The sequence below is a fragment of the Neovison vison genome, chromosome 3, assembly GCF_020171115.1.
Source record: "Neovison vison isolate M4711 chromosome 3, ASM_NN_V1, whole genome shotgun sequence".
NCBI classification, from domain to species: domain Eukaryota; kingdom Metazoa; phylum Chordata; class Mammalia; order Carnivora; family Mustelidae; genus Neogale; species Neogale vison.
Genome location: NC_058093.1, coordinates 29,812,294 through 29,883,066, shown reverse-complemented (window position 1 = coordinate 29,883,066; position 70,773 = coordinate 29,812,294). Strand labels below are relative to the sequence as shown.

General features: G+C 49.8%; 1 protein-coding gene across 5 annotated transcripts; it reads right to left on the bottom strand.

The window, feature by feature from the left end:
• Positions 1-45,948: 45,948 nt before the first annotated feature.
• SLC4A3 (solute carrier family 4 member 3) lies at positions 45,949-60,350 on the bottom strand. 5 transcript variants are annotated; one of them, XM_044241680.1, is made up of 23 exons: positions 59,816-60,348; positions 58,916-59,059; positions 58,406-58,571; positions 57,520-57,800; positions 57,237-57,352; positions 56,619-56,845; positions 54,914-55,062; positions 54,622-54,802; positions 54,060-54,195; positions 53,622-53,805; positions 53,073-53,172; positions 52,443-52,627; positions 51,332-51,557; positions 50,938-51,156; positions 50,479-50,627; positions 50,091-50,285; positions 49,401-49,619; positions 48,974-49,063; positions 48,310-48,476; positions 47,573-47,826; positions 47,090-47,259; positions 46,750-46,923; positions 45,949-46,266 (listed from the first exon to the last, which is right to left on the bottom strand). In XM_044241680.1, the coding sequence occupies exons 2-23, from the start codon at positions 58,964-58,966 to the stop codon at positions 46,189-46,191; spliced, it is 3,717 nt and encodes a 1,238-aa protein (XP_044097615.1). In that variant the 5' UTR covers positions 58,967-59,059; positions 59,816-60,348; the 3' UTR covers positions 45,949-46,188. The 5 variants fall into 5 exon arrangements, with proteins under 5 accessions (XP_044097615.1, XP_044097617.1, XP_044097618.1 ...); XM_044241682.1 differs by having other exon boundaries at positions 53,073-53,169; XM_044241683.1 differs by having other exon boundaries at positions 56,619-56,818.
• Positions 60,351-70,773: the final 10,423 nt, after the last annotated feature.

The following is a 70,773-nucleotide window of genomic DNA, read 5'->3' as shown; positions in this document are numbered from 1 at the left end:
TGTTCTATGGATAAGCTGTCCTCCGGACTCTTTTTGCTCTCTAACTGTGTTTACTTTTGAAATTGAATTTTTTTCCTTCCCAAGCGTGCCAAGGAGGTTACCGTAGACCAGCCAAGCTCACGCAGTATAGAGAGGAATTAAGATCTGATGACCATCTTCTTTACTTTGATCATCAGAGAACATTACATCAGTTCTTTTAGTCCCAAATGCCCATTTTCAGGTCTGAGAGATCCCACGTAGCCCTGAAAGTCAGTCGTGCTCACTGGATAGTAGCCACACTCCCAGGGCCCTACAGCCCTCACCTCATGGTCACTAGCAGGCATGAACGATTACAAATGAGTCGCCCTGTGCTTTTGGATTCATTCTTATCTTACTCTATGCAGAATTTTCCAGAGCAAACCTTACAAGCTGTGGTGTTGATTGCATCAACAAAAGAAAATAATTGGGTCGGATGGTGTTTTCCTCCATCGTAAGGAAAGCTACAACAGGTACAGTATTAGCACATGGTCGGGAACTCTCTCCATGCTCCTTGAGGCAGCTGCTTGTTGCCTCCGTACTTCCCTCCTATTCCCCATGCCCTTTTCCACCCTCCACGCTCCACCCCAGGGACAGAAACAGATTCAAAGATAATCACATCATACTTCGACAAGTGGGATTGCTCTTTCCACTCAAACCGTCAATAACTCCTTACGGGGTTTTGTTTCCTGCCCTGAACTCACTGCAGATTGGGGTAATAAAGAGCATAGAAAGCCACAAGTAAACACTTTTAATGCCATGTCCAAGAAGCAGCAACATCCAGGAGAGGAATGAGCTCATTAGCATCTGAAGCTGTGGTAGCCATTCCCCCTCTCCGCTGCACATGAATTGCTAGAAACAGAACTGTTCAGAAGGAGGAAATAAGCTAATAAATGTGGAAGTGCTTTGTAAATGAGAAAGCATGTGTATGCTTGTTGTTATGGTTACTTTGATAAATGTACAGATAAAAACTTTAAAATCCTCCTATGAGAGACGAGACATTCCTCGTGCAGGAGACCCAAGAACACTAACTCTGTTCTCTTGCCATTAGAGTTCTTCCTAGCAAAGGCCTCAGATTTTAGGAAAGTTGGTTTGGTTTGGTTTGGTTTGGTTTGGTTTTTTGCCTTTCACACTTCCTCTGCCTGCTGAATTCGATGACTTCCAGGGCTTCCTGTGAGTGAGCACGCCAAAGATAAGAGGAAAGTTGGGATTCTCAAGCACTCAGACTGAAGAGGAAAATCCCCCAGCTTCTTATCTGTAACAGGCACGAGAATGCTGGGACTATGCCCATGGCATGCTGTAAGTATTCACCTACTTCTCTCATAGTGCGCGCCTACATAATTATACCATGTATACAAGTTTAATACAAGTTCTATGGATACACAGGATATATAGCACTCAGTGATAAATAAAAAAATATATACAATAGTCTTCTTTTTAGATTTTATTTATTTATTTGACAGAGAGAGAGGTCACAAGTAGGCAGAGAGGGAGGCAGAGAGAGAGGGGGAAGCAGGCTCCCTACTGAGCAGAGAGCCCGATGCGGGGCTCGATCCCAGGACCCTGGGATCATGACCTGAGCTGAAGGCAGAAGCTTAGCCCACAGAGGCACCCAGGCACCCCTACAATAGTCTTTATTATAAATTCTGTATAGCCAATGGACTCACACAATTTTTTTTCTTTTTTTTTCTTTTTTTTTTTTAATTTTTAGAGCGAGAGAGAGAGATTATGGAAGAGGATCTGGGGGAAAGGGAGAGAGAGAACCCCAAGCAGATTCCACACCCAGTGCAGAGCCCAACGCAAGGCTCAATCTCATGATTCTGAGATCACGACCCAAGCCCAAGTCAAGAGTTGGACGTTTAACTGACTGAGCCACCCAGGCTTGCGTGCCAAATTCCTGTATCCATAATCAATATATTCACAGAATAACACCCAGACCCTTATTCAGGGTTTGACAGAATCTGCTACCACCACTTCACTTCCATGGTTTAGGAGAAACATGAATATCAAAATTAATATAAGTCAGAAGCGGTTTTATTTGTTGGGCTTGGGAGAGGGCCTGATTCTTTCATTAGACCCAAGTCACCCTGCGGTAAGGAGGTTCAGTCTCACACACAGTATCAGAAATCCTCCTAGGCATGTGTCCTACAATTTCAAAAAACTATCAATGTCTAAACTCCCAACGAAAGGCAAGTAATAATCATCATTAAAAGTTTGCTAAGCTTAAGGCCCTAGAGCCAGAGAGATGGGGTTAAAATCTCTGCTCTCCCACTTAACTAGCTGTGTGACCTTGGGTAAGTGGCTTGAGATCTCTGAGCCTCTGTTGCCTCATTAGTAACAAGGGGAATAATAATTTTACCCACCTTTTAGGGTTGGCTGAAGATTAAATGTTTTAATATAAACCAATTAGCACATAGTAAATATCCAGTATATTAGCTTTTTCTTTTTTTTTTTTTAATGTAATAAGGGGCACCTGGGTGGCTCAGTTGGTAGAACATCTGCCTTCTGCTCCGGTCATGATCTCAGAGTCCTGGGATCAAGCCCTGCATTGGGTTCCTTGCTCAGCGGGAAGTCTGCTTGTCCCTCTCCTTCTGCCCTTCCCTTCTACATTCCCGCTTTTTCTTTCAATAAATAAATAAAAACTTTTTAAACGTAACAAGAAGAGTACCTAGGTGGCTTAGTCAGTTGGGGGGCTGCCTTTGGCTCTGGTCATGATCCCAGGGTCCTGAGATCAAGCCCCACATCAGGCTCCTGCTCGGTAGGGGACCTACTTCTCCTTCTCCCTCTGCTGTTCCCTATGCTTGGGCTCTCTCTCTCTCTCTCTCCCCCCAGGCAAATAAATAATCTTTTTTTTTTTTTTAATGTAACAGAGGAAGCATCTACAGTTAAGGGGAAAACACATAAAATACAATTGTATTTCTATTTCTACAAAATATTGCAAAAATGACCACAGTATTTTGTAGCTCCTCTCATCAAAGTATAGAGATCATTTCTTCACCTGTCAATACAGACTCAGCATGTAACCGGCTTTGGTCAAGTCACCATTAGCAAATGGTACACAACAAAGGCTGATAAGAATTACTTCCCCTCTGGCTGACGGGAATTCTTCTGCTATGGTGTGAATTGCCTACTAGATAATGAGAGACAGGAGACCATCATCCCAGGGTCATATCAACTGCCAGACGTGTGAGTGAAGCCATCCTAGATGGGCCAGTCCCAGCTAAAAACGGAATACTCACCTCTCTGACCCCCAGAATCAAGAGCAGATCAAATGTTTGGGTTTTTAAGCTATAACATTCCAGGGTTATTTGTTATAAACAAAAGCTAACTGATAAAGTTCTAATTAAAGCTATCTTAAAACATTCATGCATTTATTTTTTTAATTTAAAATCAATTAATTAACATACAGTGTAATGATTAGTTTCAGAGGTACAGTTTAGGGATTCATCAGTTACATATAATACCCAGTGCTCAATATATCAATGTTCTTCTAATTCCCATACATTCACGCATTTAAACAAGATGTAGGAATACTAACATAAAAAGACTCTTGCCCTCAATGGCTCATCATTTTTTTTTTGAAGATTTTACTTATTTATTTGAGAGAGAGAGCATGAGCTGGACAGAGGGAGAGACAATCGGAAGAAGACTCCATGCAGAGCACAGAGCCTGACAAGGGACTCGATCCCACAACCACAAGATTGTGACCTGAGCAGAAACCAAGAGTCAGCTGCTCAACCAACTGAACCACCCAGGCGCCCCTGCTCGTTTTTTAAGTGAGAGAGAAAAGTCACAGAAATAGACACTACGATGCAGTATGATAATAGTCAATATGTTCGTGTGGTGTTAACGAGTAATTTTTTTAGATGTCCTCCTATATTATGATCAGTCTGTTACTGTAGTTTTTTTAATTAAACTTACAAGGAGTGACTTAAAATTGTTGATTCATCATCTGTCCAGACTAGAAACTCAAGGAGACAGGAACAGGAAAAGTCTTCCCTCTTAGACCCCTGAATCTGAAGGAGAAAGCCAGCCTCGCCAAACTGTTTTCATTACCTTGAACAACCCCACATCAAAGTCAGGATTTGTGGGTTCACCCCAGTTATCTGCATTATCATTTCAATTAAACATATGGCTCAGGGGACGCCTGGGTGGCGCAGTTGGTTGGACGACTGCCTCCGGCTCAGGGCGTGATCCTGGAGTCCCGGGATCGAGTCCCACATCAGGCTCCCAGCTCCATGGGGAGTCTGCCTCGCTCTCTGACCTTCTCCTCGCTCATTCTCTCTCTCACTGTCTCTCTCTCAAATAAATAAAATAAAATCTTATAAAAAAAAAAAAAAAAACATATGGCTCAGGAATCTAATGAAGAAAGCCGGAGTGATGGCAATGGAATCAATAAAGTCTTTCTGGACTTACCGATTTAGGGTTCTTCGTGCAGTAGAATTGATTTATGTCCTCAGATTTATTTTGATAACTCAATGATAACTCCACTATTCCTAAATTCATGTCCTATTTTCTTCAGGCCAGAATTTTTTCTAGGCAAGGAAAATATCTTACATCAAGCCCAGCTGATTTTGCTAAGTAATTCCACGGTTAACACGATGCCATAAATCAAAGAGAACCATGTATTACTATAATTGCAAATCGCCACTGGCATGGAAAAGGACAATGGCATTTATTTGTCAGAACTGTGAATGCATCAAGCAGGGTCTCTCCCCTGTCAAAAATTAATATTTTCCAATATAAACCCTATTGTCTAATGTGCAATTTCCTAAGTGCAATAGATTGCTTTAAAACTACATTAAATTCTGTCTCCCACATCGTAAGTTTCCAGAATGTGTGAGATAGGTAAGTCCCAATTCCTAATTAGCCTGATCTTATCGAATGAGATAAACCATCATCTTTGTGCAAAGGATATTCATCACAGGCATACAAAAGCAAGACAATTAGTCAATGCCACATAAGGGGGAATATCTGCAAATGCTTTTTGAAAAGAAAAAAAGAAAGAGCACTTCCCAACTGATCTATAAACCAAAAGGAAAAACAGAAATTTTTCAACAAAGGGATATCCACATGAGACAGTCCAATCGACCACCACGTCCTGCCAAGTTTGGCTCCCACACATATCCAATATCCACCCATTTGTCTCCACCGGGTCCAGAAGACATCACTGCTCACCAGATGACTGCAAAGCCTCCTAGCTTCCCACCCCACTGTCACCTCTGCTTTTTCCAACTCATTTTTACACTGCAGTTAGTAGGATTTTTTGTTTTTTAAAAATGCAAAGAAAAATAAAAATGCAAATCTCATCATGGTATCACTGCTTACCCCCTTCCTGCAGCTCTCAGAAAAAAGGAAAATAAGTTATCAAAATGGTCTATAAGACCCTGCCTGCCTCTCCCACCTCCTCTTCTGCCCCTGCCCCTGCTCCAGCCAGGCTGGGCTTCTCTCAACACCAGCGACACACCCCTCCAGGCCCTCTGTCACCCTCTCTTTGCCAAGCTAATCCCCACCATCCTATAGCTATGGGCTCAAATACCACTTGCCCAGGAAGGCTTCCCTGAGCCTCTGAATGGGTTAGACCCTATGACATGCTTCCTTCGGCAACCTACACATCCCTGTGATGGCTTGTCATGATTCTCTGTTTGGTTTCTGTCTTTGTAGCTTTTTAAGGATGGGGACATGTCTGCTTACTCTCCACTCCCCTGTCCCGGCCAGCACCTGGCACATACTGGAGCTCAGCCCATGTCTGATGATTCTTAGCTGAGATGAGGTAGACCAGAGGGACAGTGAGCAGAAGAGGAGGAGCAGGCACGGGGCCAGGGTGAACATCCCTGTTGGGAAGGCAGGACCAGGCCGGCAGTCTACAGATGTCTCAGGTCCTCGGATTATCATTCATCCACCATCTTAATTAATTCAACAATTCATTCACAAAGAACTTTAGACCAACATAAAAGTTGCGAAAATATTACAAATGAACTCCCATATGCTCTTTTTTTTAATATTTTATTTATTTATTTGACAGACAGAGATCACAAGTAGGCAGAGAAGCAGGCAGAGAGAGAGGAAGGGAAGCAGGCTCCATTCTGAGCAGAGAGCCGGATGCGGGGCTCAATCCCAGGACCCTGGGATCATGACCTGAGCCAAAGGCAGAGGCTTAACCCACTGAGCCACCCAGGCGCACCCCATATGCTCTTTACCTAGGTTCCTCCTTCATCATTTTCCATTTACCTAACTCATCATTAACATTTCTGCTTTATCTTCCTACGTGTAAGTGTGTCCTTATGCAGACCCTATTATTTATAGATAGATAGATATGCCCAAATGTAAGATATATATACATATTTTCTGAACCATTTGAAATAAGGTGCCAACATCATGATCCTTCACCCCTAGATTCCCCCCAGCATGCAACTTCCATGTCTAAGGACATCTCCTTCCATAATCACAGTGGCAGTTATCAAATTCAGGAAATGTATCCTGATGGAATATTATTATCTAATTACCACATTATCTAATTAATCCATATTCAAATTTTACCAATTTCATTTGTGTAGGTAAACATCTGGAACAATCACCAAATAAGAGCAACTAAACCCTTTGTCTAGTCCATGGAGCAGAACCTCGTCTCCGAAGTTCTGCATAGCAGCAAATTAGGAAAACCCAAGAAGACCCCAAAGCTTGGAAAGTTTTAGGTAAAGTAACATCCCTGGGTTTTCTCTGAACGGAAGCAAACCACTCTGAGCACAATGCCGGGATCAGTGTGGCCTCTCAGAAATCCTCGAGATGACTTCCTCGGGCTTGAAACCCTGACAATCCTATCAAATCCATCATTAATGCATTGCTAGGAAAGTGAGTGGCAGAGTACCAGCTCGTTCCCAAATGTAAGCTCTGCCTGTCCTAACTGGACCAAGGTAAGATGTGGAGAGTGAGTTGAAAAGGACAGGGACAGTGTCTGGTCATGGCACAAGCACAGCCAGGGGACACCTGGTAAATTAAGTGGCCCATGGGAGGCAGTTCACACTCGAGAAAGAGCAATTTAAACTATTTATGATCGCTGATGGGTCCTGAATTAATTATCACTTCCTAAGGAAAAGATCTTGAAATTATCACAAAGAGCGTCCTGAAGACGGCTGCTCGGTGTTCACTAGAGGTCAGGAAGGAGAAGGAGCTATTAGTCTGTATTAAGGAGGAGCGAACACCATGGTAATGATGTGCTAGAATGTGATACAAATGTGGGCAGCTTGACCTTGACTGCCATTCAGTTCTGGGCACTTCATCTCGAAAGGAAATAGAAGAGGCCACGGGATGGCCACACAATGATTAGATATCAGTGAGGGCTCCCAACCTCTAAATGAGGAAACATTTAATTAGATAGTCAGCTAATTAGGAAGAAGAAAGAAGGAGATGAAGGGAAGCACGGAGGTGGAAAGAGAAGGATCCGGAGGTGACAGAGTGAGAGCCCCCAAGGTCTTAAATTAGACTTTTATAAAACATCCATGAGGTTGCTTTTCAAACAGAACTTTTGGCGGACCAACCAGTTCTTTGAAGGAAATTAAAAGCCGATATGTTCAAGCAGTTCAAAACTCCTACATAAATATGTGCCTATTCGGAATTGACCAAAAACTTGGAACCACTTTAACTATGAATTGGATTTTATGCAGACAACCAGAGAGAACAGAGTCCCAAATGCAGTCGTTTATGGTTGTCAGAAAAATTGCCATCAGCCCCCAAAGGGGTGAAGGATTACTCACCCTAAAGCAGGGGTCAGAAAACTATGGCCCGCGGGCCAATTCCAGCCTGTTTCCTGTTTTCATGCCATCCGCTAAGAATGATTTTCACATTCTAAAATGGTTGGGGAAAAATCAAAACAGAAATAATGTTTCATGACACATGGAAATTATATGAAATTCAATTTTTGTGTGCAGGAAGTTTCAAGAGCACACGGCCACACCTACCCCTTTCTGTATCGCTGGAGGCCCCTCTCACCATTGCAGCAGAACTGAGGGGTCCTGACAGAGGCCATCTGGCCCACAAATCTAAAATATTTACCTTCTGGCTGTTTTCAGAAAAAATCTGCCACCCCCGCTCTCGTGCACCGTGCTATGTATTTTCAGTGTGGTCAAGGCTCTGGACAGTCGTCAGGGAGCAGCAATGTCTGGCCTGCAGCTGGAGAATCATTGTGTCTATGACCAGAGGCCAGGGCCTGCACCCCGGGTTTGGAGAAGTGATGAGGGGTGGGGGAGACAGGGCAGGGGTGGGGACAGGATCACCAGGTGGAGACGATTGAAGCAATGAAGGTAAAGGGGCAGAAGGAAGCTCAAGAGGCAGCCAAGACAACCACACACCGAAGCCGACCCCAATCAGGGCTGCCCAACCACCTGCCGGACTCCTGTAGATGTCCCCTAACAATCTGGAACCAGATGCTGGGAATCCTTGACTTCATGGCAGCGTTTGGTGAGAGCTGCAGCCAGTGAAATACCTTATTGGTCAACATAGGGAGAAGCCCCAGCATGTAAGACACATCTCGATTTTACATAAAGTTTTTTGAAAAAAAATACAGAAATTGTAGGGGGAAAATATTTTCTTCATGTATACGTAACATACGGTAATGGACTCCAAAAACCAAACAAATAGTTGACAGTCTATTCGCCCTAAAAAGAAGACCAAAATCACAGAGCTCAAGAGAAATATCTTGGTATCTGTGGATACAAGTTGCAGTGAAAATACACGTGACTCTATAATATCAGGGAAATAACCCCAATTCCCCTTTTTTGTTTTTGGTTGAAGGATCAAACTTTCCTGTGCTGAGATGTGTTGCCACGCTCTGCCACCAGGGGGTAGCACGACCCACTATTTTACTTTTTTTTTTTTTTTTTTTTTTTTTTTTTAGCGTTCCAAGCATCCTTAAAACCAATGTGTTAGATTCACAGGAAAGCTTGTACATACAACACCCTATATTGTGTATATTATATATAATACATGATATAACATTATACATTGTGTAAAATATAATCGGCAATATATTGCACATATAATATACAATTTGGGAGAAAGTGAGGGATGTATCCTATACGCAGGTAAAGAAGTCTCCTTGGAGCAGAGAATTAGCTGGAATTCACAGGTTTAAGTTAAAAGAAGTAGAGTGGTCCTGCTTAATGTTAAGGGAAGAATAGCTCTATGAGAGACTTCCTACCAGGAAGTTCCACAAAGGGCTTGGACCATCTAAAAGGCAGAGCAGCCACTGACAGGCTTGTGAAAGGACACACAGGACAAGACTCAGGGGATGTATAAACAGTAGCCAAGGAATCTGAGAGATGTCAAATCCAAATCAGAAACCAAGAAACCACAGGGGGTGGGGGTATGGGGGGCTGGGAGATGGACATTGGGGAGGGTATGTGTTGCAATGAACCCTGGTTATAAGACTGGTGAATCACAGACCTGTGCCCCTTAAAAAAGAAAAAAAAAGAAGAAAGAAACAGTTATATATTAATTTAAAAAAAAAAAAAAAGGGAATGAAAGAAAGAAACCAAGAAACCATGACATACAAAACCAGAGGCCAGAAAACCCAGAGACCTAAGAGAGCCTTAGGTCTTCCAATGAGTTCCAAGCGGCAGGGGAAGCTAGGTCCAGAGCGCAGGGTTACAAACAGCACCAGATGGAGGCTCCAAATAGCTCGAGTGGGGGTGGGGGGAGGTGTCACATATTCAGAATCTCAAAAATGTGACTTTAAATCCATTTCCAAAATAAGGCTGGGAGCGGCAGGAGAGAGTTGATGTTCCGGCCTGTTTAGACACTTGGCAACACAAAACGCTGAATGTTTGGGGCAATTAATTCAGAAAACATCCCAGGCAGCTTCTAACATCTGCCTCTGGGGCAAGAGCGGGAAGTGCTGGAAATGAAGGGTCTTCCCAGTTCTTGAGATGTGGGCTTGAAGGACAGATTCCCCAGGGCTCGTGAACATCCTTCTGCCGCAGTCAGCACAAAAGCGGCCTTCTGCAGAGCACAGGAACGAGCACCTGCATCGTGCTTTTTAGAGTCATTTCATTTAATTTCCATGAAAGACTTATGGAGAGAAGTGTTAATATCATACCCATTGTACCGGTGAAAAAACAGGCTCAGACAACTTAAGGAACTTGCCCACGGTCATGACAGTGAGTGATGGCTCCAGGACTTGGATCTGAACCTCTTCTCACTCCAAAATTGCCTATTCTTTCTGCTACATTTGCTGCTGCCAAATACAAGTATTCCTCCATGAGCCAAAAGCAACCTACACCAAGAGTAAAGGATCTGTATATATTAAAGAGAAAAAGAAACAAACATAAGCAATGAATTTTTTTCCAAAGGCTAATGGGGAGCCAGAGGTCCTGGAGAGGAAAAGAACAGGAAGAAAGGAGAAGGAACAGATTGGATTCAGAGGCAGGAGGAAGGGACAAGATGGGCAATAAACTCAAAAGTGTCACTCCAAAGCAGGGAAAACGTGTGCACTTGGTGGCCAAAAGTTCTGGGGGGGTCTCTGCTTGGCCAAGGAATGGAACCCAGAAAAGTGGCTGCTACACAATGAGAGCTTGGTAAATAGTTGTAGAACGAATGTGTTTGTTATGTGAGAACAAAGAGCTCCCTGTTTATGGAAACTGCTGTAAGTCAGGTTTTCTGCTCCCCAAAGCTGAATGTCATCCTTATGGACACAGAAAAGTTCAGATGACAGGTCAGGAGGCTGTCAAGGTGGAAGAGGTGGGTCGGCAAAGACAGGGGACAGAAAAGGCTTCACAGAGGAGGTGGTAATAGCCTTTGAGTTGGGACCTAGAAGCCTCTAGGTTTCAACAGGTAGAGATGGGGGCGGGGGCAGCGAGCAGAAGCGGGAAAAAATAGCTGGGAAGAATAGTGCTTTCTGTTGTTCCCACAAGTTGCAGAAACCTGACCCAGACCAGATTAAACAACAGAGGATGAGATTTTACATTCGTGATTGAGAAGCCCAAGAGTAGACACTCTCCAGGTCTGTCTGGATCCAGGAACAGAAATTACATCATTAGATATTTGTCTCTTGTCTTTTATGCTCCTTTTCTCCCTTTGTTCTTGGAGAGCTGTCTTTGAGCAGTAGACAAGATGACCAGCAGCAAGGTCAGACTCACCTCCTCCCAGCTTAGAAAGCTCCGGAGACTCGTCTGATCTCGGAAGCTAAGCAGAGTCGGGCCTGGTTGGTACTTGGATGGGAGAGAGCTCCGGAGAAAGGGAGGGAGGGGTGGACCTTACCACGTGTACATCAGGTCTGGGCAAACACACCATGGGCCTCGCTTGGGTCGTTCCTGATCAAAGCAGCACAGACCAGGGAATCTGAAAGGCAGGAGCTCTCTGAAAGGTCGGCCTGAGCAGGACCCCACCTACGCTGTCCCACCATGTACAAGAAGAAGGCAGATTTTTCGACCAGTTTAAAGGCAAAGGACTGCGATGGGAGTAGGGGGTTCCCGAACTGAGCAGAGACAAAGAAATCTAAAGCATCCAAATCAAGTTTCTGTCACAAATTTCCATCCTCTGCCTAATGACCTTGGCCAAGGAGTCTGTCCTGCAAGATTTCCAGCTGCTCACAGAGCACGCAGTTTGGTTCTGCTGGTGATGCCTTAGTCCAGGGAGGGGCTACAGGCAATTCTAGAGGCCAGGTCCCCTGGGAGGGGTTCCTCAAGGCCCCTAGGGAGACAAGGAATGACAGGGGCCTCCGCCCTGCACACTGGGCTGCACAGAATGCTGGATGCCACACTTCCCGAGCCACGTTTGGTTTCAGCTCAACCCAGAGATAATGACACCAGCCTGGGATTTGCTGCTTTGTCGAGCTCTCCTGCCAATTTCTTTGCCTCAATGAGGCAGAGAGAGAGAGAGAGAGAAACCTGTGTTGGAAAATGGTCATGCATCCAACTGGAAGGCAGATGAAGGAAGGAAAAAAGATAAATGTGAGAGAACATTCTGGTACAGGCTGGCCTCTGAGGTGTCCCCCAGAGGGGGTGCTGGCCGCACAGCATGGGAAGCTGAGCCTTAGTCCATGTTCTTCACAATTTCAGTGGAGCAGAGAAGGTGCCTCAGATCAGATGGCCCTGAGACACACGTTCAGCTCAAAGAGATCTGTGCCCTGCTGCTCCCAAGTCTACTTATACCCAAACAACCCACTTATTGAGGCTATGGTCACTGTGCCTTTTGTCTATCCGCCATCTTCTGGTTCCTTGGGAACTCGTCCCTCACTCCCTGTGGTCCTCTGGGGCTGTCACACATGGTACAACATTCCAGCTGGGTCCCTGCTCAGGTGCTCCTCACTCAGAGATCCCTCCTTTTAGATTCTCTTCTGGGCTGCAGCAATCAGGAAAGGCCCACGCAAAGGGCAATAATGTTCTTGCTGAGGCTGGACATATGCATATGAAGAGTCTCAAGGAAGGCAACTCCGGACTTAGATCTGCAGGCCTTACAACATCAGGGATAGCATCTCTACAGGGCCTTTGGCTTGGGCTTGTTGCCTCATGTTTGCAAGATGGCTGCTGAACCTCCAGACATCATATTTGCTTCCAGGGAAATCATTACTTGCTTTCCAGGAGTTTCACCTCTTTTCTAAGGCCAACAAAAGCTTCCCTGACACCCACCAGCAGACTTCTGTGGACAATTCATGTCCCCAAACTGTATCACCAACTTCTTCTAGCTATAGTAGAGGATAGGAAATGAGAAGAGAACTCCCTCAGTCTCTAGAGTAGAGGAGGGAAAGGAGAAATGTGTTAATTCTGCTCTGCTGCATTGGAGGGCTCTACTCACAGTAGTATCTTCTATTATACTTTGTCACATGCTAAACCCTGAATTCCTCTGAGAAGAGGATGAGTTCTCAGTCTCTGTACCACTCATGGGCCCCAGCACACAACGAGTTGGCAAATACATGCTCAGTGGATGCTTCCAGCTCTTGGGGCCTCCTGGTAGGTAGAGCAGATGTGTAGCTGCCTTGGGATAATTAGCCTTACGTCCTTCTTTGATCTCGGAGCAATCCTGTTTGAGATTCAGAATGGAAAGATACCAGGTATATGTGTCCCTGTGCCTCGTCTAATCATCAGAATGGGCAAAATCATTTCTATTTCAGGCTCCCCATGATCAAGAAAGGTTCCCTGGCAGGACTGTCTAGGTGGTGCCTTCAAGGCAAGCCATCGTGGGAATTAAGAATTAGTGCTCTCTCTGACTCTCCCCTTGATACAGTTAGAATAAAACAGCAGTGACATTGTCAATGACCCAGATGTTGAAGAGTCCTTGGATTAAGCCAGAGAGGCCCTCACCTCCAAATCCTATAATATTGCATTAACACGGGCTCACCCTGCAGAATTGGATTTAAATCCAGCCCTTGAAGGCTCACCTTGCCTCTCCCCTGCCCCACACCTAATCTCATTCTGTCCTCAGAGGGTTGAAAATAATGGTAACGCAGCTGCCGCGGAAAGTGACTGTGTGAGCATTTTTTACATTAGAGAGACTCTTAATAAAGTAAAAGTGCTTTAAGTACAGCATTCTCCTCCCTCCCATTCCTCCTGCCTGGATAATAAATGACACATTACAGGTCCCAACTTCAGTGTCCCCACCGTGATAGAGGGGCTGGGATCACCAAGATGCCCTTCCCCAAGCATGGCGTGGCACAAGAGTATCTGTGTGGGCGCGCTGGGTGGTTGGAGCCAAGTCTACCCAGAAATACATCCAGGAGGGAGTCAAGATGGGGATGTTTTTATGGCCCAAACCCTCTCCTCCACCTTCACTCATACATGTCATTAAAATAATTAATAATAATAATAATGGCAGTTACCCTTGACTTAAGATACGCTAAGAGCATCATATACATGGTCTCATTCAATCCTCTTGAACTCACTAGAGGCTAGGGACTAGCATTCTCCCCATTTTATGGAGGAAGGAATGGAGGCTCAAAAAGGTGAAACCACTGGGTTGGGGAGCCTGAACCCAGCCACATGAATGCCCCCATGCTGCCTGGGCTCCCTCCATGTTAGTTTTGGACCGTGGTTCTCAGCCAGGGGTGGTGGGAATTTTAGGGACCCCCAGCCCAGGCTAATTAGATCTGAATGTCTGGGTTTGAGGCTAATGCATCAGGTCCATTGCATTTTGGCTCCCAGCTGCACCACAGGTCAAGTGGGAAAGGAACCTTCTTTATGGTCAGACCTCCAGAGTCAGGCGTTCTGGTACAGCACCTGACTAGCTATTTAACTTTAGGATGTGATCAACCCACCTGCCAACCTCATGAGCAGAGGAGCTCTGTGTAATACACAGCACAGGCAGACCTGGGCTTAGGGCAGCAAGGTCCAAGGCTGAGAAGTGCACCAAAAGCTGTGATCCCATGGCTGGTGGCTCCACCCACTCATTCACTGAACATTCAATAAGTACGTGCATATTATGTGCAAGGCTGTCAACGGGAGAGGGAGGAAGATAAACGTTTCCTTCCATCCGGAGGAATTCTCTCGCAGTTCCCTGCCCTTAATCACTTATGATCTAACTGAGGAGAGCAGCCAGCATGAGAAAAATGACAGCAGCATATATATCCATTGCCAGATAAGTGGCCCAGACCAGGAAGGCTTTAAAAGTTCTAACAAGGGAGTGATCCCCAAGGTCAAGAGCTTCGTGTAAGAGGAAGGACCGGAGTGGAGCTTCACTGGGCTGCAGAAGCTTTATGTGCCAGCCGGCAGAAGAGAATCCACCCCATCCCATACCGCTTCCAGCCCGAACAGAACTGGTAGCTCATCCCAGAGTCCGTGACCTAGTACCTACCATGGGAGGAGAGCGCTGACGGGGAAGGACAACCCAATCAGAAAGGCTGGCAGTCCTGGGCAAGTGGGTGATCATAAGGCAGCAGACATCTCCTGCCCCATCAGAACCCCATCAGCAGAAGTAAAGACCTGATTTTTTGCCTGATAAACCAGGGTAGCAGCACCTTTCTCCCAGGGCCATTAGGAAAATCAACCTTTACAATGAGCACCAACTCCACTCCCACTGACGGAGCTCCCTCCACAAACCAGGCGCTCCGTTCACCACTTCACCCACTTCCTGATTTCAGTGAATCCACCCAGCAATGTTTGGAAAGGGCCTGTTATCACATCCCATTCTCCAGAGAAGGACACTGATATTCAGAAAGTCTAAGCAGAGGCCCGGTCAGTTGAACACCCTACTCTTGGCTTCAGGGTCCTGAGATTGAGCCCTGCGTTGGGCTCCCCGCTCAGCAAGAAGTCAGCTTCCCCTCTCTGCCCCTCCCCCAGCTTGTACCCTCTTCTCTATAGCTCAAAAATAAATAAATCTTTAAAAAGAGAGAGAGTCTAAGCAATTCTGTCAAGGTCACATAGCTAATCAGCAGCACAGCGGACTCAAGCCAAGCCCCATTGGATTCCAAAACCCATACCCTGAACCAGGACACATCACACAGCAGGAACGTGGAGTCAGAGACTACCAAGGGATCCGTGGATAGCATTCAGAACTCTGTGAACCTGGCTAAGGGAAAAATTATACCTTTATTCAGTGGCATGCTGGGGTTGAAGGGCAGTGGGAATCTTTGGCCCCTGGAGGGATGTACTTTATCACGGATAATGTTTAAAATGGATGATTCACGGTGATAGTAAAGACAAGACCAACTTCAATTTTGTTATTGTTTTTAAATTTGTTTTAGACCATATACTCTTTTTTTGCCTGCAACTAAGTTCTAACTAAAATTTAGCAATTCCCTCAACAACAAATGTAGGTAGCCACCCCCCCTCCCGGAAACATTAACAGTACCTGGGAATTCTGTCACCAACAGAAATCACAGATGTTGTATACTATGTTACAGTTGTATATCTCCTGGGCCCCAGGAGATAGTTTTACTTATTACTTCTTCCAAATTATGGTGGTTGTAAGACTAACATCAGATCTTGTCACTTAATGGGTTAATGTAGAAGATTATCTGTAACTACATTCACACATTGGTTTTGGCTTTTAGTGTTTGGATGGCCATTTCAGTGTGTTTGGTTTGCTTTGTAATCCTATGTACTATAAAAGGGGTCCCTGGGGGCCCCTGGGTGGCTCAGTCAGTTAAGCATCTGACTCTTGATTTCCACTCAGGTCATGATCTCAGAGACATGGGATCAAGCCTCACATCAGACTCTGCACTCAGTGTGGAGTCTGTTTGTCCCTTCCCCTCTGTTCCTCTCCCTACCCTGCTCACGCTCTCTCTCTCTCTCTCTCCCTTTCTAAAATAAACAAACTGAATGGGGCATCATCAGAGAGGGAGAAAAACCATGAGAGACTCTTAGATATAGGAAACAAACAGGGCTGCTGGACGGAAGGTGGATGGGGGATGGGGTAATTGGGTGATGACCATTAAGGAGGGCACTTGAAGTAATGAGCACTGAGTGTTACATGCAACTGATGAATCACTGAACACTACATCTGGAACTATATGTTGGCTAGTTGAATTTAAATAAATAATAAAATAAATTAAATCTTTTTTAAAAGCAGTGGGGGGTAACTTGGGCACCACAGACACAAAGAAGAGTGCCTACTACCCCCTCTCACAAGTGAATATGTTACTTAAATGCTGGAGATACTATATTCTTTGGGCTATTTTACTTTCCATGTTTATCTCATCTCCTCAAACACATTACCAGCTCTTGAAAGTCATAATGGTCTTAATTTTTTCCATGGGCCCCTATGAAGAATGATTATTCTACCAGCTTGTTCATTGACTGGCTGATAGAATTCCTTCAAACTCAAAACCTGGTGCCATATTCACTGATTAGAAGATAAACAACGTGACAGAAGGAGGAAAGGTATTGAGATCAAATCTTTGACATAATTGGCAAATGCTGGGGATAGGGTGCCAGCACTTGCTTCTTAGGAACTAAATATAACTGTAGGAGGAAAAGGTCCACTGGAATTTTCCATCAAGGCCGAAAGAGGAAGGCAGAGTGCCCAAATGTCATGGGAACCAAAGCAGACTCCAAGTTGGGAAAATACTCCTGGGCGCAAGATGACATCCTCTTGGTACCTACTAGAGAGCTTATAAAATAATGTCAGACAGCCTAGGATCCTAGTTTTTGCAAAGAACTCTGTTCTGCCCAGAACATCACACAGCCACTAACTCTCTGCCACTCAGGAGCTGAAGAAGGGCCTCGGTTGTGGTTGATACAAAGAGTCTCTGGCTGTTCCAGTTAGCTTTGTTTTGTAATAAACACCAAGACGACATGGCATAAACCAACCACCATTTTCTTTTGCTCACCGATTCTGTGGGTCAGGGATTCAGGCACTGTGGGGGTGTCTCTTAACTTCTTCATGATGTCTGGGGCTTCCAAGTTGGTTTCTGCACACCCATCTGGTGCCTGAACCGGATGGCTGAAGGACAGGCCATAGTACCTACATGTGGTCTCTCTCAGTGGATTGAGTTTCTCACAATGTGGTGGTGTCCCCAGAGGGAGTCTCTGGAAGGTTGGAAGGTGAGCAGTGTAGAGAGGACCAAGTGGAAGCCACATGATTCCATGGGTCAAGGCTGTCACAACCTGTCCAGAATCAACACAAAGGGACACGGACCCCACGCCTTGATAGGATGAGTGCCAAAGAACTTTGGAGTCATATTTTACAGGCACCACACTGAACAAGCTAACATACTGCTCTTGAGCTTAGAGAAAATACCTAGAACCACAAGTGGACCAGACACAGGTTGGTCACTCATCCGGGTGGGAGAAGAGGGGAGAGTGGATGGCCCCAGCAAAACCCCTAGGGTTGTCTCCCTGAAGAGTGAGTCCACCCTGCCCCAAGATGGGCATCCCAGAGGAGTTTCAGCTGCCAGCAACACTTGACAAATGAAAAGAATCCTCTCAACTCCGTAAGGCACCACCCCACCTTGATTGCCATTCCTGCGATGCAGCCTTAAACCCCCAAATCACTCTCTGGCGAAAAACCTGCTCCCACAAAGGCAGTTCTGCATACCGGTGTGTCTCATTGTTCTTCTATTAAGACACATCATTCACAAACACTACATTTCTTAAAAGATAACGTCAGCTGTCACTTACGTAACAGAACTTGGCAAAACAGATGGAGCGCTCCAGTAGTGTCTTTGCCTGGGGCAGTATATGCTAATATCTTGGCACAGACACCTTGAACTACTTTGCTTCCCAGCAAAGTTAAATCATCTGGAAAGTTCGAAGGGGCGAACAAGATCATGGAAGACTGAGTGGAAGAAGCTTTTCCTTTTCCCCTGAGAAAACAGAACGGCTTTCTCATCAGTCAAATGACTGGAGAAGTGTGTAGAGCTACTGCCCAAAATCAGCAGGAAGGGAGGAAGTTGATGCCTTCTAAAGAAAGGTACTCACAGAGAAGGGGCCTGTTGGGGCTCCTGGGTGACTCAGTCGGTCTGCATTGGTTTCAGGTCGTCATCCCAGGGTCCTGGGATGCCCGGAGGGGCCCCCACAATGATCTCCCTGCTCAGCGGGGAGTCTCCTTCTCCTTCTGCCCCTCCCCCTGCTCGCGCTAGATCTCTTGCGTGCTGTCAAATAAAATCCTTTGAAAAATAAAAAAGAAGTGGCCTTCTACTCAAAACTTAGGAGAAAAGGACATTTCAGAGTGAGAGAATGGCATGCACAGATGGGAGGCAGCATTGCGCCGTGCTTGTTCCCAGAGCACCAAGACTGCTGGCCTTACCTGGAGTGGAGGGCTTGTGTTTGGGAGCTGCAGGGGGCGCTTACCATCTCCTCTGCCCAAAACGCCCCCCACCCACCCTCGTGGGAAAACCCCACCTTCATCCCTAGTTAGGTTCTCTATAGCCCTGGAATAGGCCCAAGCCCGGGCTAATCCTGGTAACGGGGCCCTTTGACATCAGCGATTGGTCCAGGGTTAGGGAAATGACCGAGGCCAGGCCAATCAGAGCCCGCGCTCAGGAATGTTCCTCCCCTGGACTTCCCAGGACCACTCAGAGCTCCATGAGAGCTCGAGTACTTCAATCAGGGTAACTCTGAATCCTAGTCCCGCCTCTTAGTGGCTTTGTGAGCTTGGGCCGGTTCTCCAAGAGGAGCCTGTGCCTCAAGACCACACCCGCCTCATAGGGTCGCGGGGAGGGTTACATGAGAAGGCATGCTTGTCGCTTATAGTGGTGCCTGACACTCCCTGAGAGCTCAGTAGGCCAGTCAGTGAAGACAACACCTCCAGAGCTGTCTCTACCAGGGTACCTGTTTCCGTGGTAACTCAGCCCTCAAAGGAGGCGGGCATGAGCAACCCAGCCTTCCTGCAGTGCGGTTCTAGGAATCAAGAAATCCTTCTGTATTTCAGAGTCCATAGTCTCTCATGGTTCACCTCCCCTTCCAGTTTCCCTCAACTCCCTTCTCCTCTCCAACTCCCCATGTCCTCCATGTTATTTGTTATGCTCCACAAATAAGTGAAACCATATGATAATTGACTCTCTCTGCTTGTCTTGAAGGGGCAGGGGGTGAGAGGTAGGGGGAACAAGGTGGTGGGTATTAGGGAGGGCACATACTGCATGGAGCACTGGGTGTGGTGCAAAAACAATTAAGCTGAAAAGAAATTTTTTAAATTAATTAATTATTTATTTTTTTTAAAAAAAGAATCCTTCTGTAATGTAAGCTGGTTGGATTTTGATTTCTGTCCCTGGAAACTGAAAAGTGCTACAAGGATCAGAAAAAAATTTTAAAAGGGCAAAATATACTTAGAAATACATCCGTAGGGACGCCTGCAGGGCTCAGTCAGTTAAGCATCTGCCTTTAGCTCAGGTCATGATCCCAGGGTCCTGAGATCAGTCCCACATTGGGATCCTTGCTCAGCAGGTAATCTACTTCTCTCTCTCTGCCTACCACTCCCTTTGCTTGTTTGATCTCCCTCTCTCTCTCTCTCTCTCTTTGACAAATACATAAAATATTAAAAAAGAAAGAAAGAAGTACATCCATAATATGGTTGCCTAATGACACAATCAGTCCACTGAAATAAAGTTAGTTTATTATGACTATTTTTTTTTTTTTTGGTCATTCTTTTCCCCTATAATTACTTGCTGAGCTCCAGAGAACACAAGTCAAGTTGGATGAGTTTCCAAGAAGAAACTAGGATGTGAGCAGGGATCTGCACTGTTGAAGGTTAAGTGTTCCATCCACCTTGTGAGCTCCAAGCCCTGAGAACCCCCTGACCCCTAACACCCCTGATTCCCACTCCCCAAAGCAATGAGAGTCCAGGGTGCTAGGTCAGAACTCGGGTTCAGTATCTGGGACCCTAAGCAGACTCTGAAAGGCCGAATCCTCTTGAGAAACCAAACCAAAAAACTGAGCAAACAGAAGAATGCCCACTCTCATGTTGCTATGAGAGAATAAACTCATAAACATATATGAGAAAAAAAAAACTGGTGTCATCGCTATACCTGGAAACCAAAGAGAATCAAGTGGGAGAAAACAATAGAGAGAGAACTGTTCAAATCGATAGGAGAATTCAATAAGATGACTAGCTATAAAAATTTATATATGAAAATCAATAGCCTGCTATATACTCACAACTAATTTGAAAATATAATGAAAGAGAAAAATCCCATTTAAAAGGCAGCAACTAAAAAGAAGTCAGAAAGTCAAAACAAAACAAACAAAAAGCAAAGGTGAAACCTAATAATGAAGGAGCAGAATCTGTATGAAGACAAACTTTAAAATTCTAATGAGGGCCTTCCATGAATGTTTACAAGCTGGGCAGATGATCAGGCAGATTGAGAGAATATATGAGTGGAGCTGGGGAATAGAGACCAGATGAAAGAGAAGATGGAAGACAGGTAGAAAAGGTAGAGCCTGGAATTCTTCATGGGCCAGTGGGGGTGTGGAGGCAGGTGCCTTCCTGGGGAAGCGGTGGCTCTGGGCATAGCCAGGGAGGAACTGACCGGCGTGCTCACCACTCATCTCTCGGTCACCACTCCTTCCTCGGGGACAGGTTGCCCTCCAGGCCTCCAAGATTTAGGGGCAGACCGGGGGATGGAGTAGGTCAGCGAAGGTGGACACTGGACGGCAGAGGCATTGCTGTATACAGAGGGGGCATCCTGTCCCAGCTAAATGAAAATCTGACCCCCTCTTGCCAAATACGGATTTTATTATTATTCAGACATGGGGAGGCCAACAGATCAGGAGAGTGCTGCTGTTGAAAAGAGAGTTTGTGTCTTTTCAAAAAAAAAAAAAAGTGTAGGAACAATTAGACATCCACATGCAAAAGAATGAATCTGAATGCAGATGTTATACTCTTCACAAAAATTAACTCAAATTGTATCACAGACCTAAGTGTAGAAGACAAAACTTGAAAACTTCCAGAAGAGAACACAGGAGAAAACTTAGATGACCTTGGGTAGGGCTGCAACTTTTTAGATACGACAGTAAAAGCACGATCCACGAAAGAAATAATTGATAAGCCGGACTTCATTAAAATTAAAGCCTTCTGCCCTGGGAAAGACAATATCAAACAGATGAGGAGACGAGCCACAGACTGGGAGAAATTATTTGCAAAGGGCACATTGGACTGTTACCCAAAATGTGCAAAGAGCTCTTAAAACTCAACAGTAAGAAAAGAAGTAACCTGATTTTAAAATGGGCCAAAAACCTTGACAGCCCCCTAAAGAAAATATACAGATGGCAAATAAGCCATCAGGGAAATACAGATTAAAACTACAATGAGATACCACTCCACACCTATGAGAATGGCCAAAATCCAGAACCCTGATGGCACCAAATGCTGGAGAGGGGGTGGATAGAGCAACAGAAACACTCGTTCCTTGCTGGTGGGAATGCAAAATAGAACAGCCGCTTTGGAAGACAGTTCAGAGTTTTCTTACATACGATCCAGCAATCGATCCCCTCAGTACTCCCAACAAGGTTGAAAATTTACAGCCATGCAAACACCTAAACATGCATTTTTATAGCAGCTTTATTCATAACTGCCAAAACTTGAAACCAACAGGCTATCTTTCCATAGGTGAATGGATAATACACCATGATCCACCCAGAGCATGGAATATTACTCAATGCTAAAAAAGAAATGAGCTCTCAAGCCATGAAAAGACGTGGAGAAATCGGGGAGCCTGGGTGGCTCAGTAGGTTAAAGCCTCTGCCTTCATCTCCGGTCATGATCCCAGGGTCCTGGGATCGAGCCCCACATCGGACTCTCTGCTCAGCAGGAAGCCTGCTTCCTCCTCTCTCTCTCTCTCTCTCTCTCTCTCTCTCTCTGCCTGCCTCTCGGCCTACTTGTGATCTCTGTCTGTCAAATAAATAAATTAAATCTTTAAAAAAAAAAAAAGACGTGGAGGAAATTTACGTTCACGTCAATAAGTGAAAGAAACCCATCTGAGGAGGCTCCATACTGCCCAATTTCAGCCCGGTGACACTCTGGAAACAGCAAGACTACAGAGACAATGAAAAGGCCAGCAGTTACCAGGGCTTGGGGTGGGTGAATGGATGGAGGGCAGAGGAGTTTTATGGCAGTGAAAATACTCTTTACGATGCTGTAATAGTGGATACGTGTCATTACACAGTCGTCCAGAAACACAGAACGTACAGCACTCCCAGAATGAACCTAATACAAACTGCGGACTTGGGTGATTATGACGGTTCATTGGTTGTAAAAATGTACCACTGTGGCTGAGGTTAGCGGGGAGGCTATGAATGTGTGGAGCGGGGCGCCTGTGTACCTTCCCCTCTATTTTGCTCTGGATTCTGAGCTGTTCTAAAAAATAAAATCTTAATTTTAAAAAATAACTAATTTTTGAAAGACGGCTTGTGATACAGATTCCAAGAGAAGAGGACATGCCTTGCCATGGAATGCCACACAGCAAAAGCCTAGGGCCCATCGGGAGGCAGAGAGACTGAGGAGGAAACAGGGGCAAAGCCCTTCTTGTGGTCCATGCGTGAATAAACAGGTGAGATAGGGTGAGCGGGTTGGTCTGAATAATTTCAGAGTTCTCTAAGACAGGGGCTGTCCCTGGTTGTCTGGTACCAGGCCCTGGGGCGATGAGGACAGGAGAACAGTGACCCAGGGCTAAGAGGTTGCTAAAGGGGTTGGGATAGGGGGATGGGCTCTGTTGGTTAGTTTGCGGGTGAGTTGTTGGCTATCTCTAGGAATTCATTAACCCAGGCAGGGGTAGGGTCTTACGTCAGTAAGGCCTGAAGATAACAAAGCATTAAAAATACAGAATGTAGGGGGGTGCCTGGGTGGCTCAGTGGGTTAAGCCGCTGCCTTCGGCTCAGGTCATGATCTCAGGGTCCTGGGATCGAGTCCCGCATCGGGCTCTCTGCTCAGCAGGGAGCCTGCTTCTCTCTCTCTCTCTCTCTCTCTCTCTCTCTCTCTCTCTGCCTGCCTCTCCATCTACATGTGATTTCTCTCTGTCAAATAAATAAATAAAATCTTTTAAAAAAAAAATTAAAAAAAAAAAATACAGAATGTAGGCTGCCTGGGTGGCTGAGCGGGTTAAGCCTCTGCCTGCAGCTCAGGTCATGATCTCAGGGTCCTGGGATTGAGTCCCGCATCGGGCTCTCTGCTCAACAGGGAGCCTGCTTCCCCCTCTCTCTCTCTGCCTACCCCTCTGCCTGCTTATGATCTCTCTCTGTCAAATAAATTAAAAATTAGAAAAAATTAGAAAAAAAAGTACAGAATGGAAATACGTGATTAAGACACCCGTCTGCCACGTCCTCCCAGTTCACAGAGCACTTTCACTTTCATAAGCCTGTATCTTCGTCACCACCTCGCTGAGAGCAAAGAAGCCCAGGCGAAATGCCGACGCGGGCAGTTTCCTAAACTCAGCCTGCGTAATCCGAGAACCCTGGGTTACACATGCCTCTGTGACGGCAGATGTAGGATGAGAATCTGAATCTTCCAACTACCAGACCGAGGCAGTTAGTTTTTCCTCTACACCACTCAATAGACAACTTCACAAATATCTGTCTACTTGTTTGATAACAAAGGATGGGGTAGCGCAGAGTGCAAGGGATCCCCTGACCCAATTCAGTTGCCTGAAAAATCGCTGCGAGCCGAGGGTTAAACGTATCAAAGGTCTCCTTGAAAAGGCAAATATCATCCAGGTAAATTGACATATAAATCACCGTCTTTCATTAGTCCCACAGGCCAGAAGAGTTTATCTATCCCTGACTGTTATCCATGCCACGGGGAGAGTGCTAAGTTGGGACAAGTCTGGACCCAGACTTGTGTCTGGGGATCAGGTGTAGGTTCCCAGTAGGGTGGGGACCGGGTCTGGCAGGACCCCTGGGTTCTGGCCTCAGTGTTTTCATCTGTAAATCAGGGAGGGCTGGATTCGATTATCTATAAAATCCTGCAGTCAATGCCCCCTCCCATCCCAGGGTAGACTCTAACCTCCATGTCTTGGGAACCCCAGAATAGAGTCCTGCCCAGCCCCATCTCTACTTGGCATTTTATTCCAAATCCCTTTGTTCTGGTAGGCAGATGTTTGGGGATTTTTACTCATTTAACAAGTGGATCTTTTTGAAGTTCTCATTTAAAATAATTTGATAGTCAAGCAGTATGTGTGTGGTTCAAAGTCATAAAATTATTCATTTGAAAGACTTCTCCTTTTTTCTCAGATACCAATTGAAGTGTGTAACAGTTCCCCCGAGCAAAACTCACAGCCTGAAAAGTCCTTTTTCAGCAATGCTTTGCCACCATCACTAAATTGAGTTATTCCAATAGCCTTTGATGCTCTGGGCTTTTTTTTTTTTTCCTAAGTGTGCATATGAAAGCTGAGCAGCAACATAATTTAATTCTTCAAGATTTACTTTTTAATCACCAAGGTGGCTCTTCTGGAGCCCAGAGAATTGACCCCATTTTCTCAAGTTGAAATTGATTTAGGTCAAATAATTCTTAGAATTTGAATTAGGTATTTTTCTCCTTATCAGGTTGAACTTCCAGCTTCACTTCCCAGCAGCTGGGAACATCTGTGCTATGTGTGAGTCACAGATGATTTGAGGAAAACCAAATGTGGTCAAAGAAGGTATTCACAACTCACTGAATTCTATTAGTAAAATTCTTCATGACAACGTGAATTGGCGTCAAGGTGCGATCGTGTTAGGCGTCTGAATTCCTTTTACAAAGGGAAAATGAGACAATTACCAGGGACTAAGAATGTAATCAAAATAGCACAACCATGTTGCTGCTGAATAAGAAATCTTTCTGTAAACACTGTGGCATATTATTCTGGAATAAAAAACATTTGCCACAGGGGAATTCTATTGAAATAATGTGTAATGGAAAGTTAAGGGCTGTCTTTCTCTTAACTCCAGTATGCCTCCCCTGCCTTAAAGTCTGATTATTTATTCACTGATCAAGAGACAAATCTATCTATAATAAAACATCCTGCGTACATCAACAAGATGTTTTTCCACAAGGGGACTGAGTTGGAGTACATAAATATTTCCATATGGTTTGTCGGTTACTTTTAGTAATAAAAATGCTAACTTGGGCTTCCCCCACTCCTTACCCCCACCCCCTCCAGAAAAGTATTCTCTGATTAAGAAGTGAAAGCAAGAGTTGGGTTAATATAAAGATCAAGGACCTGCATCTCTCGTAGCATTCACCTGCAGCTCCACCCCCAGTAGATTTCATGTTCATACCTTCATTTATATGACCATCTGAGCACCCAGGGAATTATAATCTCCTGGCTGTTCAGCTGTCCTTTCATACTCCTTTCATATTCCCAGGTTAGGATTTTTTAGGAGGACAGAGAAGGGCTGAACTAGATTCCCCAGACCTAACCCGCCTTCCTCAGGAGGATGTCAGTTTCAGGAAAGTTCCATGGATTCAAATGGAACCAAGGTCTCAGGAGAGATTTGTTTCCCCTCCAGGCCACAAAAACTTCCCCAGCAGGAGAGAGAAGATCGAGACACCTTTACATCAGTTCAATAAATAACTTCTGAGCACCAGGCAGGACACTGCGATCAAGGACTCAGGCAGAAGAGATATAGACCATGTTCCAGCACATATTAAGCACTTGGTGTTTACTGCATGAAGAATTGGCTGAACAGGGGCGCCTGGGTGGCTCAGTTGGTTGGACGACTGCCTTCGGCTCAGGTCATGATCCTGGAGTCCCAGGATCGAGTCCCATATCAGGCTCCCAGCTCCATGAGGAGTCTGCCTCTCCCTCTGACTTTCTCCTCGCTCATGTTCTCATGTCTCTCTCTTAAATAAATAAATAAATAAAATCTTTTAAAAAAAAAAAGAATTGGCTGAACAGATAACGGTGGACACAAAGACATAGAGCTTGTAGTCATCACACAGAAAACATTTGAGGAGTTGATGATTGGTTGGGTGGAGAAATGAAAGAGAAGGGAAATGAAACTGTGGCTCTTGGGGAAAATCAATATCAAAAGGAAAAGGAATATCACGGTTCCAAATAGGGGATTTGGAGGGAAGAAGTTAAGGATAATGTCGTTTACCATAATAGGAGGATGTTCTAGTGGAGGGAAATAGCCTACCTCTCCTTGCACAGAACTAGTCCAGGGCGGGCACGAACTGCCCTAGCATGGATCCCCAAGGCAGCCCCAAGGTGGGATTCTGGAAGTCCAGGGTATGGGGTTCTAGAAACAGAAATTGGGTTCTAGAAATTAGAAACAGTTGTGTGTTTTATAAAAACCCTTTATTTTAACCACGCCTCTGATCCATTCATGTATGGCTTATGTTACCCACATTTTCCTTAGCTGGCCCTCAAAGCTGTCTCCCTCTAATAACTCAGTTAAATCATGTCATTTTCAGAATGGCACAGTTCCAACTTCTTAAAACTATGTGTCCATGGTATCTAAAAACATGTGTTCTTCAGATCTTTCTGCCTCCATTTAATGGTGCCTGGTCTTCTCCCTCTCTGGACTTCACCATGTTCTTTCTCTTTGTTCTCCTAAGACTTGGCAGATCTGCTATCTCTGATTTAGGAGGAGTGAGGAATCCAGTGTCAGGAAATCCAGAGTCAGAAGCCATGGATTCAGGCTTCATCAAACCATATCAGTTATTCGCAATTAATCAAAATGATCAGTTTTTCACAATTCCATTGTCCAGTGCACTGTGACTTCCCCCCTCTCCCTGGTGGCCTACAAGGATGGTCACAGTCTGCCTGCTTTCCCTGGAAGCGTCCATCCCAGCGGTCAGAAGGGCAGGGTCATGGAGAGGGGCAGACATAGGATGGAGCAGTGCCTCTCCCCACCCAGTGACTCACTTCTGTGGCCACTCACAAATGGAAAGGCAGAAGGAAGCCATGAGGAAGACAGAGAAAGTTTCCTGCTGAAGCTCCTTCACCTGAATTTAAAAATGCCCACCAGAGTGTCACCAGTCTCAGGATTTTTGTGCTGGAAAGTTCTTTTAGACCAAGAATGCCTGCCCTCCTGCTCTGTCCGTCATGCCCCATATTTATAATTTTGCCTTGTTCATTTTCCACTTATATCTGCCATTTTCTTGATATTTTCTGTTTAAGCACCTCACATTTTATTTAAATAAAGCTACCTTTAAAAATTTTATGTCACTATTGGGGCACCTGGGTGGCTCAGTCAGTTAAGCATCTGACTCTTGGTTTTAGTTCAGGTCCTGATCTCAGGGCCGTGGGATCAAGCCCTGCGTCCAACTCTGAGCTCAGTGCGGAGTCCAATTGAGAGTCTCTCTCCATCTCCCTCTGTCCCTCTCCCTGCATTCACTCTCTCTCTTTCTCTCTCAAATAAATAAATCTTTTAATATTTTTTAAAGATGCTATTTATTTATTTAACAGAGAGAGAGAGCACAAGCAGGGAGAACAGTGGGCAGAGGCAGAGGGAGAGGAGGAAGAAAGCTCCCCACTGAGCAGGGAGCCCAACATGGGGCTCAATCCCAGGACCCTGGGATCATGGCCTGGGCAGAAGGCAGATGCTTAACCAACGGAGCCACCCAGGGGCCCCAGGAAATAAGTCTTCTAAAAAAAACTTTTTTATGTGACTATTACAAAGAGAAAACCAGTTTCACTTGCCATGTAAATGTGAGATAACCATAAAAGTAAATATCCTGAAAAACAGTATGACTACATTCTAGCTAAATTTGAAACTGAGGCCCACTCTCTCTTAAAATGAGATTAGCAAGATCAGCTCCAAGCTGAGACCTTCTCTTAACTAGTCGTAATTATTGAAAATAAATCTATCATCTTAACAATGAACATTTATGTAGCACTACCTGCCAGGAATGGTTCTCACAGCAATCCCACAAAGCAGGCATCAATTCTATGCCCTAAGAAATGGGGAAACGGGCATGGAGAGATTGTGTAGCTTGCCCAAGGTCGTTTACCCTGTAAGTGGTGAAGCCAGGATTCCAGCCCAGCCAGTGTGACTCCGAACAGAACCCTGTTCTCATGATGTTACTTAATGTTAATGCATTCATCAGCTAAAATCCCCACCCCTTAGCAACCACTGATCAAAAGCAGCCTGAGTCAGAAGGGAGACATGCCAGCCCCCGTTCACGCATTAAGAGTCAGGGTGAGTATTCACTGCACGGCGGTGACCTTGATAAAACCAAATCCTGCTCTCAAGGTCAGTCTGCCTTATTAACTTGTTGCCTTCAACAAGTGTTTCTTTTACAACTCGCTGGTCATTTCGGCTGCTGGGTGAACTCTGCCTGTTGTTCCGCTTCCTGCTGAAGGACATAATCCTTCTTAAAAGGAATGGGAGCGTTTCCAGACATTTGAACATTTTGCACTTAATTTTAGCTTTCCCATCTTCAGGCTTTGAAACTTATCACATGAATCCTGGAGGGATGAGAGTGGGGGAAAAAAAGAAAGAAAGAAAGAAAAAGAAAATGACCTCCCTCTCCATTCTTTCAGGGAAAACATGAGGGAGACAGAAAAAAGGAGACTCTGGCTTCCCCAAGCTTGAGACCTGATTAAAGAGGCAACAGCAGTTCCAACCATTTTAGAAAGACTGACGAAGGCGAGGTGTCTTGGTAATTGCTGGAGGCCAGGGTTGGTGACTTAATATACTAGTGTTTGGATTAGTTAATAGTTCAATTCCAAGAGGTTATGATTATAAATCCCAGGACTGCTGGGTTGGCTTTAACGCGCAGCTCCGTGCTGTCTCTGAACCTGCCGTTTCCAGTCAATTTCCTCAGAGAGAGGGGAAAGAGAGGGAAGAAAATGAAAAGAGGGAATATTTGAATATCAAGTGAGCGCTTTCGATGGCCTCCGTTAGTCCCGGGAGAACCACAGCGAAGTTGACAGCGGGCTCTGAGAGCACACGTCAGGTGGAGCATAGGCTCATTAGAATTAATGGGTTGTGATGGTGGGAAATGTATGAACTTGACCTCCATCCCCATGCGACTCCCAGCTTCAGCACTCACCCCTCAGGTCCCTCCCTCACCCCTGGCTCCTCTCTGCCTCTCTGGCCAGAATCCTGCCCAAACCTCTCAGTCATGCCTCCAAATCCAACTTGATCATGTTGTCCCTGTTTTAAGGACAGACCAGAACCAGTTTCCGGCATAGCCATCAGCCCAAATGGGCCCTGGGAAAAGACTCGTCTACAGAAACTACCTCCCCTGCTTGACTACCTGCTACCTCACTTACAGAAAAAGCCGGGTCCTTGCTGAGGCTAGAGCCAGGCCACACCCTGACCGGACCATGTGTTCAAGAGATGTGCAGAAAGAGGCTGAAACAAGCAGGAAGCCAGCGAAGGGGAAGGACTGGGGGTCATTTACTGCAGCCCGTGGCAGCCCGTGCCTGGGACTCCAGCCTAGAGAAAGCCAGCTCCTTTCTGCAAGGCCAGCCAGCTATGTGTCCCAGGGGACATCAGTGGAGTCCCCCACCTACTGCCTTACCCTTTAGTACACCACCATTCTCCGAAATGAGTCAGGATAGCATTTTCTTGCTCTCTCCCAAGTTAGAAGGATAAAAAAGGCCACCCCAAGCCTTGCTGAGGTGAGAAGAAGAAATTCCAGAAATTCCAGAAGCATAATGTGTTTGACTTTTACTCTAATAGGAGATGGGTATTAGCAAGAGGAAGATGTTCGTCTTATAGACCCGTCACTCTGCTGTGGCCAAAGAAAGCCAGTCCAGACCCAGAGGCAGGTTTTCTGAGAAACTGATGAGGCCCCTTCCAAGCCCCAAGTGTGGGGAGGGGCCTTCTCTGAACTCACAATGTCAGGGTTTTATAAAGTTTGCAAAAACAAGGCATTTGTGTCTTCTTTTTCTTAAAGAAACCTCCCAAGATAGTGTAAATTTGGCACCTCATAAATTCCTATTCTCCCTTGCGCAGACCTGGGGCGAGGTCCACAGCCCCCTCCTTCTACTTGCACCCTCCCTCCCACCCACCCATGCACACTGGCCAACACACTGAACAAAAGACAGAGGATAGAGAACAGAGTCGGAAGGATCCAGAAAAGAGGGACATTCTAAAACACTGACCATCACCTCACCCAAGAGGGCCTCCAAAGGGACTGTTGGGCAGAAGGCAGTGAACGATTTCCCAAGGTTCTTTGTGCTCAGAGTGAAGTAGAGACAGACAGACTGTGGGCTCAAAACAGGCTCAAACACTTAGTAGCTGGGTGATCTTAGGCAACTTACTTGACCTCTCTGTGCCACAGTCCCTCATTGGTTAAATAAGAGAGTAGCTACCTCATTGGATTGTAAGGATTAAATGACCACATGCGAATAAAATGCTTAGGACAGTGTGTGGCATATAGAAAATGCTAGTTGGTGATGGTACCATACTGCTCTTTTTTTTTTTTTTCATCCTGCTCTTTTATAAACACTAAATGCGTAGCTAAAGTGTTCTGTGAGTAATGCCAAGACCACTCTACATAGTCACTCTAATCACATCACAAATGCAACACCTCCTTCCTAAAACCGCCCGGAGACCAGCTCCCCATAACTATTGTGCAATTTCTTTTTTTTTTTTAAGTCTTTATTTATTTAGGGGCACCTGGATGGCTCAGCGAGTTAAGTCTCTGCCTTTGGCTCAGGTCATGATCCCAGGGTCCTGGGATCAAACCCCACATTGGACTCTCTGCTCAGCAAGGAGCCTGCTTCCCCCTTCTCCCCCCTTCCCTACCTGCCTCTCTGCCTACGTGTGATATCTCTCTCTCTCTCTCTCTCTCTCTGTGTCAAATAAAAAAATAAAGTCTTTTTTTTTAAAGATTTAATTTATTTATTTGAGATAGAAAGAGTGCAAGCAGGGGTGCTGCAGGCATTCGTTCATTCAAGCATTGGTCATCAGGTGCCCACCAGTGCCAGATTCTCGTGAGGGAGCAGTGTTACAGAATGTCAGGATCACCTGGCAGTCTGTCACAACACAGACTCCCAAGGCTCAGGGTGGTCCCGGGAATTTGCATTTCTAACAGGATTGGATGTTGCTGGGGCAAGACCACACATGGAGACATGGAGTAGCACTGCCCAGGAAGGCTGCCCCCCTCCACACCCAAGCTGTGATGACTGATAATTCGGGCATCTCCCCTGCACTGTTGAGTCGTCCATTCTTGCATCAGGGCCTCTGCTCAGCCATTTTCCTCGGGGACACTCTTCAGTGCCTCCCTGCAACTGCCTGCCTCCACCCTTCTTTACAAAGTTGGCTTGTCCTCACCAAAAAGTCTCCCCATCCTGATACACACACACACACAATATTCTCTATTTCTACTATTTCTCTCTTTCATAGAACTCCTCAGGATTTGTGTTAGGGAGACATCTGGATGCCTCAGTAGGTGAAGCATCTGTCTTCAGCTCAGGTCATGGTCCTGGGGTCCTGGGATTGAGCCCCACATCGGGTTCAGCAGGGAGCTTGCTTCTCCCTCTCCCTCTGCCCCTGCTTGGGTGTTCTCTCTCTCTCTCTCTCTCTCTCTAATAAGTAAGTAAAATCTTGTTTAAAAAAGAGAATTCATGGGGCGCCTGGGTGGCTCAGTGGGTTAAAGCCTCTGCCTTCAGCTCAGGTCATGGTGTCAGGGTCCTGGGATCTGGCACCGCATTGGGCTCTCTGCTCAGCGGGGAACCTGCTTCCTCCTCTCTTGCTCTCCCTGCCTCTCTGCCTACTTGTCTGTCAAATAAATAAATAAAATCTTAAAAAAAAAAAAGAATTCACATTAGGTATTTGCTTATTTACTTGTCTCTATGACAGCAAGAATAATGTCTATTTTATTCTTCTGCATATCCCCAGGACCTACCACAGAGCCTGGAACATGGCAGGTGCTCAGTAAATATGTTGGTCCATTAACTAATTCCTTCAACCACTATACCATGAGTATTTACTCTGTGCTGTGCTAGGTCCTGTACTGGATGCCAAGGGCACAGAAGTGGCAAAAACCCTATTCATTTTCATGGGGGATACTGACAATAAACAATGAGTATAAAAAATAACTGAATCTTCAAAATGCAAGAAGGAGTTGGGTACTATAGAAAAAACAGAGTGAGGGGAGCAGGAATGATTGATTGGTGGGGGAACAGGTTGTGGGTTGAGATTTTAAGCAGGGTGGTCAGAGTGGGCCTCTTGGAGAAGGTGACATGTGAGCAAAGGCTCAGGAGTTGAGGCAGTCTGCCATGCGGACATCTTTTGGAAATAGCTTTCCAGCCAGTGTAAAGTCCCTAAGGCAGCACGGTCCCTGCAGAACCTTCTGTGATGCTGGAAATGTTCTATCCGTCCATGTCCAATACAATCGCCACTAATCACATGTGGCTAGTGGGAAAGGCACTATGCAGTGCGCCCTGAAAGTGTGAAGATGTGAGGGACATTGCGTGTAGGTGCGGGAGAGGGACTGGGGAAAAGGAGGAGCAGATGAGCTCAGGAAGGTAAGACCCGATCCAGTATACGACTGGCCATCTCAAGGACTCCAATTTCATTGATTTCCTCCTAGTAAGATGGGAAGGAGGGAGCCATTAGAGAATTTGGAGAAGGGCAGTGATGTGATATGATTTACGTTTTAAAAGATTCCTCTGGCTGCTTTGTTGAGAATTAACGATAGGGGCTGAGGGTAGACACAGGGGGGACCGGTGGGGGAGACTGGGCAAGGCAGGCAGGTCAGACATGATGGGAGATCAGAGCAGGATGGTAACTGTTAAGGATGTGCTAAGTGGGGGCAGGGTCTAGATATATTTTGAAGATTGAGCCCAAAGGATTTCCTGACAGGTGCTGATTAAAACGTATATTAAGCTTTGAATATACGCCAGGCGCTAGCTCTGAACTCCTTCTAAGCCAGATTTGCCAAAGAAATGTCACCCGCGTTTTGACGCGTACCAGCTTTTCCTAAGACAGATTGCGCTTGGGGGCATTTCTCACTTTCAGTGTCCTACAATTTGGTCTTCAAACATTGCCTCTGCAGATCAGAACCAATAGAGCCTGCTGGCACCATGAAATTTGTTGTTATTATTCCACTCAGCTCACTCCATGGTATGAACATTAAGGAAACAGATGACTCGAGTCCTACATAAATCCTTCATTCTCCTGTTTTATTCCCTTGTCCATCACCTTCTCATTTATTCTTAATACTCGGGTTTTGCATTCAAGGCCGGGTCAGTTCTCCAGAGGACTTCCATCTTCTTCCTCTCGCATCTGCCGGGTCCTCTCCGGGGACTGGCTCAGCTTGAGGATGGGAAATTGAGTCATCTGTCTTCTGTAACCATATGGAAAAGATGTAGTCATTACCGTTGTCGGCATTGTTGTGCTTTGAAAGCTAATTAAGACAATTAGCTATTAAATACCAAAAACAATTAAGCTAATTGAAATAAACCATATGCAGTTTACGCCCTTGCGTAGACAAAACCCTAACATGTGGCTCGATGGTGACGCTACACACGTTCCGGGAACAAAATAAATCAGGGAATATGGGAGTCGAAGACAGAGGTATCTCAGCACCCAATCAGTTTACCGCCACAAAATGCTTCTCAAAAACATTTGGCTTGATTTGGGGAGGTTTCTTCTATATTGGGGTAGGGGGAGGAAGGCGTGTATTCCTGCCCAAATGTTTCTTTCAGTCTATAAAACAGCAGAATTGTGCTGTTATCCTGTCTCTGACTCAACATGGTGGCTGGCTGCGGCATCCAGACGTTGAGGGGATCTCTGAAGATCGCAAGTTAATCAGATGTTTAGGTGGAAAGGGGTTTCCCAGGGTTTTAGGTTGTGGCCGGCAGCCTTGGACAACGTACCTATTTTCCAAATAGAGGGGAGAGGGATCGAGAGCCAGAGGAAGCAAGAGAAGCCATGGAGACCGGGGGAAGCTCTAGAAGGAGTGTGTGTTTATCTAAATTTTTTTTGGCTGCACGTGCCAAAAAAACTCAACTAGATTTTGCTTCAGCCAAAGAGGAAATTCAGCTAGGAAGAAGAACAAACTTCAGGGACCAGGACCTTAGGAGCTCCCGGGAACTCAGCCCAAATCAGACTCCATCAGTCTGACTTGGCTGTCTGTCTCTCATCTCTCCCTAGCTCTGTCCTGGCCACGCTCTGGCTTCAGAGAAGCCGTCTCTGGGTGGTAAGGAGCACGGAGGTTGCCAGGGCCAATTTAGCAAGCCCAAGGATGAAGAGAACTCCTTATACCCAAAGTCCATGTATCCCACTGACTGGGCATGCCCCCTTTCGGACCAGTCGCCACAGCCATCCCACCACATGGGATAGAATGGTTCATCAGATCCCTATCACAGACCCATCACCTCCCCCCCACAAGCCCATGCTACCTATAACCCCATGGAGAAGCATGAAAAGGAAACATTTGCTGAAGAACAAAACCAATAGCTAAGGGGTCCCTAGACCAGGGTGTTAAAGAAAGGATCAGAATCTGGTGGAGAGAGAAACCATAGAGAGAATATTGCCTGGAGAAAAGTGTTCAGATAGCTGAGCATTCATAATGCTCCATTCTTTTCTTGTTCTACCCTCCTGCCAATTCTCTGCTGAATATTCAAAAAACAAGATTATCAACAGCGAGGATTCCATTCCCCTCCAGCATCTGTGTCATCCACAGTCCACAACTGCCTCATGGAAAATGAGCAATGAAGCGGAGAGGGAATAGCCTTAACAAGAGCCCAGCTTTGGGGCACCTGGAGGCTCAGTTGGTGGAGTATTTGACTCTTGATCTCAGGGTTGTGAATGAATGTGAACCCCACACTGGGTGTGCAAGCTACTTAAAAATAAAATCTTTAAAAAAAAAGAGTGCCCAGCTTCTTTCTCTCATAACTGATCCAAATCATTATCCATATGTTATTACAGAGGTGGTGTTTCCTGAGTATCGACACCCACTTCCTATGTTTTGGAAATCCCTTACCTTATAAGCAGTGGTGTCCTGACATAAGTTTAACAATCTTATTTTAAGGAGAGACCGAGTCTGCAGTGTCTGCTCATTTCTGCAGTGCAAGCACTCCCACTAAGGCTAATCAAGCTATTATCGTGAATCCACTGAAGGCAGAATGGGGAAAAAGGCATAGCAGCACATCGTTACATAGTATTTCCACCACATGGGTACAACAGGCATAAATAACTTCAAAGACACAGACAATAGTGAAAGTAATAAAATAATTAGGGAGTGACAAATTTCAAGTATTTAATACCTTTGCTTTTTTAATATAATGTATTCCATTGGGTTTACATAATTATTTTTTCAAATTCAGTTTTTTATTCTGAGATCAATATCACAACTCGGATATTGACATTGATGCAGCCAAGATATAGGACATAGCATCGCAATAATGACCACTCAGGCTGTCCTTTCCTAGCCACCTCCTTCTCTCCTACGCATATGCCCTCCTCAACCCCAGAAAGTACTAATCTGTTATCTGTTCTCTAGTTCTATGATTTTACCACTTTAAGAACATTACATAAATAGATTGATACAGGGTATAACCTTGGGAGATTGTCTTTTTTTTTTTAAGATTTTATTTACTTATTTGACAGAGAGAAATCACAAGCAGATGGAGAGGCAGGCAGAGAGAGAGAGAAGCAGGCTCCCTGCTGAGCAGAGAGCCCGATGTGGGACTCGATCCCAGGACCCTGAGATCATGACCCGAGCCGAAGGCAGCGGCTTAACCCACTGAGCCACCCAGGCGCCCCAGGGAGATTGTCTTTTTTCACTCCACGTTATTCTCTAGAGATACAGACCTGTTGTTGTGTGTACCAAAAGATCATTCTTTTCATGGCTGACTAGTATTCCGGTTTGTTTAACCATTCAGTCATTGGAAGATATTTGGGTTGGCTATTGCAAATAAAGCTGCTGTACATATTTGTGTGCAAGTTTTTGTATGAACATAAGTCTTCATTTCTCTGAGACAAATGCCCAGGAGTGCAATTCCTGGGTCATGTAGTACTTGCATGTTTAGGTTTTTAAGAAACCGCCAAACTGTTTTCCAGAGTGGCTATCCCATTTTACCCTCCCACCAGCAATGTACGAGTGAGGCAGTTTCTCTACATCTTCACTGGATTTAGGGATTATCACTCTTTTTATATTTTAGCCATTCTGATAGGTGTGTAGTGATATCTCATTGTAGCTTTAATTTGCATTTCCCTGGTAAGGCTAACAAATAAGTACATCTTTCTTGTGCTTATTTGCCATCTATATATCCTCTTCAGTGAAGTGGTTCTTCATGTGCTTTGCCTATTTTTCAAACTGGATTATTTGTATTTTGCTATTGTTTTAGAAATTCTTCATATATTTTAGATATTAGTCCTTTGTCAGATATGTGGTTTGCAAATATTCTCTCCTACTCTGTAATCTATGTTTTCATCTTCTTGAGGTCTTTTGAAGAGCAAAACTTATAATTTTTGATGAAGTCTAATTTATCAATTTTTCCTATTATGGATCATGCTTTCATTGCCAAGTCTCAGAATTTCTTAAGTACTAAAATCTAAAGATTTTCTCCTAGCAGAGTGACGCAGCAGAAGCATGCTGGGCCCATAAAGATTTTCTCCTATCTTCTTTTCTTAAAATTTTTATTTTTAAGTTTTACATATAAGGCTGTGATTTATTTTGACTTAATTTTTACACAAGGTCTGAGACTTAGGCCAGGGCTCATATTTTCTTCTATAAATGTTCAATTGTTCCATCACGATTTGATGAAAAGGCTATCTTTCCTCCATTGACTTGTTCTTGACTTTTGGTCAAAAACCAATTGCACATATTTGTGTGGGTCTATATCTGAGGTCTCCATTCTGTCCCAATAATCTATGTGTCTATCCCTCTATCAGTATCACACAGTCTTGATTACTGTAGCAATGTGTTAAGTCTTGAAATCAGGTAGACCATATTATCCCATTTTATTCTCCTTTTTTAAACTTGTTTTAGCTATTGGTTTTTACACCTTTCCATATAAATTTTAGATAATCTTGTACATATCTACCAAAAAATCTTACTTAGATTTTAATAAAAATTGCATTAAAACTGTATAGCAATTTAGGGACAGTTGACATCCTTGTAATGCTGAGTCTTCCAACCCATGACCATAGTATGCCCCCCCCATTTATTTGGGTCACCTTTGCCTTCTTTCTTAAGCGTGTTGTTTGGATTCCAGGTGTTTGTTAATTTTCCTGTTATATTTCTTTTATTGATTCTCTAGTTTGATTCCACCATGGTCAGAGAACAAACTCTGATGATTTCAATTTTTTTAAACATGCTGAAATTTGTTTTATGGCCCAGGATATGGCCTATCTTGGTACCTGCTCCATGAGCACTTGAAAAGAGTAAATAGTCGGGTGTCTGGGTGGCTCAGTGGGTTAAAGCCTCTGCCTTCGGCTCAGGTCATGATCCCGGGGTCCTGGGATCTAGCCCCACATCGGGCTCTCTGCTCGGCGGAGAGCCTGCTTCCTCCTCTCTCTCTGTCTGCCTCTCTGCCTGCTTGTGATCTCTGTCAAATGAATAAATAAAATATTTTAAAAAAAGAAAAGAGTAAATAGTCTAATATCATTGAGTCACTGTTCTATGAATGTCAATCTGATCCTGTTGGTCAATGATGTCATTGAGCTCTTCTATCTCCTTGCTGATTTTCTATTAACTGTCCTATTGATCATTGAGAGGACTGTTGATATCTCCAGCTATAATTATGATTTGTCTGTGTCTCGTTTCAATTGAATCGACTTTTGCTTTGCATATTTCATAATTCTGTTGTTGAGGTTTTCTTAGAGGTTTGTTTTAATCATTATATAATATTCTAGTCTGTCTCCTTCTGCTGGGCAATGGTTCTGACTCTCCACCAGACGTCCTCTGACACCACCCCCTGGAGTGTGGGACAATGTGCCTCCTTCCTAGTAAATGGAGGTAGAAGTGTAGGCCCCCTACTTGGCCTTCTGTGACACTATCCCAGCAGGGTGTGAAGGTCTCTCAAGGTTGGAAGTCTAGGCTCCCCACTTAGCTCTTGTTGGCATGAGTGCAGATGGGGCCACAGTTTTCTCTGGTGTTTGGTAGTTACTGTTGAGAAGGTTTCTACTTGTTACGTTGCTCCTTTCCTGGCCATTGGCTAGAGAGAGCAGACCTTTGTAGGAGCTTTTTTGTCTGTACTCATTGGCAATTTCTGGGTTGCCAGCTTTTTTATAGCTCCTTATATGGGAAATGTGAGGCAAAAAAAAAAAAAAAAATCCCAAGGAAATCACTGATGTGTTCAGGTCTCAAGGTCTCTAGCTGATCTGCCTACTTATCTCCTTTCAGAGTCTTCTTGTGTTTCTTTTATATATAATGACCAGGGGTTCTAGTCATAGTCTGCAGAAAAAATAGGGGAGAGTACAGCTACCATAATTTATATTTTAGTAATGGCTATGTCTAACAACCAGCTCACAAGTCCCTGAAATTTGAACTAACTGCTATAAACCGGCTTCGGCACACCAGCGTCATGAGTGTTGGAGGAAATCAGAGCCCATCGCCCACCACAGAAGCTAGAAATGACCTCCATTCCCATTCCCAGCCTTCCCTGCCGTGTGGACACAGGCACGTGAGGTCAGGTTGTAGAGTCAGATGTGCCCTCCCGAGACTGTGGGCGCTGGCCATGCAGAGTGCAGAAGTGGGATAGTGGGGGATCCTTCTGGTGGGCATTCCAGGCCAGCTGGGGCATCCAGACCAGGTAAGGCATCCGTCACAAGGTCACACTCAGTGGTGGCAGCAGCAGTCTCACCTAATCCTTTTTTTTTTTTCAAGCTTGTTTGTTTGTTTTTAAATAATCTCTACACCCCAGTATGGGGCTCGAACTCAAACCCAGCGGAGTCACAAGCTCTTCCGACCCAGCCAGGTAGATGCCCCTCACCCAACTTTTCCTATGATGTGTCTTTGACAGTGACTCTGGCCAATAACGTGTTCGAGTTGGATTCTCCCATCTTCCCTATGGCTTTATGAGTGACTTTTCAACAGCTCTGTTTCTGCTTAAATTGATTGGAACTGCCTTCTGTGAGGTGCAAATAGGCATTTTGATTGATGTACATTCACGGGCCCTGGGCTGCAAACCCTTCTGGAAGACAAAAACCTGGGCCTCTCCCACGAACATCTCCTGCCCAAGAGAAATGACTTGAGGAATAACTTAGAGCTAAGAGAGCAGTGGGCTTGCACCTAGAAGGTCTTGCTGAGAGGGGGCGGTGAAGGTCCCAGAGCCGCCTTGACCTCCCCCGTTAGTTGCCACACACCCTGGTCAGCAATTCTGACCTCGCACACCATCCTTACTCAGTGTCTTGAGTGTCTCCCTGCAGCCTGAGCAATTTGACATTGGGTGGAATAAACCAGCCAGCTTGACCCTGGGAAAAAAACGATCCTGAAATCTTATTTCCTCTCCTCCACTTCCACTCACCCTGCTCCCGTGGGCACCGCTGAAGGCTCACTCGCTGCTTAGAGGAGTCTTTTATTCCTGGAGGGTGTGGTTCTGGCACACAGAAAAGACCAAGCATAGCTCTACTTGGGCCCTGAAAATTAGTATTTGATTTATTAAAAATAGAGATTCTGAAATACATTGCCCTTCCTTCAGCTTTTAAAATCAGCTTAGGAAGCTTATTATCCTATTTATAAGTCTAGCAAATATTAACAATCACTCTGAGAGGGCTTTTGATTAATGTTTGGTCCCATTTATACACTTAGTTAATTAAAGCTCTTTAACATTTTAAGCAGCGTTTATAAATTTAATATATTCCATTCCTCTTTAAGTATTTCATCTGACTGACAAAGCTTCCCAAGTACTAAAATGAGTCTCATAAGATTTAATAAATTAAGCATGCAAAAAATAGTCAAGCTTATAGTCTCTTAAATTTTCAAACTATACATAAATTTAGAAAGATTTCAACTTAGGGGTGCCTGGGTGGCTCAGTCCATGGAGCATCTGATTCTGGATTTTGGCTCAGGTCCTGACCTTGGGGTCCTGGGATAGGGCCTGCCTTGTGCTCCCTGCTCAGCAGACAGTCAGTCTGCTTAAGATTCTCTCTTTACAGGGCGCCTGGGTGGCTCAGTGGGTTAAAGCCTCTGCCTTCGGCTCGGGTCATGATGCCAGGGTCCTGGGATGGAGCCCCGCATCGGACTTCCTGCTCAGTGGGGAGCCTGCTTCCTCTTCTCTCTCTCTACCTGCCTACTTGTGATCTCTGTCAAATAAATGAATAAAAATCTTTTTTTAAAAAAAATTCTCTCTTTCCCTCTTCCTCAGTTCCTCCTACCACTTGTTCTCTCTCTCTCCCTAAAATAAATAAATAAATCTTTATAAAATAAAATCACCCGTACATGAAATATCCTTGCTACGGGCTGAATATAAGTATCCCCCAAAATTTGTATATTGAAATCCTAGCCCCCAGTGGGAAGGTATTTAGGAGATGGATTCTTTGGAACATGATCAGGTCATGAGGGTGGAGTCCCTAGAAATGGTATTAGTGCCCTTCTAAGGGACCCCAGAGGGCTTTCCCATCCCCTCTGCTCTATGAGGACACAGTGCGAGGACAGCCAGCCATCTAGGAACCAGGACGTGGGCTCTCACAGATGCCAAATCTGTAGCAACTTGATCTTGGACTTCCCAGCCTCCAGAACCATGAGTAATCCATTTCTGTTGTTCATAAGACACCTGGTCTATGGTATTCTGTTATAGCCACCAGAACAGGCCAGGACAATAATACATACACAAATTCCTTTAACTTGAAGATACTAAAACTACAATTGTCATTCCCTTATTTATGTGCTGAATATTCCCTACATTTGTGTGCTGAATTTTGTGTTTTCCCTGGACTACTAAAATGTCTATCCATAACAGAGATAATTTCCTTCTTTTAACTAAGGTTGTTCATCAGTAAGAACTGATGCTGACTGGATCCTCACTGGTGACCCTATAGAACAGTCAAGCCCTATTTCCAGCCTTTATGTTCCTAACTTAGAGATGGGGACAGCCAGGGAGACCACCTCCTTAGAGACTAGTGATCAATTACTAGTTTTCAACCCAGAGTCCTGTCCATAATCCCTATCCAGGGTCCACACTGATTTTGCATTTATTTGACCCTTAAGGGTCATCAGACTCTAAAGAATCTTGCATTCTAGGAGTGCCTGGCTGCCTCAGTCAGTGGAGCCTGCAACTCTTGATCTCAGGGTTGTAAGTTCAAGCCCCATGTTGGGTGTAGAGACTACTTAAAAAATAAAATGAAAGAAGAAGAAGAAAGGAAGGAAGGAAAGAAGGAAGGAAGAAAGGAATAAAGAGAGGAAGGAACAAAGAGAGGGTGGGAGGGAGGGCGGGATGGAGGAAGGAAGGAAGGGAGGGAGGGAAGGATGGGTGGCTCGGTGGGTTAAGCCTCTGCCTTCAGCTCAGTCCTGATCCCAGGACTCTGGGATGGAGCCCCACATCTGACTCTCTGCTCAGCGGGGAGCCTGCTTCCTCCTCTCTCTCTCTCTCTCTCTCTCTCTCTGCCTGCATCTCTGCCTACTTGTGATCTCTGTCTGTTAAATAAATAAATACATAAATAAAATCTTTAAAAAAGAAGAAGAAGAAGAGGAAGAAGAAAGAAAGAAAGAAAGGGGAAAAGAAGGAAAGAAAGAATCCTGCATTATTTTCATATGCTTTTTATGCCTTGGGACCACACAATCCTCATGGATATTAAATTTCCATCTAATTGAATTCCTCTTATCTCTCAGAGCTTTGTCTGATTATTCAGTGGTGACTCCCAAAGTCATGCTCCAAGATCATGGCTCAGCCCCACTCCTCACCCTACCTCACACCCTGTGCTCCTTGAGTTTCTAATTCTCCTGGGAATGGGAAAGCAGACTCCCCCAGGATCTACTTTCCTGGCAAGGCTAAGGAAATGTTCTTAAGCTTAGTAACTTTGCCCAGAGGTGGTTGGGGGGGTGGCGGGGAGATAGTTACCATGGCCCTAGAGCCTCCTGCTTCCCACCTTCCTGAGGCAGCCAATGCAGTAGTCTAGGTCGGTTAGAAGAACAGCAGGTGCATGGAAGCAGCATTGGAGCCACATCGCAAATCTGCCAGGAGGACGAGGGGACATAACTGAAGTCATCACCTAATGCCTGAGCCGAGCTGGAACCCAGACTCCAACCTCCCAGCCTCATGCTCTGGCCATGGAAACCCAATGTCCCCCAACAACAGCAAGGCCAACAGAGCCAGGAAGGGCCTCACAGATCATAGCCCCCTACCGATCACCCCGAACATTGGAATACGCTCCATACTGACTTCCAGGTTGCATGGTAAACAGACGAGAATAGACATGGTCCTGCCTTTTCTAAAATAAATAAACATACCACATATTTGTCTTTCCACACTAAGGAGAAGCAAGAATGAGAAGCGACTTTCAGCTATAGTGGGAAAGGGGTGAGGACTGGGCACCTACTTACTTTAGGATAAGCTCTTATAAAGAAGCCCTGTATACATGGGCCCTCCACAACCAGCACAAAGAAGTGCTCTGGTCCCTCTGTCAGCATTTTGAAGAACCACTGGGGGAGCACGAACAGGATGCTAAATAGGACCATGATGCTTCCTGCTGACTTGAGCCCCAGAGCCATTTCTCTGGCTCCCTGTCCAGCCCCCATTTGGCTCCTACAGCTCCTGGGGCCTCTGATGGCACCCCACCCACCACGGTCAGCTCATCAGCCTGGTATGCAGGGTCCCCAACATCTCTCCCTCCACCTGGCTCAGAAAGAAACCCATGATTTCTCTTTGGACCTTGAGAAGATTATGACGACTGGACACCAAGAAAGTGACAATCCTCAATACCATCGTCCAGCAGCTTCCAGGCGCCCTTCTCTCTCAGGTTGGACAACCTCCTCTCTGTCCTGCACCTCCCATGGTCCAGGGAGCCCTGTCCCAAGGGCTCCCTGCTCCTCCTCCAAGCCCCCCCAGATCCAGGCAAGACGCCCCACCCCCAGAAGAATTTCCCAAAGTCTGTCTCCTTGGTCAGCACCTGACAAAGGATTGTTCAACAAAAAGCAACTTTTCCAACTAGATTAAAATAAATCCCAGCAGAGGTCTCAAATATGAAATCTTCCTCCGAAACATAAGCCCTACAAATATTGGAGTTTGCTTCTTGCACAAGGGGGAAGCCACACGACCAATCAAGTCCTCGCTCTCAGACAGTTATGTAATTTATTTTTCTGGAAACCAAATGCCTCACGTTGGGTTTCCCGTTTGCCAGGCGGGATTCAATCCACCCGTTCAGGGCTCTCCTGTTGTTGTCAGCAATGGCCTCGTCACCCGCTGTATGGCCAGCACTCGGCACAAGTGTCCTTGAGTTCTGCTTTGCCTTTCCACTGCTACTCAAAATCCCCTTTAGAAGCTCTAAGTGTCAACAGGCATGATCGTTATTTGAGTCACCTGACAGAAGAAAAGATGTCACACAGACTGCCAAAGGGGACCCATTATTGCCAGGTTCTGTGTCCTGAAGGAGGGGCTCGGGGCAGTCCAAGCAGATGGTCTATGAGCTCTCACAGCCAGAAGCTTTCACGAGGGCATAGACATCCTGAGTGAGCTGAATCCTCAGCACGGAACAAGGATGTGCCAGCCGCCCTCTCTGCTCAAAGTAAAAGAATGAGTTAGCACTTCTCTGGTCCCTGACGTGGGCTTGAACTTGTCCGAGAATGAAAGCTTTGGGCAACTACCCAGGATGGGACCATAATCCCATGCAGAAAGCTGCAAGGGAAGGGTCACATGGCGATGAGCCCACAGTTCTCCTTCTTAGAAGGGTCCTGCCCCACCTTGCTCGTGCTCACTCACCACACTGCTTCCCATCCAAAGCAGGTAGCAGTGGGGCCTGTCATTCAGAATACCTCTAAGCCCACCCAAGTCCCCCAGAGCTGTGCCACTAAATGGTGCCAGAGGGGGGTCCTGTCTGTTGGTTCCCTCTCCTTCCCCTGTCCTCAGTCGAGCTGCCCAGTGCCCCAGAAGGATTAGGTTAGAGGGTAAGTAAAGAGAAAGTCAGAGGAAACACAGAGGCTGTAAAGAATTCAGGACCAACTCCAAATGTCCCTCATTCTCTGGTTTCTCATTTTGCACTTGAGGAACACCCCCCAACTCTCAGCTACTTGCCCAACAGAGACGACAGACACATCCTGTGTCCGGGGAGGAGCTGAGCTGTCCTGGCTCAGCTCTCCACTTCCCTCCACCCCCCAGGCTCTGAAGGAGCCGTTGTCTTGTGGGCTCCCAGCATCCCCCGAACCAAACGGGGAGACCTGCCCACACCAAGGCCCAATATGGAGCCAAGACACCTGAGCAGGGCTCGGGAAAGGAACAGTCCTGCATACAAAGCCTCTCTCCCACAGGCATCAGAGCACAGGGCCCCTGCCGACTCGTTTATCATCTGCTCTGCACTGGTCTATGTTCTAGGTTTTTGCGTTTCACCTTGACTCTCTGCTCCTGGCACAGTTTTTTCCTCTGAAATTCCACCTGGACTTGGCCAATGTAAAGGAAAAGGGATTTTGTCGTCACACAGCCCCAGGGGGCCAAAGGCCCGATGAAGTTAGAGGCTGTCGTGTAGCCAGAGACCAAAGGGGCCAACGAGAATAAAATGCTCACACCTAAATGACAATCCGGGACATTTCAAAGGGTGCATCTCTTCCCATAAACACTACAAACAGCCTCACGGTGGTCTGTCCCCTCTCTGCTGACCAACTTCAGAGCTCTAGCCGTTGGCCTGAACACTAGGAGGAGACTGGGAAAAGGGTAAGGAAGAAGCAGGGCCCCCTAAGGTGGGAGTGAGGATCCTGGTTGCTCAGAGCCGCCCAGGGCTGTGCAACTCCACGCCCCACCCTGTGTCTTCCAGGGAAGTATGAATTTTTCCTATCGGGGTCTCTGACCTAGAGATCCAGCGGGTCCACCAGATGGCAGTGCGACTCCTGCCCAGAGGGCACAGAGCCGGCAGTGTGCGAGAGTGGCCACCAGGGGGCCACACAGGGACAACCGGCTTCGCATCCTTACTGGTTGCCTAGCAACTGTGACGCAACGGGCTCCCAGTTTGCACCCTCTTCAAGGCCTCCCAGGTTATTTCTGGCAGAACAGACTGTTGCACAAGGAGTGGCCTCAGGAATCCCCAAACTGCTACTCTTAAACCGTGAGAATCTAAAATGGTCCAGAGACCCCAAATCCAGCGCCACCCTGGCGTCTAGGGGATTGGGCTACTGTCCCTGCTTCTCGAAATGCCAGGGATCAAGGAAAGAAAACATTTTCCATTTCCTTCTATAGCCTCACAGCCACTGGGGACACTCTGATTTCTCTAATGGCTAAAGCAAAGTGACCTCCTCCCTCACACCTCCCCCACGCTCTCCCTTCCAAGCAGGGGCTAGATTAGCAGTATGTGACCTTGAGCCAGACCCTGAGCCTCCCGCTCCCCAGCTGTACTTGCGACGACTCAAGGGGGTCATGATAACGTCCAGCTCTGACCTTCTGTGGTCTTGATTCTCTCCCTTTCCCCCAAGAATACTGTCCTTGCCTCAAACCTCTCCCTGGTTTTGATGACCCTGAAAACGGAATTCTTCCAATTCCAGTTGGATAAGCATGACCGGGCAGACCAAGGGTGGAACCAAGAAAGTGAGGCAGACACAAGACAAGGAGTGTGGTTATAATGAGCTCAAAGTCTGTGCCGGTCTGGTCTGTGAACGGGCCTGGGTGAGCCAAGGTCAGTGCCCGGGGCAGAGTCAGCGGGCCACCCTGGCCGTGGTGTGAGGGGCTCCAGGCACATCTCTGGGTTGGGAGGAGCCCGCTGGCCCCGGGGCTGGGCTTTGCCTGGGGCCCAGGTGTGGATCACTAAGGTGTCACGGTCTCTGGAGGGGCCCGACGGCAGAGGGTCACACAGGCATGTGCAGCTCATTGTACTCGTCCTGGCCGTCCTCGTCAAAGTTAGGCTCAGCATCTTCCGAGTCCAGCTGCAAAAAGGAGAAGGTCGGCAGGGGCAGGGAGGCGGCGCTCGCCCTCCCGTTCCCCCAGCAACTCTTCCGGGGCGGGGGACAGTCTAGACCTTCTCAGGCCTCGCTGTCTGCAGGCTGTCTGCAGGGACCGTGAGGGACTGCCCCCCAAAACACTCCCCTCCGGCAAAAACCCTCAGGTCACTGCCCCAGGGACACTCCAGATGATAATAAGAACGACAACAAGTACCTCTTCCCAGCCATCGGGAGCAGTCCTACCCTATACTACACCCCAAGCCCTCCCGCTCTGTGCTTTACCCAAACAGGTCTCAATCCTCACCACGTGTCTCTAAAGTAGAATCCGTGACCCGCCCGTTTATACAGCTGGAATGGAGACTTCAGGAGGTCAGGGAACTTGCCTCCCGTCTCACAACCAGCAGGGGGCACAGGGGGGATTGGAACCCAGGCCTTTCTGAGTCCAGGGCCCCGAGCGGCGTCCCTTACCGCCTGAAGCTCTCTGTCCTGGAAGAGCCGGGGCAGAAGACAACGCCTCAGAGGCACCGTGAGCAGCAGCAGGAAGGGGAAGGCGAGGGAGGCGGCCGTGGACTTGACCACCCACAGCAGGGCGATGCAGCTCAGCTGGATGCAGGTGAACAGGTGCATTCGCCACGTCTTCACCTGGGGAGCAGGCCTCAGGTCTCACGGCACAGCGCCCAGCCGGCTCCCACCCACAGCTCCCCGGGGCCCCAAACCTCCATAGTCACGCTGTCCCTCTCCAGCCCCAGCATCCTTGCGACCCCTCCCCAACCCCCCAGCTCCCCACCTCCATGCTGCCCAGCCCTACCTTGGTCACATAGGGCTGCTCGGGATGGTGTTTCGCCGGCATGAGGATGAGCAAAAGACGCTGGGACAGCTGGATCCCCGACAGCGACGTGACCCCCATGTACAGGAAAATCCCAAAGAGCACGGCCAGCGGGATCCGGCGCAGCACAGCCCCCATGACGATGGACAGGCCTGGAGGAGGTGACACAGACTTCCTGACCCCTCGGACAGCCCCCATGAGGATGGACGGGCCTGGTGGAGGGGGACCGGCTGGGCCTCGTTGCTACGCCCGAGAGAAGACAGAGCCGGATGGAGAACCTGGAAAGTGCTCAGGGTAAAAAGGCTCAGAATGCTACAAGGCAGGTTGGGGTGAGAGCGGGTGCAACTGGAGACCCAGAAGGGACCTGAGGCCAGCCCGGGAGACAGAGCCGACTGACGGGCACCGGGTCCAAGGAGGCAGGTCTGCGGAGCGGGGACTGGGGCCTTGCGAGGTGGGTGCTCTCACCCACGAGGCTGGCGATGAGCACTCCGGTGACCCGCTGCTCCCGCACCTCCTGGATCTGGGGCTTGTCCCCCGGCGCGATGGCAGTGCGCATCACCGTCAGGGCATTCACGTGAGTGACCGAGCGGACAGTGGCGGCCGTGAGCCAGGGCAGCCCGAACAGCCCGCAGAGCCCACCCAGGGAGCCGATCAGCAGCAAGTCTAGGTGGAAGCCGGAGCCCTTAAGCAGCCTCCGGGCCTTCTGGCTGACGATGAGCCTGCAGGACAGGAAGCGGGGCTGGGTGGTGGGGAGGGCAGGCTGGCTGCAGGGGCCAGGCATGTGCAGCAGGTCCTGCGTTGTGGGGGGTAAGGACCAGCATGGCCTGAAGGGCCCTCCCCGGGATCTGCCAGCTTCCTCTTCCAAGCTCCCAAAGTGGTGTTCTCACATCGAAGCAAATTGGAGCTAAAACCTCATAGTGTGGATATTTAAAATGCCACAAAAGCCAGACGCCAGATCTCACCACACTGTGGTTGAACCCAAATGAGACGCATGGGAGCATCGCTGGGTGAGAGAGAACAGTGCCAGACTGTGGTGAGGACTGCCAGCGGCCACCCTGCACATGGCAGTGGGGACAGATGGCTCTCCTGTCACAACCCCGGAGGGAAACTGTGCCCCGGGCCATGTGCCCCACCCTTGCCACCAATCCTATTGCCTTCCACTCCTCCCCGGCCTCCCCCACCGAGTCCCCCAGCCCTCTCACGCAGTGATCTGGGTCTCCATGAAGATCAGGATGAGGACCAGCAGGGCAGGGACAGCAGCTGCCACCATCATCCAGGGTGGGAAAGGACGGGCACTGCCCAGGGGTGGGATGAACCACGTGCGCTTATGGGGGGACGTCACTGAAAGCCCAGTGGGCACCGTCAGCTTCTGCATGGTGGGAAGGAAGACGGGATTCAGGGACACAGCTTCCCCATGTTAAGAACCCCATGTAGCAGCTGCTCCCACCAAGCTCTGTGTTCCCAGTACCAAGCCTCCAGGAAACCTGGATGTGAACAGGTTTGGGGGAAATTAGTTTTCCATCTCCCAGAGTCCCTCCAAGGATTTGGTAGCAGACAGAGAATGACATCCTTTCTCCCTGAGCCCCAGGTACAACTGTCCTTTGGCTCCCAGCCCCACACCCGTGCCAGGAGTCTAGGCTAAGGCTCACATATAGCCTCAGACCCCCTGACTGACCTCATCCGCTGAACCGCTCAGCTCTCCCCAGCCCGCCCACCCCAGCATGGCCCCAGCAGGTCAGCCCTCCACTAAAAAGGCTGAATTCTGCCTGTGATCGTGACCACTATGGCAATGGGGACGTGTCGTGGCCTCCCTCCCAAGACTCTGGGGTGAGAAGCCCCTGTTGGAGGGAGGCGGGCCCTGCTCACCTGTGTGTAGGTGTCTGTAATCGAGTAATCCACTAGGACCATCACCAGAATGGAAATGGGGATGCCAAAATCCCCGATGATGCGGCGAGCCTTGGGAGTGGCCAGTGGGGGGAAAGGAGCAAAAGGCGGAAGTGAGGGTCAGGAGACAAACATGGGGACTTATTACTCCCCACTCTCTCAGGTCTGGAGCCAGAAATTCCCTGACCTGTCCTTCTAAATCCCACAGGTGCCACCCAGCTCAAGACGGCATTCCTGGCCTGATTAAACTTCGCTGAAGCTTCTGACCAGGAAGGGACCGCACAGATGTGGTTTAGGTTCACGGGTTGACCGGGAGAAGGGGAAAGCGCCCCCTGGAGGGAAGACTGGCTGTGATGACAGGAACTCTCAGGGGGACCCATGGAGAACCGCCCCCTTCTCAGCCACGCACCTTGCCTCCCAGGAAGCGGCTGTTCCTGAACTTTCGCAGGAAGAAGGCAATGAGAAATGTTCCAAGCATGAGGATGAGGGACAGCAGAGCCGTGTTGGGCTGGTTCCTAGGGCCAGGCAGCCCCTCGGTGGGGGGCACAGCACTCCCATTCAGCTCTAGCCCAGCTTCCAAAGCCCCCTCAGGGGGGTAGAATGGCAGCAGTGGGTGCTCCGTGAACACCTGTGTGGGTTACAAGTTGGCCCTAGCACTCCCCTGAGCAGGTGACCACAATTTTATCGACTTAATTTCATACCACTGTGAGGGGGAGCGCTGAGCCCTCCCACACCTGACCAGGCAACAGGGTCACAGGACATCAAGCTGCATCACACACACACACACACACACACACACGTACACATACTCCTCTACAAAAGGAGCCCCACAGCACTGAGAGTGCCCCCCCACAAGCACATACTGGCTGAATCCTGCTGGGGTTCTAATCTGTACCTTCTGGCTCCAACTCCTTGCCTGGCAGCTCTGACCTAGCTCAGGCTGTCTTGCCACCCCCCCGCCACGCCCCCACCCAGAAGAGCCCTCCTCCCTGTCCCCTCTGCTCCCAGTGCTCCACGCCGCCCCACTGCCGTGCACCCCTCCCCAGGGTGCTACCCAGCCCCCACCCACATCCACCCCAAAGACCTCTCTGGATCTCACCTTGTAGAGCTTGTGGAAGGTCTCATAGATGAAAATAAGCGAGATGAGGAAGGCGAAGATCTCCTGGGTGAAAGGTGAGATATAGCGGACCAGGAAGCTGCCTTCAGCGGCCACCAGGGCAAGGACAAAGACCACCAGCCAGAGGCCAACCCACACCCGGCCGGTGAGGTACTCCAGGTCCTGGGCTCGGCAGAACTGGAGGCCAGGAGGGAGGTGCGGTTAACCACAGTGGTCTGCCCTGGACATCGGGCCCCATGGGTTGGGCTGGAGTGGGGGCGGGCGGGGTGAACTCTAAAGGGGGAGGAGGAGAGAGACTGCAGGGACCCCATTATCTGGGCCAAGAGATGGGACATGAGATCCCTGGGGAGGGGCAGGGGAAGGCTGTCACCTTGAAGAAAGCTTCTTCGAAGACCAGCAATGGCCCTGAGAAGCCAACTACAAGCAGCGGCTGGGCCCCCAGCAGAGAGAAGAGGACGCCGAGCACCGCGGTGGACACAATCAGCTCGGACACACCCATCAGCCCCTCAGTCTTCTCCCCTGGTGCAGGCAAGGGTCAGTGGGAGGGCCCTGGCCTGGCTCCTTCTAGACAGCCCCTCCTCTTCATCTAGCCTACCCTGACCTGGGGACCCAACTACGATAGAGTAGCCCCATAGGGCAATAGACAGGTCCCACTCCCCAGCCCCACCCTCCCACCTTCCCCCCCGTCCACCCCCACCTCCAGTCACAGGCTCCCCGACCCCTTGCACCCTTCCTGCCCCCTCTCACTGTATAGCCCCCCTGCAAAAGTGATGCCTGAGACCCCCTGACCACAGACCTTGCAGGTGACACTGGGTCCCCTGCCCCTCACCTAGCAGCCCCCCGAAGGTGATGGCAGGGCTAAGGGCGGCGAAGTAGATGAAGAGCACAGCTGCCACGCACTGGGAGTGCAGGGCGTCTCGCAGGTCACTGGGGTAGTGTGGGTACCGACGTTTCACATCTCGCACAAGCCCCCCAAACACCGAGCCAGTCCGCAGCAGGGGGTCGTCTTCAGGAGTTGCCTCGGAGCCCCCCAGCTCCACTGACAGCTCTGGGGGGGGGGCAAGGAGCTGCTGGATCCCAGACCACCCCTTCCTGCTGGGGGGCTCTGGGCTCAATCCTCCCCATCAGGGACTGGAAGATGGCATACAGGAGTTAGGGCTCATGACCTTAGGAGCTGCAGTGGGCGGGAGGGCGGGGTACGGGCCCCAAAAGGTACCCCGTACCTTTCCCGGGGGCCACATAGCTTCCCTGGGTGGTCATCTCCACTTTGGTCTGTTCACGCTCCCGCCGCTTCCTCAGCAGCTCCCGCTGGAAGGCAGCCACGGAGCGCAGCAGGTCACGGCCCTCCACCTCGGATGGAGGGATCACGATGCTGCCATCCAGGAACTCACTGATGGCGCTCAGGAGGTCCTGCCGGTCGTCCGCCTGGTAGGCAGCCTCATGAAACAGCTGGAGGCAAGAGAGGCAAGGACTAAGCGGCCACAGAGCCCCTGGGAGGGCTTCAAGGAGGAGGTGTTAGGCCATCACCGACCCAGAGGCAAGGTGGGTGTCTGGCCACATATACAGGCCTAGTCCAACTGTCAGAATATTGACTCATGTGGTGCCTGGGTGGCTCAGTGGGTTAAAGCCTCTGCCTTTGGCTCAGGTCATGATCTCAGGGTCCTGGGATCGAGCCCTACCTCGGGCTCTCTGCTCAATGCAGAGCCTGCTTCCCGCTCTCTCTCTGCCTGTCTCTCTGCCTACTTGTGATCTCTCTGTCAAATAAATACATCTTTTTTTAAAAAATAAAAAATAAATAAAATAAAATACTGACTCGCGTCCTCGCTTGCCCACAATTGGCCACAGCCCTGAAACTCTGAGTGCCTTCTATTCCCCTAGGATCTTGCAGACTTTTCCACAATGCAACAACTAAATGGGCAACACCAGGCATAGCAGGGGCCAGAATCATTTTGTCCAGAGAGCTCCCACCAGCTCCGGGTTGGTCAGTTAGCATTTCCAACATCACCCCTGGCTAAAGGACCTTCCTGTCCCAGCTGAGAGAAGCCACAGCAAAAACCAACATATCCAGCCCTCCCTTTCCAGTCTTAGGTCACATCCAAAATTTGGGGATCTGGGCTTTTTTTCTCCCCCTTCAACCACCTCCCCTTCTCACAGTCCCAACCCAGGCTCCCTTTTCTGCCCTTGGCCAACAGCTCCCTCCCTCACCACTCCAGAGTGCTGCCTCTACCCAGAAAGGCCTCCAGGGCCAGGAATGTAGGCAGTGAGCGACAGGGGAAAAGGAGGACCCCGGGGGAACAGGCCTAGAGCACCCAGCCCAGAGTCTGCAGGACCCACCTTGTCAGACATGAGGGTGGCAATGGAGCGCCCAAGCTCGTGATAGTCAGTGCTGGTGTGGCTGGGACCCAGCATCACGAAGAGGAAGCGCACAGGCACAGGGACCTCGAGCACAGACTCCAAGAGCACGGCCTCATTCAGGCGCACAAAAGCTGCTGCCGGCTGCTCCAGGAAAGGCACACACCCTGAGGGGAAAGTGAGGCACCGGGCACTGAGCAAAGAGGAGCCCTCCAGGCTGGACCCGGAGAAAAACATCTGGGGCCACCCTGTACAGTTGAGCAGGTGGCGTGCTGCACAAATAAAGCCCAATCTAAAGAAACCCTATTCGTGTATACGTTTGTAAATTTATTATAATTTACGAGTAGAGGAAAAGTTAACAGTCTCCGAGAAGGAGTCCTTCTCTTTAATTCTCACAAAAGTGCTCCGTGGACTAGCGGCAGTCTAAGATAGCGGAAAACCGAACAGGAAGCAGAGAACTGAGAAAGAGCGAGCTGGGGGCAAGACAGGCCATGAGGAAAGGCAGGGATGCACTGGGGGCCCAAACAGGGTTGGAAGGAGCCTGCAGGCCGGAGCTGAGGACAAGCAGAGCGCAGGGGAAGCCCACACGCCCAGGACCCCCTTCTTCCTCACCCACAAGCACAACCGTAGCCTCAGCATCTTCGGGGATCTTCTCCAGCAGCTTCAGGCTTTTTCCCCGGTGACCTTCTCCCCCAGGCATGTGGAGAGGCTTCTGAGGACGCAGAACTGGAATAGGGCTGGGACCCTGACCGGAGGCCGTGGCAGGCCTTCCCATCCCTTGCTCCAGCCCTGGACTCTGCCCTCCGACCCCCAGAGGGGGGCCTCTTTTCTCCCTCCCCAGCCAGGAAAGGGATTGTCTGTGATGCACCCCAAACCGAGCGGAGACTGTTCAGGCTGTCGACCCCCACCCCGAGCTGCCCACCACCACCTCTACCTTGTCTTGTTGAAATGGGTCCCCTGGGTCTGCCATATCACCCCATTTAACCTCCTGGTTCTTTAGGGCAGGGGCCCTCATGCGTGTCTCCTACAGGTCCCCCCACATCCCCCACAGGGTACCAGGCATCCAACCTCCCTAACCCACTCACGGAAGCCAGCGGCGGCCTCCAGAGAAACCAGAAGCCCCCACAGTCCCCCAGCCCAGGTCCGAGCAAGGCGACTGACCTCCTTGGCATCAGGGTCATGAGGCCAGAGTGGGGCTGGCTCCCCCACATCATCGGCCATGGTGGGCACTGCACCATCAGGGCCGTGGCTGGGGGTGGGGTGATGATTCCCTAAGACGGAGTTCACGCTGGAGCTGGATGGGTTTCGGGGAAAGAAGCCAGTGTCCTTGTCATCGTTGGGATGGCTGTGAAGAGGGCAGAAGGGCAAGGCTGGTTAGGAAGAGAGGCAGAGAAACGGGAGGGTCAGGGCCTTTGCCCCTCCTCCCTCCGTGGAAGGAAGAACTTTCTAATGGCTGGTCCCGTCCCAGAGTGAAAGAGTAATAAGCTCCCCATGACTGGAGTTATTCAAGCAGAGGCTAGAAAACCGCACAGGAGAGTCCATGATCCTGGAAGAGCAGAGGCACAAGAATGCCCCCACCGAGGCCCCCCACACTGGCACCTGTGTTTCAGTAGGAGGGTACGCAGGACGCTGGCCCTGTCCTCCGGACGGATCTGGTCAGACACGATCATGGTCTCCACCACGAGATGGGCGATCCCCGGCAGAGTGGTCTGTTCCAGGTCCAGGAGGGCAGCTCCTGGGGGCACAGGTGGGGGAGGGTCCCATCAGAGAGAAAAAGCCACCCCTGTCGCCTTGCTCCCCAAGGGCAGGCAGACATGCCGGGTGACCCAGCCCTCAGTGCACACAGCAGGTACTCAGTGACACCTGGCACCAACGAGCCAGACACAGGGATGTGCAGAGGGAACCTGGAGCGAACCAGGGAGGGGACTTGCTGGTTAGTGTTGGGCGTGGGGACGGGAGCCTACAGCAGCACAGCCTGGCCCCTCCAGCTCACGGCTACGCAGGGGCTCGGACTCCCCATCTCCAAGGTGGCAGCCAGACCTTGCCTGGACACAGGCCCCCGGGGAGCAGCATCCCCCAAGCAGGACAGCCTGCTGCTAGTCGAACTCCACGGCCGGCGGAGAGGGCACACAGCCCAGGGCCAGGCCTGCAGGGTCCCTACCGTGGGCGATGGTCCTCCGGAGTTCCAGAAGGCTGCGGAAGGAAAGCGAGGCCACATGGGGCTTCCCCCAGCGCTCTGTCTCTTCTTCCACATCCTCCTCAAACTTGATCCAGCGCGCCGTCTCCCGCCAGTGGGGCTCCTGGCTGCGGTCCAGCGTCAGCTCGTTCAGCTCCACGAACACCTGAGTGAGGCAGGAGCCCAAGGTGAGGGTCTGCGGCCCACAGGGGGTGGGGCGGGCAGGGGGAAGGAGGGGAAGGTGGGAAACGGAGGCCCAGCCCTTAGGCCCCTGTACCTCATGAGGTCTCCGATCCAGCTTCTTCTTCTTCTTCTTTCTGCGCAGGACTGGGGCCAAGCCCCCCGGGCTGCCCCTCCCAGCCTGCGTCCGAGAGGGCTTCTTCACCAGGTGCCGCCGCACACCAGGGTTGTCCTCCAGCCGGTGACCTACAGGCCAGGCAGGCTTGGTGGTCCTGGGGGTCCAGCTCAGGACCTCATGGTCAGAGCCAGCCCTCCAGCCCCCTGCCCTGGCCAGCCAGGGGCCATGTCCACACAACTGCATAAGCCGGCACAGGCGTGTCACAGACAAAGACACAGAGGCCCAGAGAAGGGGAAGGATGATTCCATAGGAACACAGGGGACCACTGGCTAAGCCACTGTAAGAAGGCAAATCCCAACTCTGTCCAAGCCCCGGTTGCCCAACCTCCCCCATGGCCACTGCCTCTCATTCCAGAGCACCAGGACCTACATGAAGTCACCAGGCCCGCAGCCTATGCCCTCTCTTGGCACCCAGGTCTCCCCCACAGGTACACATCTGGCTGACTCAAGCTGAGCTCTTGCCCTTCCTCCCTGCTTGCCCCTTCCAGGCCAGCAGCCACAGAGAGCCCGGTGGCCCGCTTACTCACAGGCTGGTTCCCCGGCCATGGGGCTCAGCTGGCCCTGGAGGGATTCGCACAGATCACCGTCCTCAAGGTCCAGCACCAACATTTCTAAGTCCTCTGAGGCCAGCGAGTCTCGAGGGCTGGGGGCCGGGGCCATCCAAGGGCCCTGGCCCTCTGTGTCCCCAGGCCCAGGGCTCAGTGCCCTACTGGGCTCTGTGACCTCCTCCAGCAGGCTCATCGTTCTCCCGGTGGTGGCTGAGCCCTTGGCCACTGCTCTACCCCCTAAGCCCTGGCTCTCCTAAAGGTGGGAGCCTGGATCAGTGGTCTTTGTTCAACCCAAGCCTCCAGACTCCCCACGGCCCTGGGCTGGCTCCCTGCTGCTTCCAACCCCCACCCAGAGTCTGTAAACACGCCCTCCCCTGACCCCCACCCCCACCCCACTGCTGCCATCGGATTGTTCCTGTCCCTGTCCTCAGGCCCTGGCAACTTTCCATGACGTACTGAGCTCAGAGCCCTCCCCACCAACCCCCGCCCACACACTGTGCTTCCAAGGGGGAGGGAGGTGGGGTCAGTGATGCCCCCGGCCTGGGCACAGAGCCCCGTGAGTGATGACAGGTGGCACAGAAACCAGGGCACTGATAAGATGGAAGGAATGTGCCACAATCACAGCCAGGCCCCGCCGAGGGTGGTGTGACAAGTCAGGGGACCCCGATGTAGGGAGAAGCGGGACCCAGAAGAGTGGTTCACCCCCAAGGGGCCTGGCGTGAAGATGACAAAAAGAGTTTGCCCTGAGAAGAGGATCCCTGGGGGGAGGGGGACATAATGTCTGCAAAGGTCACATGGAAGGAGGGGTTGCCTTATTCAGGGGGTGACTCAGAGGACAAAATCAGGACAGAAGGGCAGAGGTGTCACGAAGGGAAATCTCAGCTCTGGCAACCAGAGAGGTGGCTTGGTGAGGTAGTGAGCTCCCTGTCCCTAGCCACATTCCAGCAGACAGGGATACTGCAGAGGGGACTCAGCACCGGGTTGGGGAGAACACAGAGCTTCTCCTAGGTTCCCCACCTGTGGAGCGCCCATGGGGGTGGGCCAGGGGGGCTGCCACTGCCACAGTGTGTCACTCACTCTTCATGTCATCCAGGTCCGCGGAGCCCAGCATCTGGGCCTCTGCCTCGTCAGTGGGCACCTGCTGCTCCGGGCCACCTGGGGTGCCCAGGGCACTGCCTGGACACAGCCGCTCCCGCAGGTCATAGCTGGCCGACGGGCTCCACGGCCGGCTCTTCTCCCCAGCGACTCGGGAAACCCGGGCCCGGGGGCTTGAGGAGCTGAGGAGGCACCATGGCAGCCTTGCACTTGACAGGGAACCACGGTGGAGATGGGCCAGGTTAGGGGGTTCCTTTGTCCTCCCCCAGCTTGGGGTGGGGCCTGGAATAGCCCCCTGGGTGCTAAACACAGACTCCTTCCGGACAGAGAAGGAAGCTGACCTCTACCTCCCTGTCCCCATCTCACCGCCCCACCCCCACTTGCTGTCTGTCTTCCACTTTTATCCCTGTGTCCTCCTCTAATGACACCTTGTCTCTTCTCCTTGTCAACCCTATGGACAGAGACAGGACGAACCCCTCCCCCCTTCCTCTGTTCCCTCTCCTCAACTCCCCTCTTCTTCTCCAGGGTCAGAGCTGGGGACAGTCGCCAGGGTCAGAAGGGAGCCTGGGACCTGCTCTGGGCTGGGCTGGAGGCCAGTACCTGGCTGACTGCTGGGGGCTCTTGTCAGAGCAAGGGCCCACCGAGGGCAGGGGCTTGGTGACGGCCGCCCTCCCAGAGAGCCCAGGACTGTCATCCTCATCACTTCCAATGGAGAACTGTGGACAAAGCAGCATGCCCTGGGTTCCTGCACCAGGGCTCAGCCCCCGACCGCCCCCCCACCCCTCTGCCTCCCCAGGCAGCCCCGGCCCCCTCTGCCGCATCCTCTTCTCCCCCCTGCACCCCTCCCTGAGGACTCAGCCCTCCTTCAGGAACAGACCCCTACCTTCGCTTTCTGTGGGGACCCTGAGGGCGGGGGTTCCACAGGTTCTGCCTCAGATTCCCCTTCCTCTTCCTCCTCCTCTTCCTCTTCCTCCTCCTCCGCTCCAGCTCCCCCCTCCTCCTGGATGGGAGGGGTCCCCTCCGAGGGGGGAGCCGAGGTTTTCTCCTTCTTCCTCTTCCTCCTGCTCTGCCGGGCAGAGGTGGGGGGCAGTCGCCGCAGCTTGTGGGGTGGAGGCAGGCGCGCCGAGAGCGGGTGGTGGGTGTGGTGGGATGTGTGCCGGTGAACTGGGGGTGCAGGAGAGCCGGTTGGGGGTCCCCACGGCAGAAGAGGGCCCCCTCACCACCCTAGGGGCACACACCTTATTCTAGCTCAGGGCCTCAAACAAGGGCACCCTAGAACTTCCTCGAGAGCCAGCTCCCCCCAACACCTGTGTCCGTGTCCTGCCATTGGTAAGGCCTGGTAGAGTGGGGGAACGGGAGTCAAGGAGAGGGCAGGCTGTGAAATGGGGCTGGGGGACATGGGAAGACACGATACAGCAAGGGGGGAGGCAGAGTCGGAAGAGCTGAGGGAGGTGAGGAGGCAGAGAGAAGAGAGCAGGGCCGGAGGGACAGCAGAGCCTTGGTGAAGATGAAGGTCACCGAGGGAGGCCTCGGGCCCATCTCCCTATGTCTCCCTCTGCGTCTGGGGCCCGGCTCCCCCAGAGGGTGGACAGGCGATGGGTGAGTGAGGCAGGATGACTTAACATGGCATGGTGGCCCAGCACAGCGTCCCGCACAGCGTCCAGCACAAGATGGCACTGGGTGACCAAGCCAGTGGTGAACACGGTGATGGTGGCAATGACGGTGATGGTGGTGAGGGCAGCCACACTAGGGGGCCCCGGGCTACCCACACTCAAAGTCCCGCTCGCTGTAGCTGCGGCTGGGCTTCTCGGGGTCCCAGGCCGGGGGCTTGCTGATGAGGTCCCCAAACCTGCTCACAGCCAAGGTCTTGCCCAAGTCATCGTCCTCCTCCTCCAGGTCTGGACTCAGAGGGGGCTCCTCCAAGGGCACACGGACCTGCAGGCTCAGACAGCCTCTTCTAAGAAGGACCCTTGACCCAAGAACGCCCCACATCCACCCCAACTCCAAACCCTGGCTGAGGGTGGAGAAGACCAGCGGCCTCCATCTTCAACAATCCCCTCTCCCTGCGCCCCAGCCTTGGGTCAGCCTCCCAGGACCCTAGAGCTTGGGGGGAAAGGAGGCAAGAGAACTGAAAAAATACCAAAAGGCCCTCCCTTTCCCCATCCCCTCTAGCCCAGCTCCATCCCCGGATGTGGGGGTCCCAAGGTCGGCCAGAGGACTCCCCTCTCCTCCTTGGGGTCCCTCCTTCCTCTTCTCCCACCTCCGCGCGCGGCAGTCACCTGGGGTAGGGGGGAGGCGCCCCCGGGCGGCGGGATCACTCCGTTGGCCATGGCCGGGGAGGCAGCTCGGGAGCCTCTCGCTCACTGAGGGACCCGTGACCGGGTTGAGAAGAAGGGGGCGCTGCGGGGGCCTAGTGGGGAGCCCTGGGGGAGGAGGCGGGGTCAGGAGCCTCGCGCCGCCGCCCTTTCCCCCTCGAGCCCGATCATCCGCCTACCCAGGCGAGGCCCCGCCACGCCCGCGACACCCCGGGGCCCCGGCCCTGGCCCGCCGCGCCCCGCCCCGCCCTGCGGTACCTCGGGGCTCCGGAGCGTGCGGGGCCTGCGCCGGCCGCCGCGCCCCATCTCCCTCCCGCGCGTGCTCGGGGGCCTGGCGCCGCGCAGGGCCGCACGGCCGGGGGGTCGCCCACGGCGGCGGCAAGCCGGGCCAGCCGCGCGGACGCAGGCGCCGGAGCCCGCAGCCCGGGGCTCCACCTCCTCGCGCTCGGCTCCGCAGCTCTGCCGCCGCCGCCGCCGCCAGGCCGCACAATGGGAGCGGGCGGGCGGTGACTCACTCCGCCCCGGACGGCCCGGCCCCCACGCGCGGGACCCCGCAGGACCCCCACCCCCCACCCCTGCCCACCAGCCCCTGCCCCAGGGCGCCCCACGCAGGGCTGGGGGCGGGTGCACGGCCCCACATTCCCACAATCCCCAGGTCGCTCTCCCGCTTTGCCTTTAGTCTCCCCTCCCTCCCCTCGGGAGTCCTGGAGGCGACCCCTACCCCACACAAGCCCCTCCAACCTTGGGAACGGAGCTCACAGACACCGGAAAGCACCCACCACCTGCCCCTTTGGTCCCAGTATGGGCTCAGATGCCTGGTTTCTGCCACCGGCCACCACCCAACATTTGACCTTGGCACATTACCTCGCCTCCGGGTTTCCCCCTCCGTGGCCCGAGGAACCTGGAGTAGGAGTGTTCAGGGTTCCATCCGGCTCTAAGATTCTGTAGCTCAGTTTCCACGTCTCCTCTCCCCTCCTCCACTCCCTGGGATCACATCTCCTTTTCCAAGGGCAAAGGTCTCTGGAAGGACTTGCTGGATCCCAATTTGATCTTCTGGTGTCTGGCTGAAAACTGGGCACCTAGCACAAGTCTACATCCATTACAGCCCCCAATCTGTGTGCTGAAGCCAGGTCCCTGAATCCTTGGGAAGACGGGAAAGGATGTGGGGGCAGAACTGCGGAGGGAGCTAATGGGCAGAAGAAGGTGAGCCAGCCAGCTCCAGAGAGGGAAACCCACGCCTGCAGAGAGGGGTGTGGGGGGCAGACAGGGTGCTGGACATGATGGACCCCTCTGCGTGGGAAGGAGGTTTAGCCCTGTGACCTTTGACGTGTAATAGACCCTCTCCACCCCTGCCCTCATCTGGATCTCAGCTCAGCCCAAAAGATTTCTACATTCAAAGCTGCGTACGAAGAGAGGGGAGAGCAGGTGGCAGGTCTGTGAACACTCACCGCCTTGGCTGGACCCTCCCCACACTCATCTCAGCCTTCCCCCAACAGACACGCAGAGAGACTTACCACCCCACCACAGTCACGGCTGGGAAGCAGGCTGTGAGTGTGTACAGGTGACTGTCAGAGCCACAGCCATCTAACTGCCCCCCAGCCTCTTCCATCAGAAGAAATGTGCTTGGCCTCCTCCCCACCAGGCATTGAGAGAACGAGATGAGAGAAGATGCTGGTGAGAGTCAGCTGTGTAAGTGGAGGTGTGAACTGTGCTCCAGAACTCAGGGGGCGAGACCCACCTGGGATGGCTGGAATTGGGTCCGCACCAAATGTATATGCTGGAGTTCTGATCCCATGACCTTATATGGAAATAGCACCATTCCGGGGGGCCGTTCAGGGGAGGTCGTCCTGGGGTAGGATGGGCTCCTTTTCCAATATGGCTGGTGCAGTCATAAAAAAGGGGAAACGTGGACCCAGATGCCTACTCAGGGAGGACTCCATGGGAAGATGGAGTCAGCACACCACAAACCAAGGAACTATCAGAAACTGGGAGAGAGGCCTGGAAGAGATCCTTCTCTGGCATTTTCAGAGGGAACACAGCCCCGCTGACACCTTGATCTCTGCCTTCCAGCCTCCAGATCCCTGAGATAATGAATCTCTATTGTTTAAGCCCCTTAGTTTGTGGTATTTTGACAGCAGCCCTAACGTGCCAATACACAAGCCCAAACCCTTACACTACGAGTCAGGCGGCTGGGTGCCGAGTCTCTAGAGGATTGTTTACAGAGGGCCCTCACCTCCCAACAAAAACCCAAGAGCCTTGGAGCCTTCCCCAGTCGGGAACATTGCAGAGGACTCTCCCCCGTCTACCTCCGACACCTCGGTCCTCCTCATGGCCCCTCAAGCCAGTCCCTGGCTTCTAGGCGAGGAACTTGGATAGCAGCTACTTGAATATCAAGACAGCCTGAGGAAGGTCCTGCCAACCTGGGACCCCCAGTGTACTGGGCCCTGGACACCGTTGCCTTAAAGAGACTCATGCCTCTGAGGCCCCTGCCCTTCCCAGGGAGCCCGCTGAGCACAGTCTTTCTGGACCATCTCGGGCTCCCACCCTCTTCCCCAGTGGGGACTCCTGACCCCACCTGGGAGTCGGCAGCTTTGGTCTCTAGCCTCGGAAGTCCCTCCCCTTCTCCCTGAGTTGCTGGGATGATGGGGTGACAGCCCCCTCAAAGAACCCTCAAGATGCTCATGTTCATCTCTCCCTCCAGGGTTGGACCGGAGGAGAAGCTGACTGCCACCCCCGACTCGCGCCAGCTCATGAGGTTGGTCATCCTCGAATGCTTGCGTTATTCCCACTCAGGTGTCCCACCCTCCTGCTTTTCCAGTTGTGTTCTCCGGCACCTGTCATGTCAGTCCCCAGGACAGCGTTCCCAGACAGTCTTTATTCCTGTGACAAGAGTGTTCCCTGCATACCCAAAGAATGGTCACTGTGTGTGAGAGACAAAGGGGATGGCAAAGGGGACCACAAAGGTAGAAGCTCCGACTGCAAAGGTAGAAGCCTCCTCCTCCGCCCAGGCTGACCTGAACACCCCCACCCTGCATGCTGAGGCCCGGAACGCTCATGCGACACAGGCAGCACCATTGAGGTCTGTCCCGGGTGTCCGAGAGCCCCGGAGCCATCCCACCACACCACCCAGATACCAATACCAGGCAGCTGGGAGCAAGCACACGAGAGAATGGCCATCTTTTTGGTTTTTGGGTTTGTTTTTTTTTTTTTGAGATTTTTTTTATTTGAGGGGCACCTGGGTGGCTCAGTGGGTTAAGCCTCTGCCTTCAGCTCAGGTCATGGTCTCAGGGTCCTGGGATTGAGCCCCGGGTCGGGCTTACTGCTCAGCAAGGAGCCTGCTTCCCCCTCTCTGCCTGCCTCTCTGCCTACTTGTGATCTCTCTCTCTCTGTCAAATAAATAAATAAATAAAATGTTTTTTAAGAAGATTTTATTTATTTGAGAGAGAGAGCAAGCAAGCGAAGACAAGCAGGGGGAGGGGCAGAGGGTGAGTGAGAAGCAGACTCCCCACTGAGCAGGGAACCAGCCATGGGCTCGATCCCAGAACCCTGGCATCATGACCTGAGCCGAAGGCAGACACTTAACCCACTGAGTCACCCAGGCACCAGGAGAATGGCCATCTTATTAGCAGGCCTGGGTACTCCTTGCGCCTCTTGTTACTGTGGCACTCCTTACCAACTCCATCCCTTAATCTTTTCAAGTATATTTATTTGGGGTACCTGGCTGGTTCTGTCAGAAGAGCATATGATGGGGGTCCTGAGTTTGAGCCCCACCCATGCTGAGTGCAGAGATCACTCGAATAAACTTAAAAAAAAAAAGTCCCTCGGGGAACCTGGGTGGTTCTGTGGGTTGAAGCCTCTGCCTTCGGCTCGGGTCATGATCCCGGGGTCCCGGGATTGAGTCGCGCATTGGGCTCTCTGCTCAGTGGGGAGCCTGCTTCTCTGTCTCTCTCTGCCTGCCTCTCTGCCTACTTGTGATCTCTGTCAAATAAATAAATAAAAATCTTAAAAAAAAAAAAAAAGAAAGAAAGAAAAGTCCCTCTATTCCTGAATCTTAATGCTAACACAATGATAACCTCATTACCTTAAATGTAGGTAATGCTGTCCGGGTACAAACCACGTTGATATCCATAATCTCATTAGTTCACAACAACCCTCTGAGGTAGAGTCTCTTAATCCCGATTTGACATGCTAGAGAGAAATAAAGGCTCAGAAAGTTGAAGTGATTTGCCCAGGGTCCAAGGCTCTGTAGGTAGCCTGGCCAAGAACAGAATCCAGGGGCACCTGGCTGGCTCAGTTAGCAGAGCATACGTCTCTTGATCCTGGGTTTGTAAGTTTGAGCCCCATACTGGGTATAGAAATTACTTAAAAACTTTTTTAATTGTTTTTAAATTAAACCCAGCGGATTCTGGTTTTATGTGCAATATGTACCCCCATACGTTACAGGGCCCCTAGCCCTCACCACCCTGTCCTGACGCCTTTTCCTGCAACTGTTCAACCTCCCAGACCATCAGCACAAACTAAAATATACTAACTTTCCAGATGATTTTTTTAAGGAGATTGCATCTTTGCTACTAGAAGCTGTACAGGGGAGTGGTTAGGCATGAGATGTCAGAGCTAAGGGTTCTGAGTTCCTAGTCCAGCCCCCGCTGCCGCACAGTCTCATGACCTTGAGCAAATTATTTACCTTCTCTGGGCTTCAGATTCCCCATCTGTAAAATGGTAATAATAAAGGGGTTGTTGAGACAATGAAATGAGTTCGTCCATGTGAAGTGCTTAAAACAGTGCCTGGTACAATGTAAGGGCTTGATAAATGTTCGCTAGCTTCAGTACTGTTACAAATCTGAGAGACACAAGCGTGCCTGGGTGGCTCAGGCGGTTAAGCATCTGCCTTCGGCTCAGGTCATGATCCCAGGGTTTGGGATCCAGCCCCTCATCAGGCTCTCTGCTCAGCGGGGAGCCTACTTCTCCCTCTCCCTCTGCCTGCTGCTCCCCTTGCTTGTGCTCTCTCTGTGTCAAATAAATAATAAAACCTTAAAAAAAATCTAAGAGACACAGCACTGAAAAGACCTCGGGTAACTTAGAATATGAAAAATGATAAAATGTACGCACATGAAATAAGTGGAAATTGCCTTACACTTACAAGGAGAGCTTGGTCTTTCTGTCAAACTAAAGATGCTAGTCATGCAAATTCCAAGAAGACAGAGAGATCCAGAGCAGCCTTTACTTCCACCGGGGTAGATCCTGACCCTCCTTGGCCATTGGACCCGTCTTTGCATTTGTAATCCTCACTCAGAAGACTAAGGAGTTTCTGGAAGGTGGGAGGGTGTGGGCTTAGCCCCCTGCCATTCCAACTGGCTGGGGACCCCCTCTGGCCAAGAGTATCCCCTCACTGCTCCTCATTGCTGAGCAGTCAGTGCCATTTGCTGTTGACTGGCCTCGTGGTGAGTAAGACCTTATTTTTACAAGAGACATAACGGGACTGGAGAAAGAGCCCCAACTCTGGAGTTAGAGAGACTAAAATAAAAATAAAATGACATACCAGTTCAATGCTTGGCACAGAACAGACACTCAACAAAGGTCATTCTTATTTACTCTTGCTCTTGGCCTGCGGTGGTTATCCCATCCTCACCGGTGTCCCTCAGTAAACCTGGACTCAGATTTGAAACCAATCCAATCTCGGGAGGGCACTGCCTATCCCGGGACATTCTCTCACTCCTGCAGAGCCCACCTTTCAGCTCGGTGGCCGGACTGACATTTTGACATACAAATCTGTGTCATTTCTCTCTGCTTCCCCAACCACCCGATCAGGAAGCCTGCTTTGACTTGTGTTGTTTTTTGAGAATGGATAGAACAGAGACCCGTAAGTCTTTTTGTCTTTTGTCTTTTGTTCACCCAGAGCCAAAGCCTCAGGAAAACTAGGAAGATTTGCAGAGGAGGAAAAAGAAATAGTTAGCAGGACATGCAGTGTCTTGGCCAGATGTGGGGGAGAGGCCGGAAGCTGTCCCAGACCCCTTGTCTTGCCTCATCAGCAAAGCAGGAGATGCCCCTAAGATGTGGGGGATGGGGAGAGTGAGGTCAGGGCATCCTGCCAACCTCAGGAGATGGGGCCTTGAAATAAAAGGTTTCGAGAATGTCCTAACTCAGTATTTCACGCATACCCAAGGGTGTAAACTGAAACCAACACACTCCGTACTCTACACCAGCTCTGGGGTGTTTGTCAGTGAAAAAACCTGACATGGTTCCTGCCCTTGGGCACATTACAGCCAACAAACGAGCAACACGTCAACTTGTAATTACAAAATACAGCAAGTGCTAGTTACAGAGAGCATTCCAGTGCACAGTTAAGGATGGGCTCTGTAAAGAGGGGACAATGGAGCAAAGACCTGAAGGATACAAAAGAATCAGCCATGGGAAGAAGGGTGTGGGGAGACACAGGGCAAGGGAGGGCCTTCCAGGCAGAAGGAAGAGCTTCCGGCCAGGTGGCAGGAAAGAACCAGAATGGAGATTTGGGCACTGAGGATCTGGATGGTGTTCTTCTGGTAGCTTGTGGTATCCCTAGAACCTGGGGCCACAAGGGACAGATTGAGGGTCTGAGGGTGAGGGTGCCTGGCTGCCTCAGACATAGAGTGTGCAACTCGATCTCAGGGTTGTGGGTTCAAACCTCACGTTGGATGCTGAGATTACTTAAAAAAAATAAAATTTTTAGGGGCGCCTGGGTGGCTCGGTTGGTTGAGCGTCTGCCTTTGCCTCCAGTCATGATCCCAGGGTCCTGAGATCGAGCCCCGTATTGGACTCCCCGTTTGGCACGAAGCCTGCTTCTCCCTCTCCCCCTTCTCACTGCCCATGCTCTTTCTCAAAGAAAGACATAAAATCTTTTTTTTTTTTTTCTTAATGAGACAAAGTAAAGTGACTGAAGGTAAACCAGAGTGGCCAGTCTAGAAGGTCTAAGAGACAATAAATACCATTTAGGAAAGAGAGAGAGGTCCTGAATGTGAGATCCTGTACCCCCCTTGGTGAAACTCTTCACCTGAGCCTCAGCTCCCTCCCCTATAAAAGAGAGATCAGGCTTTTCCCTCAGGGGTGTACTGAGCGCAAGAGAGTCCATAAAACGATCAGTACAGAGAGCCGCACAAAGAAGGGGCTCCAAAATTGTAGCTGTGACCATGTTCTTCTCCCAGAGTCTCACCCATCCTGCGCTAGCCAACCCCAAGGCACCGACCGCGGTCCACTCCCTCCCTGGACGATAAGCTCCTTGAAAGCAGGCGCAGGTCTGATTCCCCCTTCTAGTCCGCCCTCCCACCTCCTCACAGCAGAGCCTGGCCCATTCAGGGAGCTCAGTAAATGTCGTAGAAGTGAAGACAAGTGCGTGAGTAATTATAGTAACTAGTAAACTGAGGGATGTTTGTGCAGAGGACAGAGAAGTCACCGAGTCCGAAATGATCAAATGACAAGGGACGGGCCAAAAGAAAGCTCGCCGCGGCTTGCTCAGCTCCCCGGCCATGTCCGGGATTCCCTCTGAGCCACACCAGGGAAATAGCCACTCATAATGGGATGGGCAGTAAGAGGCAGGCTTCTTTCTTCTGCTTACAAAGGGCATTTCGAGGCAACCAAGTGGGCTGCAGTAACTCCCGGGCAGTTTCTGAAACCAGCTTGGATTTGAGGCTTGATGGCTCACGGACCACCCCGTGCATTGCTACGCAGCATAGTTTAGTTATGGGATTAGTCCCATCTGTGCTGGAGACAACGGGGCCACAGATCAGCAAGGGCGACTTGCCCGTGGTTAAATAGCAAGCCTCAAAACTAAGGCATAAACATGGACCTTCTACGCTCAAAACCACTGTTCTCTTCCCGTACAACTGCCACACCACGCTGACTGGTGAGCACACGGGGGCACAGTTCTGTGGGCACCAAGAGACCGGCAGCACGTAGCACAGCCCTGGGGCAGGATTGCCAACCACGGCTAACCAGTCTGGGGAGGGTCTGCTCAGAAGCCACCAGGGCATCCTGGCAAAGGAGGAAGGATGTTACCCCTCATTCCACGTGAAAGGACTCACTGACTATCTCTCCCATTGAGATAAGAAGAGCCTTCAAGCTGACCTACACCCCACCTTCCAAAGTCTCGGGAGTCAAGATTTGTATCACTCAGTTTAGGGGGCGCCTGGCTGGTTCAGTGGTTGGAGTGCAGGACTCTTGATCTCGGGGTCATGAGTTCAAGCCTCACATTGAGGGTAAAGTTTACTTTAAAAAATAAAATTTAAGAAAGAGTAAGAACAAGTAAAAATAAATTCAAAATAGATCATTCAGTTTTGGCCACTGAACACCTTAGGGCCTCATCTGAATTTTTAAATGTAACTCTTTTTTTTAAAGATTTTATTTATTTGACAGACCACAAGAGAGGGAACACAAGCAGGAGCAGTGACAGAAGGAGAAGCAGGCTTCCTGCTGAGCAGGAAGTGGGATGTGGGGCTCGATCCCAGAACCCTGGGATCATGACCGGAGCCAAAGGTAGACACTTAACCAACTGAGCCACCCTGGTGCCCCTTAAATATTACTTTTGAACCAAAATACATTCTGGGAGTTTAAAAATATTTTTAAAATAAAAAGTAACAGATCCTTGATATCATCCCTGACCCCTTCTGCCCGTTCTCATCTTCATTCCCACCACCAATTTATTTGTCTCTCTGGCATTCGTTTATACAAATAGAAGCTAATAAGAATATATCCCAACCTGCCTTATTTCTACAGAAAAAGTGGCAGAGTGCCATTATGGACAGTTTTAGGGAGTGAATCTTTCTCTCCACTGCCTCAGGCCACCACTGCCAGCAAGCCCAAGGCTGGAGAGCCAATCAATAAGCACTTGTTAGGGGAGGAAAAGGCCAGACTGAAGGGACAAGTCGATCTCTGGGGCCAGTCCACGGTGCGAGAAGCAAGTGCATGTGGACGGACATCCGTGCACAGGCATCAGTAGCGAGGCGGTCTCGTCCGCTCGGTGTGGCAGGTGTCGGAAACAGGCGCATCCTGGTGCCTGAGGAGGCGCCAGACACTTCCAGGGGCAGCAATGGCCTCACCCTTGGCAGCTTCCTTGGTGGCCAATACCAGCACCTGTCTCCTGGGTCACCAAAGACACAGCACCCCCAGGATGAAGGGGGCAGAGAACTTTGCTGCTCTGTTAAAACAAATTCACGTGCAGAGAATTTAAGCACAAAGAAATGGGAGGATACTCCTCTTGGGCTGCTCCGGCCTCACACCGCTTGGTGGATCATCCTAGAAACCCTGCAGGTGACTCTGCCCCATCCGGCCCATGACCTGCCAGGACTTCTGGGGAAGTGCTTGTAAATGGGCCGGACGCGGGACGCCTGGGTGGCGCAGTTGGTTGGACGACTGCCTTCGGCTCAGGGCGTGATCCTGGAGTCCCGGGATCGAGTCCCACATCAGGCTCCCAGCTCCATGGGGAGTCTGCTTCGCTCTCTGACCTTCTCCTCGCTCATGCTCTCTCTCACTGTCTCTCTCAAATAAATAAATAAATCTTTTTAAAAAATAAAAAATAAAAAATAAATGGGCCGGACCCGTCTGAAAGGGAGCTCTGGGCCAGGGGCTGGAGAAGGGCTCTCTCGGGGCCAGTCCTGGCTAGCCTCCAGACAGCGCAAAAATGCTGTTGGGGAAGGGGGTGTGCGCACCGCCAAGAAAGTGAACTCATATTTTTGGGAAGTTTTAATTTGCTTCAATTAGAAATTCAGGCCAGCTCTGAGCAAACAGAAGTAGGTGAACTTGTTTTCCGAACCTCTGCACTGTCCTTTCTGAGCCCTTCCACCTTCGTGCAGGCCGGTCACTGAGGGCCGTCTACCCTAGCCAGCATTTCCCCACTGGCCGGTTCCAAGACGCGCACTGATTCAACCAGACCAGGGTCCTGCTGTGGGAGGGGTAGAGAGAAAGAGAGACCATCTGGTTCCACAACGTGGGAGCAGCTTTGACTCTGGGGCCTCAGCACCAGCCTTCCCGGTCTGGGTCATTTCCATATACAGGGCTCTTTCCTTAAGCTCTAGGTCTTGTGACCAAAACACTGTAAGAAACACCTGGGGGAATGAGATGCTTTAAACAACGCACAGGCCCTAAGAAGGGCTCACTGAGCCATAGCTATTGGGTCATTACCGTCCTCGTTACCTAGAGGTGTGCCTCTATAAATCTTCCAGGGAGCTTTCAGGGCTGCCCTCACCGTCCCCTCTCAGCAGTCCTGGCCCAGAGAAGGTAGTTGCTCTCCTGGGAGTAGTTTATGAGCCTCCTGCCCTGACATATGCTCTAATGGGCTCTGCAGTAGGACCTGTGCCCTATTAATCTCTGTCAACTGAAGGAATAAATAAACTCACCCATTTTGTATACTTATGAATATGTAACGAACATGTTTCAAGACAGGAACAATGCTGACCTGCAGAGAAGGCAGCAATGGGGGCTCCTAGGCAGGTGGTCCAGTCGGTTAAGTGTCTGATTTCTTGCTCAGGTCATGTTCAGGGTCCTGGGATTGAGCCCCACAGCGGGCTCCCCACTTAGCATGGAGTCTGCATGTCCCTCTCCTTCTGCCCCTCCCCCAAGCCATGCACTCATTCTTTCTCTCAAATAAAATCAAAAGGAAGGCCTGAAAGGAGGGAGGGAGGGAGGGAGGGAGAAAGGGAGGAAGGGTAGGCAGAACTAAGGAGTTCTAACCAATATCAAAGGCTTCTACCTCCTAGGGTCCCACATTTCCTTCCCCTCCTCAGGACCCAGGGGCTTCTCCACTGTACTTTTGCTCTTGCAGGGCAGGAGGCTGAGTGTCCTCCAGTGCACTGATTAGTTCCCCAACAATTCCGTCTTCTGGGGCCCCAGGGTTTGCACAGGGCTGGCTGGGTCAAGGGTGGAATTGGGCCCCAGGAGCCCAACCCAGTCTTCTCTAGCCTACAAAACACCCCAACCCCAGGCTCCACTTGGACTTCCCCAAAACAGCTTTCAGTGAGGCCTGACCAAGTTTTCAGAGCACATCCCTCCCATGAACCCTAAGTCAAAGGCCTTCTAGTGGGGGAGAAAGGAGCAACCCCCAGTCCACCATAAAGAAACCATACCCTCTCCTGCTCTCCAGGTCCACACCTTCCAGACTCTCCTATGTTGACCTTGCAATGGTAATAGACAGAAATCTGAGAGATAGGGCAGTCCTCTAAACTCAGGTATGCAAAAATGACCTTTTTCTTGGTAACTTTATCTTTGTAACGGAGCCCTCATTTCCAACCAACAGAGAAGTTGATCCAACATCATTTAAGTCAACTCAGCCTCATCGGTGATTTCAATTTCATCCATTCCAGTCTAACTTGCTCATATCCCCATTTGGGGGCTGGGCTTACCCCATCCTCCTGCTACTTTCCTGTAACAACCGGCTGGTAAGCTCTCTGCCTGCTCTCCCCTGACTTCCCTGCACCCCAGTCACCCACAGGATCCTCTGGACCCCCTCCCTTCTCCATTCAGGAGAAATCTGGCAACTAACCTGCCAAGTGCCTCCAAAATGCTGCCTCCATGTGCTCTGGTGGCGTAGGGAGCACCTGACAGGTCTCTGTCCTCTGTAATTCCAAACACGGAGCTAGGCCCAGGGCCCCTCCACCCTGAGAGCCCCAGTATAAAGGGGAATTGTTCCTACACTGCTCCTAACGTCCTTCTCTAAAATCTCTCCCCTCTCTCCCATTGCAGAGCTCTTGATAGCCTTCTATGGTCCCTTTCAAACCTCTTCCTACTGCTTGGCTCTCCAACTTAACGCCTGAAGGTTGGCATCTTTTTCTCTACAGTTCAGCAGGAAGGGGGGAAAA

Coding starts and splice junctions, on each gene's coding strand:
- SLC4A3 (XM_044241680.1), bottom strand. CDS start 58,966: ATGGCCAACGGAGTGATCCCGCCGCCCGGGGGCGCCTCCCCCCTACCC. Junction 52,628..53,072: donor GGCTACGGTTGTGCTTGTGG/GTGAGGAAGAAG, acceptor CTTTCCCCTCAG/GGTGTGTGCCTTTCCTGGAG. Junction 49,620..50,090: donor CCTTCCACAAGCTCTACAAG/GTGAGATCCAGA, acceptor TAACCCACACAG/GTGTTCACGGAGCACCCACT.